Source organism: Primulina eburnea, chromosome 1, assembly GCF_022965805.1.
Source record: "Primulina eburnea isolate SZY01 chromosome 1, ASM2296580v1, whole genome shotgun sequence".
Lineage (NCBI taxonomy): Eukaryota > Viridiplantae > Streptophyta > Magnoliopsida > Lamiales > Gesneriaceae > Primulina > Primulina eburnea.
Window position 1 is genome coordinate 19,437,059 of NC_133101.1, and position 72,089 is coordinate 19,509,147.

At 36.0% G+C, this 72,089-nt stretch overlaps 3 protein-coding genes across 4 annotated transcripts; all 3 read right to left on the reverse strand.

The window, feature by feature from the left end:
* Positions 1 to 17,199: 17,199 nt before the first annotated feature.
* Positions 17,200 to 20,328, reverse strand: LOC140805409 (uncharacterized). The gene is made up of 4 exons (XM_073161681.1): positions 19,883 to 20,328; positions 19,574 to 19,714; positions 18,655 to 19,473; positions 17,200 to 17,488 (listed from the first exon to the last, which is right to left on the reverse strand). Exons 1-4 carry the CDS (start codon positions 20,326 to 20,328, stop codon positions 17,200 to 17,202), a joined length of 1,695 nt encoding a protein of 564 aa, XP_073017782.1.
* A 7,240-nt stretch (positions 20,329 to 27,568) lies between these two features.
* Positions 27,569 to 30,943, reverse strand: LOC140805419 (uncharacterized). Its single transcript, XM_073161691.1, has 4 exons — positions 30,136 to 30,943; positions 29,282 to 30,015; positions 28,302 to 28,783; positions 27,569 to 28,169 (listed from the first exon to the last, which is right to left on the reverse strand). Exons 1-4 carry the CDS (start codon positions 30,941 to 30,943, stop codon positions 27,569 to 27,571), a joined length of 2,625 nt encoding a protein of 874 aa, XP_073017792.1.
* Positions 30,944 to 56,886: 25,943 nt separating this feature from the next.
* On the reverse strand, positions 56,887 to 61,436 carry LOC140828931 (uncharacterized). Of its 2 annotated transcripts, XM_073191817.1 has the most exons (5): positions 61,311 to 61,436; positions 60,871 to 61,186; positions 60,665 to 60,741; positions 60,432 to 60,527; positions 56,887 to 56,960 (listed from the first exon to the last, which is right to left on the reverse strand). In XM_073191817.1, the coding sequence occupies exons 2-4, from the start codon at positions 61,183 to 61,185 to the stop codon at positions 60,464 to 60,466; spliced, it is 456 nt and encodes a 151-aa protein (XP_073047918.1). In that variant the 5' UTR covers position 61,186; positions 61,311 to 61,436; the 3' UTR covers positions 56,887 to 56,960; positions 60,432 to 60,463. The 2 variants fall into 2 exon arrangements, with proteins under 2 accessions (XP_073047918.1, XP_073047911.1); XM_073191810.1 differs by lacking the exon at positions 56,887 to 56,960 and having other exon boundaries at positions 60,176 to 60,527.
* Positions 61,437 to 72,089: the final 10,653 nt, after the last annotated feature.

Consider the following 72,089-nt stretch of genomic DNA (forward strand, 5'->3'; position numbering starts at 1 on the left):
AAATTGTTTGTGATTTGTTGGACGTATGGGGATATAGTTGAGTGGCATAGTGTATGCGGAGGCCGTTGCTAGGGCCTGAATACACTCTATAGGCGCATCATAGTCCTGGGATTGGAGAACACAACAACCCATCCCGAGCGGATTAGTCGGTGGATGTTGCTGGGGGATTCTCTTCCCTTGGTTACCCTATGACCAGATGATTCACTTGATCTTGAGATTTATTGATATCCATAGCTTCTGATCATGCATTGTGAAAGTTTTGTTTCCACAGTGTTTGTGTATGATAAGAGTGAATGTTGTGTGTTTCAGAATATAGGTGTTGTGCGTAGGTGTTGTAACACCCACGACAACATGCAGCGGAAATTATAAATTGACAAATTAACACACAACTAAATGGTGATATAACGAGAGACAAGATATAAATTATGCACAAGTATACAATACTTGTGCGGTGCCTCAGGGCAAAATAATTCACTAGAAAAACTTGTAAGTTTACAAAAAAACAATACTAGTGAAAGAACAAAACAACTCCCTTATAAAGGCGAGTAACAAATTGCATCCTAAACCTCTAACAAACCGTATAACCAGTATACTAGGGATGCATCAACCGAGAAGTAAAAAGCCTTCAAAAACTCAACACACTAATCAACACAATGATTAGGTGTTGTCTTCAACGGATGTAGGTACTTCTCGGAAACACTTCAACCAAAGCACGAGATAGCTTCGATCTCGAAAAACTCTTCACGAACACCTTCGTCTCTCACGTAATTCTCTATGCGTCCTTTTTTGTCACACACGCGCCTTTCTCCTTGAAGTCCTATTTAACCTAGACCGCAAGCAATTTCATTAGGAAACAAACTCTTATCATATCTTAAAGATATCATATCACACAGATATTATAATATCATATCAAATAATCAAGATTTGCACATGTCTAGAAAGGCAAAATATCAATGATAATTATGGAAAGTATATCAAGGAATAAAATTCCTTTCAATCTCCCCCTTTTTGCCTTTCTGGACAAAACAACCAAACATGTCATTTGGCTGAACTCCCCCTGAATGAGTAACTCAGTGACTCCCCCTGAATTTAAGTCCTCACCTGATGGTAGATACACTTAGCCAGTGTTGTATGTTAGATGTTGCAACATTCAGACCATAACACCGGAATATTTCATTAGTCAGGAGGAACAAATCAGAGAGAAATAAAAGAACAACAATACTGGAACTATCAAGAGAGAAAAAATAAAAACACAAAAAGCAGAAAACCATAACAAAAACTCTCAAATCTCATTCATCATGACTCCCATCATCATCATCATTACTGGTTCCAGCATCATCATCATCTTTGGTTCCACTGGTTCCAGCAGTGTCATCTCCCCCTTTTTGGCCAGAATGGAGGCTAGCAGCAAGAAGAAGCTCATAATCCGCAACTTGATTTTCATAATAATCAATAGTCTTCTTGGCATTAGCAATATGTTGTCGACCAAAGTCAATTTGAGCTTGAATATAGGAAACAGCTAAGGTAACATAGCCAGGCGGAGGTGCAGGAGGTAGACCAGCAGTTAGAGGCTCAGATGTATAGTCAATGTCAGGCTGGGGCTCAGATGTTGTGTCTCCAGTGTGGCCAACATCTGGAGCAACACTGGAACTCACCCAAGGCAGATCAATCTGTCTATTGCCTTTAAAGTACACAGGAGAGATCTTTAGGGAATCTCTAGCAGAGCAGAGGTCGTCATCAATATCCCAAATGAACCCTTGAGTCTCCAGGATTCCATAGATCAATGAGGGATATGGCAGCTTTGTTTTCTTGAAGTCCCCTTCAGCATACTGTAATGCAGTCCTGAACACCAATTTTCCAAAATTGAAGGCTCTCCCAGTGCCAATATTAAATAGTACCATGACTTGAGATCTGGTCACTGTGGTAGAATTAGTTGAAGGGGTCCAATCCCAAATGGCAGTCTTATGTAGGACAGAATAGAAAGAAGTGAGATTAGCAGCACTCAGCTTCTTGGGATAATCAGGAAAAACGGTGATCACACCTCCAGTGAGTACAGAGGTGACATAATGTATGTCAAGCTCCTCATCAGCTTCCTCAATATCGGGAGTGTCATAGAAGGCATTGATCACTGACGGAGAGAAATTGTAAATGCGATTACGCACAAACACCCTTCCAAACTTCACTGAGTCCTCAACACCAACACTCTTCAGGAGATTACAGTAAAATTCCAGCACCACTCGGCGGCAGTAGGGTTCAGCAGTAGTAACCGTGGATAGCAACCTTCTGTTCTTGAGGAACTCAATCAGGTTGTATCTCCCATACGCATTCACATCAATATTTTTCTCTTCTATCAGTTCTCTCTGAATAAATAGTGGCCACAGCACCAAGGCATCTTCAGAGTAAAATTTTGGAGAAAAAGACTTACTCAAGTCATAGTCTGTGGAGTCGATGTTGTGCTCGATGTTGTCAACATCTTCCTCAACATCGGCACCAGCAGCAGCATTATCATCAGCAGACTTGCTGTCATCAGATACAGAATCCTCAGAGTCATCATCACCTAGTTCCTCTGATTCAAAATCAGATACGGATGTTGAAGAGGAATCTTCAGGAGCTCCAGATTGATTTTGCTCAAATTCCTTCATCATTTCTGAATCAGGTTCTTCCTCCTGAGCCATTTGTTTCTTGGCTGCCTTATCTTCTTTAAGTTGTGCAAGAAACTCGGCCAGTGATTGCTCTTCTTTTTCAGCTTCATCAGGAACCCTTTCTTTAGAAGCATCATGACTGTCCATGACTGGGTGTTGCTTTTGGACACCAGAAGATGAGCCACTTTCCTTTGCTGCAGCAGTTGGTTTCGGGCGAGCCATTAATTCAAAGTCCTCGTCATTTGAGTCGTCTCCTGATGAGAATTCAGGGTCCAGAATGAAGGGGACGGTAGATGCCCTTGATTTCTTTGTGGGGACGAAGTCAGGGTCGAACCCTGTTTGTCTCTTTGACCTTCGTCGCATGGGGGAAGGAGGAAATACTCTATTCAGAGCATCAAAATCAGGTAGATTCTCAACATCAATCGCGTTCCCAGGTTCTCCAGGGATGATAGTTTCCAGTGGCATTGGTTCGTCTGGTAGAGCCACAGTTTCCTTCCCCTCAACATTGACTTCGGCGGAGGGTGTTGTGTCCGGTGACTCACCACCCATACTCGCAGCCATTTCACTCCTTATATCTTGAGGATCAAAACCAGCCATCTGCAAAATCACGAAACAAAGTGATGGACAGATTTCGAACTGCACAGAGATTTGCAGAGGACACAGATGATTTGGGCGAAAAACAAATGAACAGCAAGAGTATGCGAACTATTGAGAATGGGAGGGAAAGAGTAAACAGTAAAGCTAGTCTCTATACCCCGGCAAATATTTAAGCACTACCTTCCAACGGTAATATTTTGTCACGCCGCGACTACAGCCCTTTCCGAATCAGTTTTTCGATCACCCAACGGTAACTTTTTCTGAACCGGTGTAATTATTATTTCAAGAAACCAATCAGAACAGAACGCCACATCCAATCAACCCCACAGTCAGTTAGAAATCAAGAAGTTTCAAGATTAAGTGGGTTAGGTTATTTTTCGAATTTTATGAATTAATACTGGCACCCCACTGGATATGATGAATTCACAAAACATCAGTATGAATGACCTAAGTTTATGCCTATGATATGATCAGAAAAGAAATAAACACGCATGTGGTAAAACTGTGATCAGTCTGTACTTAAGTGTTGGCAACACCGTTTGGCAACACTCATGAGTTGGACTCAAACTTTCTTGAAGATATTTAATTCAGACATGGTAGCTCCCACTCTAGAAGAACGGTCTTCATAGGACTCCTCTAGGTAGTTTTTCCATCTGTATTTTTGACTTAGAAGTGGTAGCTCCCACACTAGAAGAACGGTCTTCATTGGACTCCTCTAGGTAGCTTTTTCATTTTCTTCTAAACAATTTTTTTGTTCTATTCTTTTCCTCATTTCTGTTTTTCGCCTTATTGCTCAAGAATTTTTCAAAGTCATTAGTGGACAAGATCATGTAGCACATGAACATCTTCACAGTTCTATGACTTAGTTTGAGCACACTCCATACTTCAGAGAATTTTGATAGAAAGTTCGATTCACAACTGAGAGCACGCCATTCAGTATCCTACACTTGTACAGGTTTCACACAAAGCAGTATGTATGCAATATGTCTAGCATCCTGAAAGTAAAATGCACATGCATGTTGAGTGTTGTCCGCGGTTGTTGTAACACCGAGGACAACATCCGTGAGTGATCATTGTGCACACAAGTTGAGAGACTTCCTAAGATTGGAAAATCTCTCAAAGTCCAATGGTTTTGTAAAGATATCAGCCAGTTGGTTCTCAGTTCTAATAAATTCCATTCGAATTATACCCTTCTCAACTAAATCTCGAATAAAATGATGTCTAATGTCTATGTGTTTCGTTCGAGAGTGTTGTACCGGGTTTTTTGAAATATCAATTGCACTTGAGTTGTCACAGTATACAATTAAAGTGTCACTGTAAAATCCATAATCTTTAACCATTTGATTCATCCACAAAAGTTGTGAACAACAACTAGCAGCTGCGACATACTCAGATTCAGCAGTGGACAAGGACACACAATTTTGCTTTCTACTATACCATGACACCAAATTATTACCAAGATAAAAACATCCACCAGTGGTACTCTTCCTATCATCTAGGTTTCCTGCCCAATCAGCATCACTAAAACCTACTAAATTGGTTTTTGTTTCTTTGGTGTACCACAAGCCAAAGTCAACTGTTCCAGATATATATCGCAAAATTCTTTTGACAGCTTTTAGATGAGTGACTTTAGGATCAGCCTGGTACCTAGCACACAAACATACACTAAACATGATGTCAGGACGACTTGCACTCAAGTAAAGGAGACTGCCTATGATGCTGCGATACTGGGTGTTGTCAACACCTGGAGCAACATCGTCCTTGGACAGTATTTCAGTCGACCCCATTGGAGTTTTCATGTGTTTAGTGTTCTCAGTAGAAAATTTCTTTACCACATTCTTGGCATACTTAGATTGTCATAGAAAAATACCATCATACATTTGTTTAATTTGTAAACCAAGAAAGAAGCTCAATTCTCCTACCATACTCATTTCAAATGTGGTAGACATGCATTTAACAAAATCATCAACATGCTTTTGAGAGGAAGCACCAAAGATTATGTCATCCACATAAATTTGACACATAAGTATATCATGCTTTGACCTTTTAATAAAAAGAGTTTTATCAACCTCACCTCGTTTGAAGCCCAAGTCAAGCAGATATTCCGTAAGCTTACCATACCATGCCCGTGGAGCTTGTTTCAGTCCGTACAGTGCCTTTTTCAACTTATAGACATGGTTCGGGTGGTGTGGATCTTCAAATCCTTTAGGTTGGCTTACATACGCTTCTTCTTCCAAAATGCCATTCAAAAATGCACTTTTCACATCCATTTGATATAATTTTATATCCATGTGACAAGCAATAGCAAGTAAAAGTCGGACTGATTCAATTCGAGCAACAGGGGCAAATGTTTCATCAAAATCAATTCCTTTAATTTTAGTATACCCTTGAGCCACTATCCTAGCTTTATTTCTTACAACAATTCCAGATTCATCAGTTTTGTTCTTAAAAATCCATTTGGTTCCAATAACATTCACATTATCGGGCCTAGTCACTAAATCCCACACATCATTTCTAACAAATTGTTCAAGTTCTTCATGCATAGCATTGATCCAAAATTCATCTTTTAAGGCTTCAATAACATTTTTGGGTTCAATTAGAGAAACAAAACAAGAATGGCTTACCTGAGAGTATACGGAAGTCATGCATACTAGACCCATCATTTTCCGATAGTCTACCTTCTCCTTTTTTCTAGTTTGCATTCCTTCAAATGTCTCTCCAATGATCTGGGATGAAGGATGATTTTTTTGAATCTTGCTGGGAATGTCAGATCCATTGGTTATATCAACATCATCTTCCCCATTTTCTTCTGGTTCATCATTTGCTTCTGCCCGTGCAGGTGTTGTCTCCGGTGTTACAACACCGGGTGCAACATCTGTGTTAGGCAGTGTCTCACTTACATTCAGCAGCTCATCAACATCATCCTCGATTGTTTTTCCCGTCAGATCTGCAAGATCATCAAAAACAACGTTAATAGATTCCATAGTCGTTCTTGTTCTCAGATTATACATGCGATATGCACGACTATTGGATGAATAACCAAGAAATAAACATTTGTCACTTTTAGAGTCAAATTTTGCAAGATGGTCTCGATCATTCAAAACATAACATACACACCCAAAGACATGAAAATACTTGAGGTTCGGCCTCTTTCCCATGATGATTTCATAGGATGTCATAGTAGAACCGCTCCTTAAGTACACACGATTTGAAATATGACATGCTGTGTTCAAGGCCTCGGCCCAAAATCTCTTTGAAATATTCTTAGAACTTAACATGACCCTAGCCATTTCTTGCAGTGTTCTATTCTTCCTTTCGGCTATCCCATTCTGTTGAGGAGTCTTAGGGGCCGAAAATTCATGAGATATCCCTCTCTTTTCACAAAATAATACAAAGTGTGAGTTTTCAAATTCTTTACCATGATCGGTCCTTATCTTACCAACCCTCAGATTGTGTAGATTAGTAATCTTAGCATGTAATTTCTTGAAAGCATCAAATGCGTCGGATTTTTCTCTAAGAAATCTTACCCAAGTAAAGCGAGAGAAATCATCCACACAAACACATGAATACTTCTTACCTCCAAGACTTTCCACTTCCATTGGACCCATAAGATTCATGTGCAAGAGTTCAAGACACCGTGTTGTCCCAAAGTGTTGCAACACTTGGTGGGGAACACGTGTTTGCTTACCTTTTTGACATGCACCACAAACATACGGAATTCCAGAGGATAGATTAAGCATACCTCTCACAGCATCGTACTTACCAAGATTCTTTAATGTCTTGAAGTTTGCATGTCCTAATTTTTGATGCCACAAGTTTAATTCGCTCACCTTTGAATGATTGCTCACTACGTCTTCTCCAAGTTGATAGCAATTATCAGCAGACCTAGTACCTGTCAAAATACGAGTATTAGTCTTATCAAACACTTCACAATTGTCTTTATCAAACTTAACATGCAAACCGTCGTCACAAAGTTGACTTATGCTTATTAAGTTTGAGTTAAGCCCTTCGACATAGAGCACATTGTGTAGATTAGGCAATCCATCAACATTCAAGGTTCCTTTCCCAGCGATTCTTCCTTTAGCACCACCACCATATGTCACATGACCACTCCTTAGTTCAACAAAGTCAATCAAATGGTCTTTAGAACCTGTCATGTGGCGCGAGCAGCCACTGTCAAAGTACCATATTCCTGCAATGTTAGTCTTTAACGAGGTATAAATAACAGAGCATTGAATTTTAGCCTTTGGCACCCAAACCCTTTTTATCGTTGGTTTTCTGTTGGCAGTGTTGCGCCGGGTGTTGTACAACACCTGTGACAACACCTGTTCAGATTCCCATCTCTTGTAATCCTCTCTCAGTTTAAAATAGTAGGGTTTGATGTGTCCAGGTCTGAAACAGTAGTGGCAGATAAAGTGACGTTTTCTGGATTTAGACTTCTTGATAGGCATTCGCACTTTTGATGGAGCACTCTTTTCAGTATGTGTGGTATTGGGAGTTTCAACACTTCCTTTCACAAAAACAGTTGGTTTTTCCTTTGTATTGGAAGATTCTCCAGTTTCGAACAGACTATTTGAATAACCAAGTCCAGCCTTATCATTCTGTCCAATCATCAAAAGTGAGTCAAGTTTAGATGAACATGAATTCATCTTGGCAAGTACCTGAGTTGCTTCTCTAAGTTCTTCCTTGACTTTGCATAATTCCAGATCTTTCTTGCTCAAGATTACTTCAAGTCGTGATATTTGTGACTTCAGCTCAACGTTCTCTTTGGAGAGAATTGCATTTCTTTTTGTTCTTTTGATCCAGTCTTCATACAGTTCTTCGTACATTGACTGCACACTTTCTAAGGTGACTTCATCATCATCAACCTCTTGTGTTTCGGACTGACTTGACTCCCCAAGGACTGTCGAATTAAGGCATACTGGATTTGAAGCGGTGTTGCGACCAGGTATTGCAACACCTGTGGCAACACCCAAAGGATTGATTTGCATTGAACGTTTCTCCTTGATCACAGTAGATAATGATGTGTGATTTTCAGATTCATTTGATCCTTGATCATCTTCAGATTCTTCATCACTCAGGGTGACAGTCATGCCTTTGTTTTTCCTAAGACGATTGGCACACTCATTGGCATAGTGTCCATATCCCGAACACTCTCTACATTGCACTGAGTCCAGGTTTCTGACATTAGATTTAATTTGCACTTCGGTTTTTGGTCGAACCTGTCCTTTCATAGGAGTAAACTTTTGAGCTTTTGAAAAAGTGGTGTTATTTGGCAGCTCAGATTTTTGTCTAATTCTCTTCTTTTCTCTCATAGTCTTCAAGTAATCACCAAATTTCTTAGTAAACAGAGAGATCGATTCTTCACCTAAATCAGACTTATCCACTTCTTTAGATAGTTGAAGAATTTCATCATATGATTCGGTTGAGGCTTCAAAGGCTACTGTCTTCCCTTTATCCTTTTTCTGCAGATCAAGATTCATTTCAAACGTTCTTAGAGAACTCATGAGTTCATCCAGGTTGATGTTTGAAGTGTCTTTAGATTCCTCAATGGCGCAAACTTTGACATTGAATCTCTTAGGAAGAGATCTCAGAACCTTGTTTACCAATCTTTCGTTTGGTATGGGATCTCCTAGGCCATGTGATTCATTTGAGAGTTGTCTCAACCGGCAGTCATACTCAAGGATAGACTCCTTGTCTTCCATTCTCAAACTTTCGAACTTTGATGTCACCATTCTTAGCCTAGTTTTTTGCACACTTGCAGATCCTTCACAGTGTTTCTGGAGTATCTCTCAAGCATCTTTGGCGCATACACTGGTGGTGATTAAATTAAACATCCTTGTGTCAACAGATGAAAATATAGCATTGAGAGCCTTGGAATTGTAGTTTGAAGATTGCACTTCATCGACAGTCCATGCACTTTCAGGTTTGAGCCGTGTGTCTCCATCAGCATCCTCGAGTTTTGGTGGACTCCAACCATCAAGTACACGTTGCCAAGCTCTTTCATCAATGGATTTAATAAAAACCCTCATCTTAACTTTCCACAGTGCATAGTTTGATCCATCCAACACGGGAGGCCTAAAAACAGTATTTGTTGATCCTTCCATAATTCCTTTTCACTCTGAAAACAAAACAAAATAGGATCTCACTTAGTAACGTCAAGTGGAGGCTCTGATACCAATTGAAAGTTTTGTTTCCACAGTGTTTGTGTATGATAAGAGTGAATGTTGTGTGTTTCAGAATATAGGTGTTGTGCGTAGGTGTTGTAACACCCACGACAACATGCAGCGGAAATTATAAATTGACAAATTAACACACAACTAAATGGTGATATAACGAGAGACAAGATATAAATTATGCACAAGTATACAGTACTTGTGCGGTGCCTCAGGGCAAAATAATTCACTAGAAAAACTTGTAAGTTTACAAAAACCAATACTAGTGAAAGAACAAAACAACTCCCTTATAAAGGCGAGTAACAAATTGCATCCTAAACCTCTAACAAACCGTATAACCAGTATACTAGGGATGCATCAACCGAGAAGTAAAAAGCCTTCAAAAACTCAACACACTAATCAACACAATGATTAGGTGTTGTCTTCAACGGATGTAGGTACTTCTCGGCAACACTTCAACCAAAGCACGAGATAGCTTCGATCTCGAAAAACTCTTCACGAACACCTTCGTCTCTCACGTAATTCTCTATGCGTCCTTTTTTGTCACACACGCGCCTTTCTCCTTGAAGTCCTATTTAACCTAGACCGCAAGCAATTTCATTAGGAAACAAACTCTTATCATATCTTAAAGATATCATATCACACAGATATTATAATATCATATCAAATAATCAAGATTTGCACATGTCTAGAAAGGCAAAATATCAATGATAATTATGGAAAGTATATCAAGGAATAAAATTCCTTTCACATTGCATTATATTGCATCTTTATTAATTTCATATGAACTATTTGTCATTTCAATTCTCATATGTTATTTATTGTATCATAATGGGTTTATACTCACCGGCACATCGGCTACCTCTAGTTTTCATGTGCTTGATGGTAGGTGATGCGATGCTTGGGATGCCAGAGTCTAGCTCTAGGCGAGGAGATACGAGTTAGAGTGGGATTATCGGGTTTTAGGAGCTATTTGATGATGTTTGGATTACTTTGGTTCATTAGTTTATTTTGGCATGTTAAAACTTATATTTCAATCATTTGAGACCCTTAAATTATTTTGACAATGTTTATGTCAGGTTGTTAACCACAGATTATGTGTTTTACTAAATCGTATTTGTTTGTTACATTTATAATTATTAGTATTAGATGTCGAGCTCGAGGCCCTACATTAATTGGTATCAGAGTGTAAGATATTTGGGAACATGGTAGATCGAGTCAGTTCGATTTGCTTGATCATGTGATATATTTGCTAGCATTTTCACTGTGCCATAATGTAAAATACATGATTATAATTGATAAATTATATTGTTGAGCTTTATTCGAGATATTTGAGATTTATAGTCTCGAGAGCCACAAATTGTCGATATAAGATTGAGATGATTATGATATTTTGATTTTATCTGTGTTTGATCTATTGTATATCAAACATGGCTACTCGAGATAGAGTTCGTGGTAGACCTAGACAGAACATAACAGTGGCACAAGACCAAACAGTGCTACTCATACTCAGATGGATATAACTCTGACTCCAATGGTGATATTGTTAGCCAGATTTCAATCTTTGCACCCATCGATGTTGAAGGCTATAGAGAATTCAATAGATCGTGAGAACTGGTTGGAGAGTATGGATCACTTATTTGAATCTCTTGAGTATCCAGATGATCGTAGAATCAAGTTAGTTGTTCATCAATTGTTGGATGTTTCTAAGAGGTTGTGGATCATGACCAAGAAATCTTTAGATGGTCGAGGTATGATTTTTACCTGGGATATCTTTAAAAATGAATTTTATCAGCGTTTCTTTTCTACCTATTACAAGAAAGATAGGGGAGCCGAGTTTGCAAATTTAAAAGCAGGGAAATCTGAATGTTGAGAAATATGTTGCTAAGTTCTCGAATTTACTGAGATTTGCACCTCATGTAGCATCCGATGAAGAAGCTAAGGCCGATCACTTCATAAATGGTCTTAACCTTGATATCTTTACCTTGGTTAATACTGGAAGGCCTAAAACTTTGCTGAGGCTCTTGATCGAGCCGAATGAGCTAAAATCGGATCATTATACAGAGATGTTCTCAGTATATGCAACGGCCTCAACAGCCACATTATCGATAGCAGTTCAGATAGTGTAATAGTGGCGGTAACAGTGGCAACATAAGAGAGAATTTTAGGGCTAGAGTCAAGAAATTTAAAAGTCATGGCAATAATTTTTCGAGTTCTAGTGGATCGAGACAGTTTGGTTAAGTTCAGAGCACTGGTTATTCAGGCCCGACTTGTGGTCAATGTGGTGGTAGACATTATATCGATCAGTGTAGAGGACTCTCATGAGCTTGCCACTGGTGTAACCAATGCACCTGTGGTATTTATGGATTTGATGAACTGTTTGTTTCAATGGTAAATAGATCAATTTATTGTGATCTTCATTGATGATATTTTTATCAAAATCTGAATTTGAGCATGCCGAGCTCTTGAGAGTTGTTTTGCAGATTTTGAGAACTGAAAAGTTGTATGCTAAATTATACAAATGCGAGTTTTGGTTGGATAGAGTGCTTTTCCTTGGACATGTGATTTCAAGTGCTGGTATATCAGTTGATCCGAGTAAAGTTGAGGCATTCATCAATTGGTCTAGACCGACATCACTTCCTGAGGTACGTAGTTTTATGGGTTTGGTAGGCTATTATCACATATTTATTGAAGGATTCTCAAAGATTGCGAGGTCAATTACCCAGCTAACACAAAATAATGTACCATTTAATTCATCGCAGGCATGTGAGGCTAGTTTTGTTGAACTTAAGTAGAGATTGACTAGTGCTCAAGTTCTGACTATCCAATTAGGTGTAGGAGATTTACAGTGCACAATGATGCTTCATATCGAGGACTGGGTTGTGTATTAATGCAGCATGGTCGTGTGGTTGCCTATTCTTCAAGACAGTTGAAGCCACATGAATCTAGATACCCAGTACATGACTTGGAACTAGTAGCTGTGGTTTTTTCCTTAAAGATTTGGCGTCACTACTCTATGGGAAGACCTTTGAGATATTCACTTATCATAAGAGTTTGAAATACCTCTTTTCACAAGCTGAGCTGAACATGAGACAGAGGTGTTGGTTCGACTTGTTGAAAGACTATGATTGCGAGATAAAATATTATCCAGGCAAATTTAATGCAGCAACCGATGCTTTGAGCAGAAAATTATGCAATATGTCCTTGATCACTAGCAGTGTATTTGATCTAGTAGAAGAATGTTGTCTTTCTGGTTTGGATTTTGTGGTAGATACTAAACCTGTACGAGTATTTATGATCCAGGCAGAGCTAGAGTTTGTCAAAATTAGAGAGGCCCAAAGGTTATATCAAAGCATTCTTAAAATTAGTTGAACTCGTCGGATAGGGACAGTGATCAGAATTTCAAGTCAATAATGAGGGTATTTTGTTTGTGAATTATCGTATTGTAGTTCCTAACAATTTTGAGTTGAGGATACAAATTTTGCGTGATGCTCATTTCAGTAAGTTCAGCATACAACCTGGAAGTAAAAATATGTACAATGACTCGAAGAAACAATTTTGGTGGAAAATAATGAGATCTGACATAGCAGAATTTGTATCTTATTGTTTGAATTGTCAACAAGTGAAAGCATAAATGAAGCAACCAGGAGGACTTTGACATAGCCTTAAGGTTTTAGAATGGAAGTAGGACCATATCACCATGGACTTTGTCACAAAATTGCCGAGGTCGTTGAGGGGTTGTGATGAAATTTGGGTTATAGTTATAGATTAACCAAGTCTTCATATTTCATTCCTTATCAGATGACATATAGGCATGTTCATATGGCTAGATTGTACATCAGAGAAGTTTTGAGATTTCATGGTGTGTCGAAGTCCAATGTATCATATCGTGATCCTATGTTTTCTTCTTATTTTTGGCAGAGTTTATAGGAGGTCCTTGGTACTCCTTTGCATTTTAGTACAACATATCATCTTCAGACAGACGGAAAGTCAGAACGTAATATTCAGACATTAGGGGATATGCTGAGAGCTATAGTGATGGATTTTATTATTGGTTGACACGATTCGTTACCACTTGTCGAATTTTCTTATAACAACAATTATCAAGTGAGCATTGGAATGTCACCATTTGAAGCACTATACGGCAGGAAGTGTCGATATCCTCTGTAGTGGGACGATTTATCTGAAACCCAATTGTTGGACCTGATATGATAAGTATGACATCCGAAAAACCAACCTATGTAAACGATATGCATGAAAATTATTTGAATTTCATAATTGTTTTATTTTAAATGTTTACTTGATGCATATTAAATGATTAAAGGTATGATTGCATGATTTCATGAAATTAAAGGATTTTATCCGAATAAACAGGTCATAAATTCCAAACTGGTCTAGAACTAGAACTAGATTTTTACAACTTCTTCGATGGTTGTAGAACTAGAACTAGAACTAGAACTAGATTTTTAAATTCCAAACTGATCATGCCAAGATTTAAAAAAACCAAGATGATGATCAATCTTCTTCTGGACATCTAAAAACAACACTTATGGCGATCATCAAAACCACCAGCCGTCATATATATGTACTAAAAAATATTTGAAACAAGTTTTATGTTGCGATCAAAGTGAAATTTATTAAAGCAGAATGATAAATATAGGTTTTAAATATATAGCTACCTTAAAAACAAGTTTCTACCATTTTTTCATAACCTGTTCTATGTGAATCTTGATTTTCTGGTAAAATTATGTTGATGATTTTGATACACCTTCTATACACGTTGATTTCTGGGTTGAAAAAGAGTGTCGTGTAAATATTCCAAGAGTTTTGGACAAGATTTGATATTTTTCTCTATTTTTGTCTTTTTCTCTATTCAAGTCCTCATCCCTCCTCTCTCTAAAACTCATGAAATTCACACATTGATCTAATCAAATATGTTAATTGTGGTTCTTTTATATGAAAAATTGAGTGGGCTGAGTCATATAAGCCATGACACTTGTTTGAGTCCAAACTTCGCAAGTGTCATGCTTAAAAGAAGTTGTTATAATTATTATTATAATTATTATATTAATACTTACGATCCACATGTTATTAAATGCACTCCATCTTTAATTTTTATAACATCAATTGTATATGATAACTGATGTGGTGCTTAAAAAAATAAGGACAATAAAGGAAACAAAAACCTTAGGAAAACCAGAATCATATGGTTTCACTGAATTTATTGTTAAGGAAAACCAGAACACTTACTAAAAAGTAACTCCAGTAGACAGTCAATATCAGACATTAAGTATATCTAGAATATATCATTTCACAACAAGAAACAGTAGACTTTGCTAGTCTTTTATGATAACATGTTGTTTAGGATCGATTGGGTGTGAAAAAGTGTTTAGAAGGAGGGGTTGAATAAACACTTGACAATTTTCACAACTTCTTCGATGGTTGAATCAGTTTAGTGATAAATTGAGTTCACGAATCTTGTTTCAATGTCAATCAGTTAACGTAATAAAAGTGCGGAAATAACCTAAGGACAGATAGAATATAACTGATATGAAAGAACACAAGATTTTGTGGATGTTAGGAGATTTCAAATACTCCTACGTCACCCTTTCTATCTCGAAGATAGGATATTCACTAAAAGACTTTGATCTATACAAAGATTTGTACAAACCCACTTTAGTTTGGACTTAACACTGTCAAGAGTGAAACTCTTAGTATCAATACAATTTATCAGTACTCAACTGATATGTATTTTCTTAGCACAAATGATCTCTACAAGATCGAATAATACAAAAATAAGTGTTTTGTGCTTTTAGCTCAATGTATAGACTGAAAGGTATTGATGTGTATAATAAGCGTGAGCATTTTGAGAATAAGCTTGAAAGAATATGTGCAGAGAACTTGTAATCAGGTTTCAGTAGAACGATAACTCGGTAACCTCTTCTCAGCTGGTCTTCTCGGCTATTTATATGCTTTGCTTCCAATGGTAACAATGAATGCATTTTGAATATTTATATATGTTGTTTTCCATGTCAACATTCTTCTGACAGTCGTACACTGTAGCATTTATGAAATGCGGCGTTCCTGCTGCTCTTTGTACAATTTGTCGGTTGTTGGGCTACGTCCTCTTAACTGATGACGTGTAAAGCTGATGACTAAGTTTACTTTTTTTAGCCGATAGGATAAACTGTTGATTGTGTAGCTCATCAGTTCTCAACTGATCGTCCAGTTTACTGCACAGTTTCAGTTAGCATCAGTTCAATTGCTTTTGATTATATATGCATTAATATTCAATTCAGGCAATTATCAGTTACAAAACTTTTAGTTCAGTTACCTTTAGTTTCCTTGATCAGTTGTTCAATCTTTTCACGCTCAGTTTGTCAAACTCCGGAATTAAGTTTCCAACAATTTTTCCCTAGTAGGTGTTTAACAAAACCTGGAATATATGAACTGATCAAACTGAACTCTTGTAGATAAAATAATATTTTTTATTGATGACTCTTTCAATGTACGAATTTGTACGAAGAATGAAAGAATAAAAGAATTTCTGAATCAAAGAATCTTCTAACTGATTGAAAATCTTCCAAAGCTCTCAACTGAATATTAAGACAGTCTTCTAACTGATCTGGACTTCTTCATTTATTTGCTCTTTTATCAGTTGGTCCTTGATCAGTCGGTTGACTTGACCTTTTCTTTGATATCTTATGTTGTTCTTCTTCCTCTTCCCTCTTTTTGTCAAATCCATCAACCTTGCTGGATAAGGCACAGACTTTCGAGTTGACATTAGATATGACATTCATTATTTGTTCTTGCATCAGATCCATTCTCTTTGTGACTACTGTCTGCAAAAAATCAATGTGATTTTTGAACATGTCTTGAGTGTGGAAATGTGCTTGAATTGTCACTCGGTCTTTCCGTAATTGATCTAGTTGGAGAAATAGTGAAGTGACATCCTTTGTAACCTGGCGTAGGTTCTTCATGGTATTCTCCTTTATAAAATCAATCTTTAATGTGTGTAGCAGTTGGGTTGACTTCACATCAGAAATAGTTGTCATCAAATGGTGGAGGTCGGACTGAATGTCTTCTATCATGGTTTCTATAGCCGTTGGTATCTGAGGAGACAGGGCTTCAGATGATTCAGGTTCTTGCTCCTTGTCTTCTTCATTGAAAATTTCCAGGGCCCGATTTGATGATTAAGTCTCAGCCGTAACCATTTATGGAACTATTTCTTCAACTGCCTCATGTTGAGGTTCTTGAGGTGAAGTAGTAATCTGAACATCAGTTGAGCTGGTAGGCTCTTCAGTTGGTTCATCTGCTGACACTTCAGTTGGCTTTTCAGTTTGCACTTCTTCAGTTGGTTCATAGTGCAACTGAGCCACGTCAGCTTTAGTTTGGACCATTTGTTCAGTCGTGGCAGGCAACTGAACTGGTTCTACAATTTCTTCTAATATAGCCTCTGAGGCTATTTGCTCACTTTTGATCTGGTCTTCAACTGTTTCTTCATCTAAGACATTCAGCTGGATGTCAACAACAACTGATTGTATAACTTCATCGATATTTGATAATGACAACTCAACATCCGTATAAAGTTGAAGACTTGCTGGAGGAGATGGAGGAGCAAAAGAGGATGGTTGAGCATCCTTTGAAGAAGGATCAGTCGCTTGCTCAAATTTTTCAGCAACTGCTTCCTTGGATGACTCTGGCTGATGAGTTGATGGTTCAGCCTGCTCTTCAGAGGATGAGCTCTGGGAAACTGATGAAATAATCAATTGTAGACCCATTTCCTAGTCTTTGATATTCATCTGCAATGTGAGAAGATCTGAGTCCAACTGGTCATAAACTGCTTTGTCATTGAAGGCAGTTGGACTGGTAGAATCAAAGTTTGTGCATGGCTGAGCGATGAATTGAGCTAGCTTTTTGGCATGCATATGATCAAAGAAGTATGTTTTCCTCTCCATCGCCTGAGCAATAGCGGTAGCTTTAACTACCTTCAAGATTATTGTTTCCAAAGCGATGAATTTATTGAAAACTTCGGCCTTCTGCAATCGCTTGGCAAACACTTCAGTCCTGAATCTGACCCACTCATTGTAAGCTTTCAGCTTAGATTCATAAAACTCATTTATCTCTTCTTTTAGCACTTTTCAGTTGATCAAAGATGTTGTCGATTCTTGGGAGTGGATACTTGTTCTTGATTTTGATCTTATTTAGCTCTCGGTAGTCGATGCACAATCTCATGCTTCCATCTTTCTTTTTGACAAATAAGACAGGTGGTCCCCAAGGTGATGCACTTGATTGTATTCATTTTTGTCTAACAATTCTTGAAGTTGGTCATTGAGTTTCTTGAGCTCTGCTGGAATCCTCCGGTATGGTTCTTTCAAAATAAGTGTAACGTCCGAAAAACCAACCTATGTATGACCTGTTTATGACAATACTCGGCTAACTCCTCGATCACCCGGTCACTAGAACTGTTTATTACTTAAAAATCACAAAAATTTCTAAGTGTTTTAAACTAACCGGGAATTTTAACAAGGAATCTAAATAATGAACTATTCACCCGAGCAAAAGTCCTTGTGTTTTTAATAAATGCAAGAAGCGTAGAAACTTTAAGTCATGACAGACTTGCTCTACACAAATAACCAGGGTGTATGATCTGTGATTCAGGGAGCATATCCCGGGATTTTTGAATGGTCGAGGTGTGGTACCACGAGCTGGGGGGTAGTGCCCTGGGCTTTTGATGATCTAGGTGTGGTTTCTCGAGCCAGGGTGTTTGTGCCCTGGGCTTTTGATGATCGAGGTGTGGTTCCCCTAATCAGGGTGTAGTGCCCTGAGCTTTTGATGATCGAGGCGTGGTTTCCCGAGCCAGGGTGTTTGTATCCTGGGCTTTTGATGATCGAGGTGTGGTTCCCTGAGCCAGGGTGTGGTTCCCTGGGAATTTGATGATCGAGGTGTGGTTCCCTGAGTCAGGGTGTTTGTGCCCTAGGCTTTTGATGATCGAGGTGTTGTTCCCCGAGCCAGGGTGTTTGTGCCCTAGGCTTTTGTTGATCGAGGTGTAGTTCCCCGAGCCATGGTGTTTGTGCCCTGGGCTTTCTACTATCCTGGGCATTCTTCCTCCCGGCTAAAATATAAGAACCATACGCAACAATTTCTTCTGAGAAAATAGATCTTTCATTAAATATCCTTCAAAAAATAATTAAACCTTTCAAGCATAGTATTTCTTTAAATGAAAAACATTCCAAGACCTTTTGAGAGAATGTCCTTGGACATCTTCTAAATAAAAAGTTCCTGAGCTGACCTTCCGGGTTATTTTGTAAGGTCCTTTCCACCGAGCTTCCAGCTTCCCAACATCCCCAGCTGGATTGACCTTCTTCATGACTAGATCCCATACTTGGAAGTATCGGATTCGGACTTTTCTGTTATATGATTTAATAACCCGGCTCCGGTATGCTTCTATTCGAATCAACGCTCGATCTCTCTTTTCTTCTACCATGTCCAACTCCATAGCCCGGCTTTGATCATTGTTACCCGGGTAAGATTCTACCCGAGAAGAAGTTTGCCCAATTTCAACTGGAAGGACTGCTTGATAACCATTTACCATGTTGAAAGGAGTTTCTTGATTAGGTGCTCGGGGAGTAGTTCTGTACGCCCAGAGAACACTGGGTAATTCTTCCACCCAGTCTTTTCCTTTGCCTTGTAGCCTGATTTTCAATGCTTGTACAATAATTCTATTGACAACTTCTGTTTGGCCATTAGCTTGAGGGTAGGCAACAGAAGTAAAAGACTGAGTGATTTTCATTTCCCGACACCAGGATGTAATCTCCCTTCCCTGGAATTGTCTCCCATTATCTGAGATCAATCTTCTAGGTACTACAAACCGGCATACTATGTTCTTCCACAAAAAAATTAAAACTTCTTGTTCAGTGATCTTAGCCAATGGCTCGGTTTCTACCCATTTGGAAAAATAATCCACAGTCACTAGTAATAACTTCTTCTGAGGCCGGTGGGAAAGGGCCCACAATGTCCATACCTCATTGATCAAAGGGGCAAGATGAACAGATAGGCTTCATAAGAGTGGCCGGGTTGTGTTGAAAATTTGAGTGATATTGACAATTCTCACAAGCCCGGACTATTCGAGTAGAGTCCTGGCTAAGAGTTGGCCACCAGAATCCAGCAAGCATTGTCTTCCCTGCCAAAGATATTCCTCTGAGATGCTCATCACAACACCCCTCTTGAATCTCTCGGAGGACATAATCCACTTCTCCCTCAGATAAGCATTTTAATAAAGGTCCCTGAAATGATCTCCTGTACAAGACATTATTTAAGAGAACAAACCTGAGAGCTTGTCTCTTGATTTTTTGAGCCCGAACTTTGTCTTCGGGTGATTAATTTGTTGTAATGAATTTGATCAGGGATGTCATCCAGAAGTCCCCGGGCATTAGTAATATTTCTTCATCTGTGGAGAGAATTAACCGATAAACATGTAGCACTTCCCGGGTACTGGCCTCTAATACAGAAGAAGCCATTTTAGTCAAAGCATATGCTTCATTATTCTCCTTCCAAGGTATTTGTTCAATACCCCAATCCATAAAGACTTCTAATTGGGTTTTGATGAGCTGTAGATATTTGTGCATCCTATCATCCTTAGCTTCATACACACCTTTGATCTGCTGGGTAATTAACTGGGAATCAGAATACAAGATAATCCAAGAAGCTCCCACCTCCCGGGCAGCTCTGATGCCGGCCAGAACAGTCTCATACTCGACTTCATTGTTAGTTACCCGGACATCAATTCTCAGGGCAAGCTTAACTTTTTCTCCAAGGGGAGATATTATTACAACCCCTACTCCACACTCAGTAAGGCTAGACGCACCATCCACAAATGCTCTCCATACTTCCTCTTCATCGAGCTGGAGCATCTCGGATAAAAAATCTGATAAAGCTTATGCTTTGATGGCCACTCGGGGTTTGTATTTATTGTCATACTCCCCTAATTCCACCGTCCATTTGATCATCCGCCCGTCTACCTCTGAGTGAGTCATAATTCTCCCCAAAGGGCTATTAGTGAGCACTATGATATGATGTGATAAGAAGTATGGCGCAACTTCCTGGCAGTCACAACCAAAGCCAGGGCAATTTTCTCTACTTCACTGTACCGAAGCTCGGGACCTCTCAAAGCATGATTGACATAATAGACAGGCCTCTGATCAGAGCCTTCTTCCTTGATTAGTACTGAGTTGACAACATACTCTGTAGTAGATAAATATACAAACAATTTTTCCCTGGGCTCGGGCTTTACCAATACAGGGAGCTCGGCCAGATGCCTATTCAAATCTTGGAAGGCTTGCTCACATTTGTCATCGCAACCAAATTGCTGGGCCTTCCTTAAGACTTGAAAGAAAGGATAACTTCTGTGTGCTGACCGAGATATAAATCGTGACAAGGAAGCAATCCTCCTGGTCAGCTTCTGTACTTCTTTGACAGATCGGGGAGACGACATGCACAATACAGACTTGACTTTCTCCTGATTCACCTCAATTCTCCGGTCTGTCACTATGAAACCCAAGAATTTGCCACTCTTTACGCCAAAGATGCATTTGGCAGGGTTGAGCTTGATTCTATAGTGCATCAGAGTGGCAAAAGTTTCTTCTAAGTCAGCAATGATGTCTGCAACCTCTTTAGACTTGCCCAGGATATCATCCACATATACCTCCACGTTCCAGCCCAGATGTTTCTCAAAGACTTTGTTCATGAGACGCTAGTAAGTAGCCCCTGCATTCTTCAACCCGAAAGGCATTACAATATAACAAAATGTACCTCTCGAGGTGATGAAGCTAGCTTTATCTTAATCATTCTTGGCAAGGAGGATTTGATGACACCCCTGGTAAGCCCATGAAACTCAGCAGTTCAAAGCCCGAGATGGAATCCACCAATTGATCAATCCTAGGTAGGGGATAATGATCTTTGGGACAAGCTTTGTTGAGATTCCGGAATTCTACGCACATTCTTCACTTCCCGGTGGATTTAGGCACCAAAACAACATTCGAGAGCCATGTAGAAAATTGGATTTCTCGAATGTGGCCGGCCTTCAACAGATCTTTCTCATGTTCATCAATAACTTTGTCCTTTTCAGGAGCAAAGTGCCTCTTCTTTTGCTTCACCGGGTGAGATCCCGGGAGAATATTCAGTTGATGCTCCGATATCAGGGGTGAAATCCCTGTCAACTCCTGTTGGGACCAGGAAAACACATGAATATTAGCTTTTAAACAATTGATTAAACTGACCAGGGTGGATGGATTGAGGTCTCGAGCCACCCGGATCTGCTGACCTGGTCCAACTTCTACAACTTCCTACTCTTCCTCAGCCACAAAATGTACCTCTCCCTTCTCCACTACTCTTCCTCCTACTTCATCAACTCTTGCTTTCTTCCCCTCCCTCCTGGTTTTGATTTGATCAGCCCAAACTGCTTCCACATAGCATTTTCGGGAAGAAGGTTGATCTCCCCAAACTTCTCCTATCCGGGCTCCCACAGGAAATTTGATCTTTTTGTGGTAGGTGGATGCCACGGCCCTCAATTCATTCATAGCCGGCCTCCCTAGAATGATGTTATACGATGACGGGGAGTCCACCACTGTGAAAGAGGTCATTACTCTCTTTTTAAGATCTTGGGAGCCCAAAGTTAGTGGCAACACAATCTCCCCCTCCGGGTAAACCACATGGCCAGCAAAGCCAAAAAGTGCAGTCTCTATAGCTTCCAAATGATAACCCTGCAAATCCATCTGCGCAAAGGCATCTTTAAAGATAACATTAACAGAGTTACCCGAGTCCAAGAAGAATCTCAAAATATCATAATGCTACCCGGGCTTGGATACCAGGGCGTCATTATGGGGTAGGTTTACCCCCTTTAAATCTTCTGAGCTGAAACTGATCACCCGCAGCCGAGGGCGAAGATTTATTCCTCTCGGGCTCATGCTCTCTCCTCTTCCCGGGATCACTTCTCGGGACATCTCTTGAATCTACCCGGGTGCTAGGCCCTGGTTGCCGAGGTGTCCAAGGTGGACCTCTCAGCCTCTTGTTAGATTGATTATGCCCCTGGATGGTAGGCGGAACATAATCTCTTTTCAAAGTCTTGTAGTCCCCAGTATTATGAAAACAAACCCCATGAAGAGTATAGAATCCATTTTTCTCGGGCCTGGTGAACTGCTGTGATGGCAACAAATCCCTGCTGCATTCTTGGACTTCCCGATCCCGGCCGACCCTCAAGGGCACGTGCTGAGAAAAGTGCCCCTGATTATTCCTCCTCTGCCATCTCTCCTAGGGCTTTACCACCCGGTCTCCCCTCTCTTTCCTTCCCGCTTCTCTCTTTTGTTTCTGGGCTTCCTCCATATTAATATATTTCTCTGCCCAGGATAACAAGTCCTCGAAATCCCCGGGCACTTTCTTAGTCAAAGATCTGAAAAACTCACCCTCCCTCAAGCCCTGAGTGAAGGCAGTTGTCTTTGTCTCGGTGGCACAAGAAGGAACATCCAAAGCCACTCTATTAAATCTTCTTATATAAGCCCTCAAACTTTCTTCTGAGCTTTTCTTGACCTCAAAAAGACTAAATGCAATCTTCTTGTACTTCTTGCTGCTGCTAAAATGGTGTGAGAACACCTTCTGGAATTCTTTGAAGAAATTGATACTTTGAGGGGCCAACCCCTCAAACCATATTTGAGCAGAGTCCACAAACGTTGTCAGGAACACCTTACACTTGATTCGATCAGTGTAGCAGTGTAACATGACCATATTTTCAAACCTGGCCAGGTGTTCTTTGGGGTCCGCATTGCCATCGCAATCTTTCACTTTGGCAGATTTGAAGTTCTCGGGAAGAGGTTCTCGGACAATGGCTTCAGCAAATGGGCACCCCCTGACAACTGCCCGAGAAGTACCCTGGCTTTCCAACTGTCCTTCCAATACTTTCATCTTCTATCTTAATTCCAACAGCTCTTCCGTTATGGTCGGGGATTTGGACCCGGCACTAGACTCACCATCCTCCTCTCTCACTTCTTCCTCCTCCCTTCTTCCTTGATCCTGCTCTTGCTCCTGCTCTTCTCTTGGATGTGTGTCCTGGTGCGAAGGATCTCTCCGGGCCATGGCTTTATCCACCGCTTCGGATATCATTCTAGCCAAATCCTCCGGAGACATGGTAATAAGATTGGGTCCTGTGGGAGGAACACCACCACCTTGTCCCAAAGTATGTGCACCATCCCCAGGAGCCAGGGAATTGTCCTGGTTAGTTCTTGTTGGAGCCATATCAACGCCTTAGTCTCAATTTCCCACAGACGGCGCCAATGATGTGATCCTAGTAAATCGGGTACGAGATACATGGGCAATTTATCGGATCGAATCAATAATTTAGTGTTTTAGGAAAAATGAGTGAAGATAATGGCTTCAATAGCACCTGCAAACAATGAAAGGAACTCGTGAATAGGCGTCGGAGGGGTGTCCGTCGTGGTCACTCCGATGCTAAAGTCAGCAAGTTTCTGATGAACACAAGCAATATTTGAGAGAAAATATGTAAATGCTTTAGAGTTCAAAGTTTTTCAGAATCTGTAAATGAATTTGGTACCCGATATATATAGGAGAAAATCTCATCATTACCTTGCCTAGTTTTCAGTGCTACCTACCAAATATGGCAAGTTGGCTGCCCATACGTATAGCTTCTGATGACTTCTAACACACTCCAAGCCCATGTTGCTCTGACAGAGTAGGCGATTCGTATCAATCACACTCGAGTGTGATGCAATTTTCGAGGTGGCTCAAGTGGTAAGTTACCCGAGAACTTCTCAAGACAACCTGGGCTATCGGCTGCCCGGGAAGAGAAGTAAATGTCCGGGCTGAGAAGAAGGGCCCGGCTAATGAGGAGAGTACCTGGCTTATTAGCTCTTGTCTGAACTATCCACTTAATATCTCGGGTTGATCCATGACCCTTATTGTGGCGCCCGGTTTAGGAATTTATAATTATTCCCTCACTAAGTGCCACATTTTCGACAATCTTTCTTTATTGAACTACTATTTTTTTTATTTTTTACCGTTATTATTATTAAAAGGAGAGTGTAGATAAAAATTTAAATATTTTCAACTATCATTTAAAGATTATCTACAAATATTTGCATTCTTATTTCAAATATGTACAATTATTTTACAGCGGAAGTTTAACATTTATTTATAAACATATTTAAAGATTATCTACAAATATTTACATTCTTATTTCAAATATGTACAATTATTTTACAGCGGAAGTTTAACATTTATTTATAAACAGATCATTCCAACTTTCAAATGCTCTTATTTCAGCTTCAGTTATTTTCCTCCTGTTCCAATTCTTGGGTTCCTGTGTCTGGAAATTACAATAGATGAAAAGAAACAGAGGGTTAAGTCTTTGATGACTTAGTGAGTTTAAATTAGTTTATAGATTTTAAATAAAATAACACTTCATTATAACTATGCATGAAATAATAGACATAACAATTTAAATGTTATGAATGTTATGCAATGGAATAATAGATAAATGAAGATTTCATAAATTAACATTGGTGGCTCTAATTGAGCACTTTTTACGAGCCGGGTGAACCATTCTCCGGACCGAAAGATTCGGTGCGCGTTGTTCAGATGAACCATATACCCGGGATTTTTGACCCGTTGTTCATTGGACTCATTTTCCGGGCCGAAGCCACGTTGTCCAGTGGACTCAATTTCCGGACCGAAATCCGTTGTCCATGACTCCATTCATTAATGGTATATCAATTCATTCAGAAATATGCAAGAAAATATATCAGTAATTGAAATGAATTATAGATGATATTTGAACATTAAATAAATCCTATTGAAATTTCCAGGCCAAATGCCAAAGGCTTTAATAGAAGAATGAATAGTAATTTCCTCACCTGATAACTTACAGTTTAGACTTGATTAATAATCCGAGTTGCTGGAGCAAGTCCTAAAAATATATTATGAATTATATTTATATGTTAGAGTTTTTAAGTAACTAGCTGATCATTTCTAGATACTTTTTTGTTCAAAATTTAACTCGATTGATTTTAATTAAGTTTGCAAAATTCATATTAAATAGAATATATCTCCAAACATTACGAAACTTGGCCAAAATGTCGGAAATATCACCAGGAACGTTCGGACGCCGGAAAATCGCCGTTCTGGCGACGCGTGTACCGGCGCGTGGATGGCCGTCCGGTGGCCACGCGCGGCCCGTTTTTTTCCAGCATGTGTAACTTTTGAAGATCTTGAATTCTTTAGTTGAAAGTTTTGTCAAATTCCTAACCGATCGATACCAGATTTAAATATCGTCGTATGGTTAACTAAGGTACTCCGGCATTCCGGAAATGTTAGTTCCGGTAATATTTTGGGATGACGGCCGGTATGTATCTCATCTATGCAATAAGAGGTACAACTTCCATATTAAAGTCGACCTCTAGTTTGGTGTGTAGCTATAAGAAAAAGGAGCGAAAAGTACATAGTTTGAATACGGTATACCGTTGCCGTTGCGGAATATCTCTTGTATGATTTTTCTGGTTTTTGAGCAATCCTTTTACGTCACCTTCCGTGCTATATTGCTTTACGATATGAGGTGAATAGTTGGTGATTTTTTTGGGATTTTTCGGAAAGGGTATAGTTTTTTTTCTCTTCCTTTTCTCCCTTTTCTTTTCTTCTCCCCTTTCCTTTTCTTTCCTTCTCGGCTAGTTGCTTTCTCGGGTGGTTTTGTTTGAATTGAAATGGACAAGTGCAGTATATATAGCCGAGTACGTTCACATTTATCCCGATTATTTATTATTATTATTATTTATTTATTTATTAAATAGAAAAAAATCTCATGTTTATCCAAATTTAATATTATTATATTCGTGTATCTAATTATTGAACCTAATTATCTTATATTGAATTTAATAATTATTGTAATTAATTGCTTTACATATATGTTGAGCTCAAATATAATATTTTATTATATTTTGTTATATTTTGGGTATTTGATTTTGGAATGAGAACCTCATAGTGCTTGATGAATTTTTAAGTGTATTGTGATGTATTTTAATGTATTTCTAGATACTTTGGACAAATAAAATTTGTACCGAAAAAATAATGAAATTAATAAATTTATACTAATAAACTTTAATTTATGCACCTTTGTTTTTAGGGTGTCACAATATCCCCTCCTTTTAAAAATCTGGTCCCCAGATTTAAGAGTTATTGGAATAAATGAGGATATTGGCATCTCATATCTTTCTCTGTTTCCCACGTTGCTTCTTCAATGTTGTGGTTTCTCCATAAGACTTTTATCAATTGAATTGGTCGACCACGAAGTTCCTTTATTCTTTGGTACAAAATCTTCACAGGTTGTTCCTCATACGTGAGATTTTCTTCCAGATCTATCTGTTGGTGGTCAATCAATTGGGCTGAGTCTACTTTGTATTTCCTTAATTGTGATACGTGGAATACGTTATGTATACCAGAGACATTTTCGGGTAGAGATAGACGATAAGCCACAGTGCCTATTCGTTCTATCACTTCAAAAGGTCCAATAAACCGAGGATGCAACTTTCCTTTCTTTCCAGTATGCTTGATTCCTTTTCTTGGTGATACTTTTAGTAATACGTAATCTCCGACTTCAAATTTCAAATCTTTCCGCCTCTTATCTGCATAACTCTTCTGTCGACTTTGAGTTGTTTGTATTCGTTGCCTGATAAGTTGTATTTTGTCGATAGCTTCTTGTATAATGTCAGGCCGGATTGCTCGTTCTTCTCCATTCTTTGTGCCTCTCCATTCATTCATATCCCAGTTAAGAGGAGAGCGACATTTTCTTCCATATAATGCTTCATATATGGCCATTTTTATTGAGGATTGGTAACTATTGTTGTATGAAAATTCAACTAGAGGCAAATGTTTTTCCCAATTTGCCCCAAAATCCAGTACACATGCGCGAAGCATGTCTTCCAATATTTGAATGGTTCGCTCAGACTGACCATCAGTTTGCGGATGCGCTGCTGTGCTAAAATTTAATTTGGTACCAAGGCATTCCTGAAGTTTTTTCCACAATCTTGATGTAAACTTCGGATCTCTATCAGATACTATGGTAGTGGGGATACCATGTAATCGTATAATTTCCTTCTAATAGAGTTCAGCTAGTTTTTCCACCCCATATTTGTGACTTATGGGTATGAAATGTGCTGACTTGGTCAAGCGATCAACGATCACCCATATGCTATTAAAACCTCCTGGGAGCTGGGGTAATCCGATCACAAAGTCCATAGTTATTTGATCCCATTTCCATTCTGGTATAGGAAGTGGTTGTAAAAGACCTGCTGGTCTTTGAAGTTCAGCCTTTATCATTTGGCAAGATAGACATTGTGAAATGAAATCTGCAATATCTCGTTTTATTCCTTTCCACCAGAAGTGTTTTTTAATCTCTTGGTACATCCTAGATCCTCCTGGATGAATGCTGATCCGAGACTGATGTGATTTTTCCATTATTTCCTTTTTCATTGAGCTAGGCACACAAATACGGTCCTGATAGCATAGTATCCCTTGTGAATTGGTGACGAAATTGGCATCAGTACGGAGTTTTGAAACTTCTTGGTCCAATTCTTGATTTTGCTTAATTCTGGTATGAAATTCAGGTTCGATTCTCAATCCGGCCAAGTGCCCACGTGAATGGATGTGTACCCATTCTCTTACTTCTTTCATTTCCAAACAAGCCATGCTAATCTTTCTACTTAAAGCATCAGCCACTACATTAGCTTTACCCGATTGATAAAGAATGGAACAATCGTAATCTTCCAAAAATTCAATCCATCTTCTTTGCCTCATGTTCAGCTCTTTTTGAGTAAATAAATACTTCAACCTTTTGTGGTCTGTATAGATATCAAAAGTGGAACCGTACAAATAGTGTCTCCATTTTGCTAATGCAAACACTATTGCTCCTAATTCCAGATCATGAGTGGGGTAATTTAACTCATGACTCTTTAATTTTCTAGATGCATATGCAATAACTTTATCGTTTTGCATCAATACACATCCAAAGCCTTCTTTTGAGGCATCTGTGTAAACCACAAATCCTTCGGTCCCTTCTGGTAAAGCTAGTACAGGTGCACTAGTAAGCATTTCTTTTAATTTGCAAAAACTTTTCTCACACTCATCATTCCACAAGAAAGGGTTGTCTTTGCGAGTTAGTCGTGTCAGGGGAACAGCAATTTTCGCAAAATCTTTAATGAATCTTCGGTAGTATCCTGCTAAGCCGAGAAAACTTCTAATTTCTGTGATGTTGGTTGGCTGTTTCCAGCGAGATATGGCTTCTATTTTTGCAGGATCTACTTCCAGTCCTTTCTTAGAGATAAAGTGACCAAGAAATGACACTTTTTCTAGCCAAAATTCACACTTACTGAATTTGGCATACAATTGATGTTCTTTCAAAGTTTTGAGAATCAATCGTAGATGTTGAGCATGTTCCTCATGACTTCTTGAAAATATCAAAATGTCATCTATGAATATGACAACGAATTTGTCCAAGAATGGTTGAAATATCCGATGCATCATATCCATGAAAGCTGCAGGAGCATTGGTTAATCCGAATGGCATTACCACAAACTCATAGTGTCCATAACGGGTATTAAAAGCCGTTTTGGAGATGTCATCCTCTTTAATTCTCAATTGGTAATATCCTTGTCTCAAATCAAGTTTTGAATATACTTGAGACCCTTGTAAGACATCAAATAATTCTTCGATATGTGGTAGAGGATATTTGTTTTTTATGGTAACATTGTTAAGCTCTCGATAATCAATGCACATCCTTAGAGTTCCATCTTTCTTTTTGACAAACAATACAGGAGCGCCCCAAGGAGATGTACTAGGCCGGACATATTTCTTGTCCATGAGCTCTTGTAATTGAAGTTTTAATTCTTTTAATTCTGAAGGTGCCATTCGGTATGGAGTTTTAGATCTGGGTTGTGCTCCAGGTATTAGATCAATGGAAAATTCTACGTCTCTTTGAGGAGGTAAAGTATTGATCTCTTCAGGAAAAACCTCCGGAAATTCTTGTACAACTGAGATTTCTGAGATCTTGAGTTGATATTTTGGCTTATTTATCAAATAAGCTAGAAATCCTTGTCCGTTGTCTTTTAGTATAGCCCTAGCTTCTGTTGTTGATACTATCCCCATGGTAGGGTTAGCTTTGGAAATGATTGGATGAGAAGTTTGAAGATAAACTTCTTTTGTGTAGCAATTGAGCTGGGCTTGGTGTCTAAATAACCAATCCATTCCAAGAATAATATCATAGTTCTTGATAGGTAATTCAATCAAATCTGCTAGATATTCTTTTTCTTGGAAGTTTAAGGGACAATTTTTGTAAATGATGTCAGTAATCATTGTTGTCTCTAAAGGTGAGCTAATTTTGAAGTTATATGGTAGCTGTTCCGATAACAATGGTAATTTACGTACAAAAACTTTTGAGATAAAAGAATGAGTAGCTCCTGGATCAAATAATTTTTTTGCAGAACTGGATAATATTGTAACAGTACCTTCTACGACTGCAGTGGGGTCAACTTCCTCCTCTTGGTTTCCTAAGAAAGCATAGGCTCGAGCGGGTATCTTTGGCTTGGTTGTGGGTTGAGTCTTCTACGTTCTTTTTGGACAATCTTGAATACGGTGTTGCTCACTTCCGCAAATAAGACATTTCCCACCTTTTCTCCAGCACTTCTCTTCTTCATGATTTGGTAATCCGCAATATCCACACTTTTTATTGTTGTTTCTTGGAACTTTTCCTTTGACAGCTTCTCCTTGCCTGACTGGCTGTGTTCTCTTTTCAAATTTTCTTTTCCGGTTATTATCCTCAAAAAGGTTGGGCTTCCTGATTTTTTTCTCTTCTTCCTCCTTTTTAAGAAGTGCCTTGATGTCTTCTTCCACTCGTAGAGCTTGATTAACAGTAGAGACATAACTGGCAACTTCTGTGGACAATGTTGCCCAACGAATATCTAGCTTTAATCCTTGAACAAACTTTTTCGTTTTTCTTACCTCATCTTCCATGTAGTGTGGTGCATAATGTATAAGACGATGGAATTCTGCCTCATATTGAGCTACGGTCATGTCACCTTGGACTAAATCCATAAATTCACGTTCTCGTGTATTTAATATAACTTGAGTTATATATTTACATTCGAACTCATGCAGAAAATTTTCCCACGTTTTTGGGGTGTGATTCTTTGTCCACTTATGTTCAACCGTACGCCACCAATTATGAGCTGCTTCTTCAAATAAGTAAGTGGAAAAATTCACCTTTTGTTCTTCAGAATAATTGAGAATAGAGAATATTTTGCTAATTTTGCTTAGCCAAGATTCTGCTTGATACGCATCTGGTTTGCCTTCAAACTTTGGCGGTTTGAATCTCAAAAATCTCTCAAGAGCTCGATCATTTGCCTCAATGTGATGTTCTTGAGCTTGGTCATGAGGTCGTGGTTGATTTTGCTGACAAAACTGCACAAATTGATGCATTATTTCAAACATATTTTGTATGTTTTGTTCTTGGGGGGATTGTGTTGAGCGTTTCTGGAATTTACACCAGTTGCCGAGTTGTGGTCATCTTGAGGGGGGATGTCTTGTCCGATTCTGGCTTGAGTACTATTTTGTGAAGACGTCATTCTAAACACATAAATATAAAATATGAACATATCTTGCAATGAATGTACATAGTTGTGTCAGAGGGTAAACAGTCAGTTTTATTTATAAACAAGACATGTTTCAAATATTTACAATACCCAAGCAAAATACAATCAAAACAAGCAAACTGGGTCATCATGCCTACAAAAAATGATGACATTGATAATCATCATGCCTAAAAAAGATGATGATTATTAATACTAGTTATGTATTAGTGTCAAACAGTCATTGTCTACAGTCGTCGTCGGAGAGATCTATAAAGGTCGTGTGGCTCGAGCCTTCATTTGTGCCTGTGGTTTCCATGGTAACATTTTGATCCGTATTTGGCAGTGAGGTATAGGGTTCAACTAGGTCCGGTTCATAACTAAGTTCATTAACACTTTCGCTTTCAGGTAGGATAGTCATTGGAAGAAATTCATCTACTCCAAACACAAAGTTTTCCCACATAGGGTCAGGAAGAAATTCAACTTCCGGTGACTGCAACAGATTATTTTTTTATCATAAAAGGGTTTTGATCTATTATTGTGTTCATGACTCCAGGATAGTCTACAAAAGGGGCTGGTACATACTCTGGAATACTACTACCTCCGGTTTCAAATGTGTTTGTGATAGGAGGTGTTGTGGTTTGATTAGCTTGATTGGTGTAAGATGGACCGATAACACCAGGTTCCATTCCTTGGATAGATTGATAAATCAGTTCACGCCCATGCACGATTAAGTGGTCAATGTGGATCAAAGGGTGTGATACTCCTTTTAAAAAACTAATCAAACCTCTGTCATAGAATTCATGCATGTCTAGTAAGTATATAAGAGTGCGGTCTCTTTCATACAGTACATGACCTAATTCTCCCTGATATGCTAGATTATCAGCCCTCATACGTTCTTCAATAAACCCATGAAAAGTTTCAGTTGTTCCAAAGGTTTCAAAATGCTCCCGATACATGTTCACTAGGCATTTCAAATCCGAGTTTTCTTTGCCTAATTTGGTTATTTCTTCCTCCATTTGTGTGATTATAGTTTGTTTATTTCTTGATGTCCCACTAGACTCCGTCATCCTGTAAGGAAAACATTTCAATTATGAAGACAACATAAAGATTAATGTATGACATAATAAATCTTAGGCTCATGTCTCTATGTTCTAAGAAACCTAGGCTCTGATACCACCTCTGTGGCGCCCGGTTTAGGAATTTATAATTATTCCCTTACTAAGTGCCACATTTTCTACAATCTTTCTTTATTGAACTACTATTTTTTTTATTTTTTACCGTTATTATTATTAAAAGGAGAGTGTAAATAAAAATTTAAATATTTTCAACTATCATTTAAAGATTATCTACAAATATTTACATTCTTATTTCAAATATGTACAATTATTTTACAGCGGAAGTTTAACATTTATTTATAAACATATTTAAAGATTATCTACAAATATTTACATTCTTATTTCAAATATGTACAATTATTTTACAGCGGAAGTTTAACATTTATTTATAAACAGATCATTCCAACTTTCAAATGCTCTTATTTCAGCTTCAGTTATTTTCCTCCTGTTCCAATTCTTGGGTTCCTGTGTCTGGAAATTACAATAGACGAAAAGAAACAGAGGGTTAAGTCTTTGAGGACTTAGTGAGTTTAAATTAGTTTATAGATTTTAAATAAAATAACACTTCATTATAACTATGCATGAAATAATAGACATAACAATTTAAATGTTATGAATGTTATGCAATGGAATAATAGATAAACGAAGATTTCATAAATTAACATTGGTGGCTCTAATTGAGCACTTTTTACGAGCCGGGTGAACCATCCGGTGGCCACACGCGGCCCGTTTTTTTCCAGCATGTGTAACTTTTGAAGATCTTGAATTCTTTAGTTGAAAGTTTGTCAAATTCCTAACCGATCGATACCAGATTTAAATATCGTCGTATGGTTAACTAAGGTACTCCGGCATTCCGGAAATGTTAGTTCCGGTAATATTTTGGGGTGACGGCCGGTATGTATCTCATCTATGCAATAAGAGGTACAACTTCCATATTAAAGTCGACCTCTAGTTTGGTGTGTAGCTATAAGAAAAAGGAGCGAAAAGTACCTAGTTTGAATACGGTATACCGTTGCCGTTGCGGAATATCTCTTGTTTGATTTTTCTGGTTTTTGAGCAATCCTTTTACGTCACCTTCCGTGCTATATTGCTTTACGATATGAGGTGAATAGTTGGTGATTTTTTTGGGATTTTTCGGAAAGGGTATAGTTTTTTTTCTCTCCCTTTTCTCCCTTTTCTTTTCTTCTCCCCTTTCCTTTTCTTTCCTTCTCGGCTAGTTGCTTTCTCGGGTGGTTTTGTTTGAATTGAAATGGACAAGTGCAGTATATATAGCCGAGTACGTTCACATTTATCCCGATTATTTATTATTATTATTATTATTTATTTATTTATTAAATAGAAAAAAATCTCATGTTTATCCAAATTTAATATTATTATATTCGTGTATCTAATTATTGAACCTAATTATCTTATATTGAATTTAATAATTATTGTAATTAATTGCTTAACATATATGTTGAGCTCAAATATAATATTTTATTATATTTTGGGTATTTGATTTTGGAATGAGAACCTCATAGTGCTTGATGAATTTTTAAGTGTATTGTGATGTATTTTAATGTATTTCTAGATATTTTGGACAAATAAAATTTGTACCGAAAAAATAATGAAATTAATAAATTTATACTAATAAACTTTAATTTATGCACCTTTGTTTTTAGGATGTCACACTTATCCTCATTATGGTATCAATTATCTTAATATCCAAAAGCAGATACCAAAATTCTTATTCACCATACAATATCTCTCCTTTAATTATATTTTCCGAAGTTAGGGAAAATATAATTTTTCTTTTTTATGATCTCATTCCAATAAAAGGAAATAATTTTGTTGAAAATCTCACCTAAAATTTATTTTTGTAATTATTGACTAATTCGTGTTTCCAATTTTTTAATGTAACCGATCATAGTTTATATATAGTAAGGTATGCAACTTTTCAAAAGTCAATACTCGTATGAGATTTTGTAATCAAGATTAACTAAAGTAAAGATTTATTTTATTAATTATTGACTAATTAATGTTTCTAATTTTGTAATGTAATCGATCATATTTTATATATAATAAGGTATGTAACTTTTCAAAAATCAATACGCGTATGAGATTCTGTAATCAAGATTAACTAAAGTAAAAATTTATTGATATATAATTATCATCTAGGAATAAATTTTAAAAATATTTACGAATAGTTGTTTTAATATTATAAATGTATTCATTGTTAAAGTAAATACCATATTTATCGAAATACAATATTATTTTATTTAGGACTTACCTTTTGAAAAGATTTATTTCGATAATTTCACATCTATTTTAAATCTATATAACTCGCAATATTTTACATAACGAAACTTGATAAAAAAAATGACAAAGTTAAATATCTATTTGCTCTTTGTTTCAATCTTTTTTGCGGTTGTTGCACCAAGATGTCATGCCCAAGGGACAGTAAGTTGCTATTTTTTAATGAATATTTCTTACATTGAATACACCAATTCCACATTAGATATGTATAAAATTCTTGATTATTAATGTCATAAATTCAAGTTACCCGATAAACAAGATTAAAACCCAATGATTTTCATTCAATTGTCTTCATAAAAATAATTATTTTAAATTTTTATTTCAGTCAGGTAGATGGTGCGTGGTGTTTTTCGATGTCTCCGAACGTGAATTGCTACAATTTATGGATTTTGCGTGTGCCTCAATTGTAAATTGTAACCCGATTAGGCCAAGAGGTAAGTGCTATGAGCCCAACACAGTGCAGTTCCATGCATCGTTCGTTCTCAATTCCTATTATCGTATGACGGGCGACTGTGTGACGGGACTTGGTATGACAGTACTTGGAGATCCATGTAAGAAAACAAATTTCTCTCTATTTCTTAAGATTTAAAAATAATTATAATATTGCATACATTTTACATTGTTATGTAAAAAAATTTGAAAAATCTTTAAATTGAATAGCTTTATTAAAAATATTTGGATAATAATAGTTTTATTAAATTTATTTTAATGGGTTCTAGTGTGTGTGTGTGTGTGTGTGTGTGTGTGTGTGTGTGTGTGTGTGTGTGTGTATATTGGTAATTAGTATATATAGTATTTGTACAAAATTTTTGTGTAAGTTGATTGGAAAATTCTTGAACTGATGTTAAGTTTTTTTTTTTTAATAGAATTCAGTATATATTAAATTCTATTGTATAAATTAGCATATATTAGCATATACAATATAATAAAACTTCCAAGATAAACTATTTTTTTTTATGCTAATGTTTTGCAGCTCCTGGTGATTGCCATTTTGCATGAATATATCAACGACGATGATCGGAGTGCGGTTGCAAGAATAATCAATAAAGATTTGTATTTTTCATTTTGAATGTCATTAAACATATTTATTTTTCATAAACGAAATATGATTCTTCTATTTCATATAATTTTTTTAATCTTTTTTAAGCGAACATATCGTTTGTGTGTATAACTTAATATATTTATATTTTTTAAGTATTTAGATATTAATAAGTTGTAATATTAAAGAACAAAGATCACAAATTTTTGGCTTCGAATTCTTTACATCACTATATATATGCTACACACCTTATTTAGCTTCATACATGTAGAAAAAATCTTACAATATTTAATTAATCGATTATTTCCTTATTATATTTTGAATAATATAAGGAAATTCTTTCCAATTAATTTATGGTTAACCAAAATAAGATTTTTTCTTCATGTCTTTCTATCCATTAAATTGAAAATAAAAAACTTAAAAGGACAAATAAAACTTAAGTACCGATTTATAATATTTAATATTTTAATTTAAGAGACTAGCTAGGTATATTTTTAAAATACATAAAATTATTGAGTTTGATCATAAGAATATGTACATTTTAAAAATTATATATACACGAACGCCAAATAATAAATCTATAAATCAACAACAAAAATACATACAGAAAAAAAAAAGTAAATAAATATCATAAATCTAATCACCAATTATTAAATCAAAATAAATGCCAAAATCCAATATGCTAAATTAATAATAACTACTAAAAACCACAACGTTTTATTATTTTAACATATTTTCGGGGAATTTTGTTGTTCGTCTTGGACGCTAGTATCTTGTTAGCTTTCAAATCAAAAATTGTAAAATCCTGCAGCTATAACATGTCAAACGATAATATATCAATAGAATATTTCAATATGAGATTATGACATGTATCAGTAGTATCATATCTGAAATGTCTGTTATTCGTTTTCTTAAAACATGCTAGATTTTTTTTTAAACCTTTCATAGCATCGACCGAACCATGCATATTTACATGCATGAAATATTTTGGAACAATTTTAAAAGTAAAACAACCAACTATTTTATCAAACCAAAAAACATTATTTGAAAAGTATAGCCCATACTATAACCTCTCAAAAATCACTCATAATTATGATAAAAGTCATAAAATATCCTTAAGATAATTTAAAATCATAAATCATAAACTAGTGCGGAAAACTAGCATCGGTCCTCAGGTTATGTGCACTTTCAGTCCAGCAAAATCAACCATCAAGATCTCCATTAACATTATTATCATAAAAACCTGAATCAATCTGTAACGCCCTGAAAATTTTAAAGTTCACGTAAACCACATGCGCGCAATTATTAAATTCTTTTGTATTCTAATTAAATGTTTTAATTGCATTATTTAATTATGTGGTGCATATTTGCATGTTTAAAATATATTTTTCTACATTGTTGCATTAAAATATATTTTTAAAGGTTATTCGAGTTGCGATCGAGGAACGGAGACCGGGGGCTGAAAAATAGAAAATGATTTTTATTAAATAGTTGTTTTTAATTATTTAAAGGTTGGGAGATGCTTTTTATTATTTTTTAAAAATAAGGGGTTTTGAGGTGATTTTATACGCCGGAACGTAATTTTTATCGGTATTGGATTTTCAAATAAAATACGAGCTTTCGAGCAACCCGGCTAATAAATTCACATTTTTTTTAAAGGAAAACTTTGCTATCATTTTATTAAATCCTAATTAGTGCTAATGGGCTTAATTTAATTGGCTAGGCCTAAAGCCTACTTAGCAATTTAATTGGTATATAATTTACTAAAGCACCTAAAACCCTTCACCATACAAACAAACACACGGCCACTCAATTTTAAAAGTCAAAAACTCTCCCCACAACACCCTACACACACACGGCACACATGTATATTATCCAAGGAGAATTTTCGAAGGGCAAGCAAGATCTAGCCAAAGTCGTCTCCCGTTCTTCGTCGTCAACGTTTATTCTAGCGTATAAAACGCAAAGGCACGCCATATTTCTTCATTTTCTCATCTTTCACACCATAGTAATTATTTAAAATTGTTTTGCATGAAAAACAAGGAGCACTTGGATATATTTTCGTTTTTCAAGCATAGGTGATTTTTAAAGCATGTGTTTTGATCCAAAAATCATGAAATTCATGTACCTAAGGGGCTGTCATGATTAGGAATTAAAAGGGGATGTTTTTACATGTTTTATAGAGTTCTAAACCACACTAATAAGCTGCACACGTGATTAGAACAAAGCTGGAACCCATTTGTTTATTATTGTAGCATTTGTGTTCGGTTGAAGGAAAATTGGTGCATGGGGGTGAGTGGCTCGACCAGGCTTGGTGGTTGTGTCCTAGGGGTCATGGTTAGGTCCTATGGAGAGTCCTAGGAGGGATAGGGGTCGAGCCATGGGTTGGGGAAGAGTCCACGTGAAGTGGGACTCTCCCCCAAGATGCGCAGAATTCTGAGAAGAGGACCGAAAGTTGCAGGGGCTTTGGGCTTGGTTGAGGGCTGGGCTAGGTCGACTCTTTAGGGTCCTATGAGGGTGAATAAGGGTCTGGTCAGGGGCTGGGACAGCTTGGTCGGTTGCTGGTTCAAGAAAACCGTGAGGAAAGCCATGTGCGCAGGTTTGTTGTGCAGAAGTTCATGGGTTTCGCTGCTCGGGTTCAAGGGTCTGGGTTGGTCTGGGCAGGGGATGGGCATTGTCCAGGGATTTCTAGGGTGAGGTGGGCTCGGTGGTTGAGGGCTGGATGAGTCCTAGACTAGATAGGAGTCCTATGGTTCAATGGGTCTCACGCTCACACACATGCAGATTTTGGGTGAGTTTCTGTAGGTGTTTTGAATGGGTCATGGTCATGATTTTGGGCTGGGCTTGCACAGTAGGGTACCTAGATGGGTTGGCTAGGTTTTGGTTTGAGGTGGCTCGGGTGAATCGGGAGATGGCTCGGTGGTTTCGATTAGGTGTCATTAGTTCGAATTTAATAACAAAAATTGAATCTAAGGGTCCACGGGAGTGGCTAATGATTTGGGAGGGTAGAATAAATATTAAAAAGGTTATGTTAAAAATTTGGGATCAAAATAACGAGTTTTGGATTTATTCGGAATTTAATCGCCGCACGAAACGCTAATTAACGAGTTAATTGAAAAGTCTAGTTTTAAGCTTCATAAAATCATGAAAAATTAGATTTAAGCTTAAATAATTAGTATAAGTCTAAGTTTCTGATTTAGGAATTTTATGTTGAGGTTTGGGATTTTTCGGGATTAAAACGCATTAATACGTTATATTTAAATATAAATTTAAAAGTCATCGAATTAAGCTAAATAAAATTATGGAAAAATTCACATAAGCTTAAATAATTATTTGGGACATTTAGAGTCACGAAATCAAGAAAATATTCGAATGTGTAAATTGTCGAGTCCAGGGGTAAAACGGTCTTTTTACGCCGGGAAATTAGTAAAGGTCATGGCAGTGCCCGAAATGCTGTTTTCACGTTAATTATGCTATTTTTAAATGTTTATGAATTTCTCATGATTTAATTATGGTTTTTAAATGCCTAAAGGATTTTTATGATTTTGAAAAAGACATTTAAAATACATGTTGCATGCTTGGTTTCAAAATGAAAAACGTAATTATAGTTCATGATTTTATAAAGTGATGCGAATGAAAAACGTTGAAGAAAGTGAAGTGATTGTGACTAGTTCGTTAATAATGGCAATATTGTGAGGGTGATTGTCCCAGTGGGAGCCCGACGATCGTGTTTCCATTATTACGAACAGAGGATATGAGGATTAACGTAAGAATGGGAATGTCGTGAGGGGAAAAGGCCCCAGAGGGAGCCCATTTATGGGAAAAGGCCCCAGATGGAGCCCCGACGATCGTATTTCTATTCGATAATGCTTGGCCAGGGCCCAGTTGACCGGTGAGAGTGTCGCTGGTGTCCCCCGCCGCCTAGTACTGTGGTTACATGTAGATGGATCCATCGACTTTTGAGGATTGAGGATAAGTCACAATTAATGATCTGAATTCAACAAAGGATAAAAGGAAAATGTAAATGATCATGTTTAAAGGATTTATGTCATGTTGAGGATAATGTTAAAGTTTATGCATGTCATGAAATGTTATTTTTACTTAAAAGTATTTTCACTGTTGCATGTGATTTTATTACGTATTACTCGTTATAAAGATTATGGTGTGTTGAGTCTTTAGACTCACTAGGTGTGATGGATGTAGGTGGTATTGATGGGGTTCTTGACGGATGATTCTACTGGACTAAAGGTGCACACAACCCGAGGACCAGCGCTTCATTTTCCGCATTATGCTTTATGATTTAAATTGAAGATTTTAAGATTATTTATTTATGCTTTTGAGAGATTTTTGAGAGGTTTAGTATGGACTTTACTTTTCAAATTATTTCGTTTTAGGTTTGGTAAAACAGTAGACGATTTTAATTTGCGACTATTTCACTTGAATTTTTAAATGCTAGTTGGTCGACGTTTATTTTAAAGTGGGGAAAATATTTTATATTTTCATGTGTTATTTATGTTGGCCGAAAATTTAAGTTAGGAAAAAAAAAATTCTAGTACTTTTAAAGCAATAAAATGGGCAGACGTTTCACAATCACAACCTAGTGAGTCTAAAGACTCAACACATGATATTCTTGATACCAAATAATATGTATAAAACCACAAGCAACAGTGAAAAATACTTTTTACGTAAAAATACCATTTTCATGACATACATAAACTTCAAAACATAAACATTTCCATAAATATTTTTCATATCATCTTCAACATATTCATATTCATATTCATATTCATATTCATATTATTATCAACATATACGTATTCTTTTTTCCTTTCGTTGAATTCAGAACGTTAATTGTGACTTTCGTGTTCATCTACGTCTACGTATTGTGCGATCGATCCACCTACATGTAACTATAATACTGAGCGGTGAGGACACCAACAACACTCTCACCACTCAACTGGGCCTCGGCCTTACGTATTAACATATCATCATATACATATTTGTATCTGTATCCAAGGAAATACGATCGTCGAGCTCCCACTAGACCATAACCTTCACGATATCTCCAACATATCATTATATTAGTCACAATTACTTCACTTTCTTCAACGTTTCATATTCTCATCACTTTATAAAATTTAAACATGCATATAACGTTTTTTTCTTTTAAACCAAACATGCGACATTTCTTTTAAATGTCCATAATTAAACCATAAAAATCCATGAAAATCTAAAAATCATATTTTAACATATAAACATTTGAAATAATCGTATTAGCATATAAAATAGCATTCAAGACATTGCCATGACATTTACTAATTTTTAGGTGTAAAATTACCGTTTTACCCCTAGAAGCATAATTTTTCGTATTTATCCTTAGACCTCGGAACGACGTCCCAAATCGTCCCAAACTTATCCTAATACCTCAAAACACTCCCATAAATATTTCTTAGATGTAAAATTATGCCCTCGACTAATTTCCCAAATCGTTTTTTAAAACTTAGACGTACATCCCGATTTTGACTCGTATGGACTCGAAACTTAACCAAACTTGAACCAAAGCTTCTTAAACCATAAATAAACATTTTTCAACTCAAATTAAGCCAATTAGAAACCATGAATAGCCTAGGATACCTACTGAAATTTTGCTCTTATTCCTTTGAAAACCCTAGCTATCCTAGCCTTGTAATTTTTTATCCTAGCCCTCAAGCGACTCGATCAGCCCCTACGACCCCTTCCTAGGACCTTGACTGAACCCACAACATGCTGCTGGATAGAGCCTAACAACCCTATGAGCCTCAGCCACTCAACCCGCCACCTACATGCCCTACCCGACCATGCCCTTGCGTCCAGCCCATTGACCTTTGAACCAGCCCTCGTGCATCCTATTTAAGACCATGGCTCGCACCTCTTAAGCCCTTGAACGTGCCCATAACAGCAGCTAGAAGCCGCATGCTCTAGGGAGCCCTAGCCAAAGAGTCCAAGCTTACAAAGAGTCTATTTTCTTTCCTATTCCTTCCCTATTTTTTCCAGCCCTTAAACACACTCTTAGTTGCCCTTAAACGTGTGGAAAAACATCCCTTCCCATAGCCCTATGATGGCAGCCCCTTTATGCATCATTAACACAAGTTTTGAATCATAAAATCATGAGTTTTTGGCCATGGCATGAAAAAAAACGAAAATTAAATATGTGTATCATGTTTTTCAGCAAGGATAATTAAATACACATAATATGGTGTGAAAGATATTTGAAAGAAAGTTAAGGCGTGCCTTTGTGTATTTAACGCACTATTATTCGTTGATGATTGAAGAACGACGACACGAAGATCCTTGGCTTGATTTTTTCCTTGAAGGCTTCAATTTTTTGTTGAAAAACCAACACCGATAAAATTTACGTCCCGGCGTACAAAACCACCTCAAAACCCATTATTTTAAAAAATATGAAAAAGCATCAATTATATTTTAAATAATTAAAAACAATTATTTAATAAAAACATTTTCTATTTTCAGCCCTCGGTCTCCGTTCCTTGATCGCAACTCGAATAACCTTTAAATATACATTTTAATACAACCATGTAGAAAAATATATTTTAAACATCTCAATATGCACCACATAATTAATCCATGCAATTAAAACATTTAATTAAAATACAAGAGAATTTAATAGCTTGCATGCATGTGGTTCGCGTGGACCTTAAAATTTTCGGGGTCGTTACAATATCATTACGACAAATCATGTTATGTGAAATGCAATGGTCGTTCAATATTCTCAAGTGAATATTGAGGGCTAAATTGATGAGTCTCACCAAAATTCGATGTAAGACTTTTTCCCACATACTAAAGTAGTATCCGTACAATCGACCATTACGAGCCAAGGTGACTCATATTTCCTGACTAAAGTCACGTTGTGCAGTGGGCTAGCAATATGATACATTGACCCTTGTCCACACACTAATAATTTAGTAGCTCATTCATTCAGTCACTAACCGATCAGTATCCAATAATGTTACCAAAATCAAACATGTTGAAAAATACGATTAAAAAAATTGACATACACAATATGATGAAATATATAACAATAATTCGTTAATTTATGAAATTTTACTGTAAATTCCATGTCAAAGGCATAAAGGGCCATAATTAAAGAAATCGGTATTAAACTTTACCTATTTAGCTTACTAAATGACCTCAGTTGTCGATCTCAAGCGAAGATAATTCAAAAAAATATAATTTGAATGATTTTACATTGTTTAAGACTGGTAGTAGGCCTTTCAAGCTTTGAAAATTCATTTTTATAAAAAAATTGTACTGAAATGTTTTGATTAAAATTTATTAATTAATAACAATTAAAATACAAGTCCAAAAATCATTAAACTTTCAAAGAAGACTTAAAAATAGTGTGTTGGAGATCGATTTAGAGTTTAGAGGGGGGGTTAATAAACTCGTTCCTTTGTTGGATGTTTTTGCAAAGGTGCTAGAATCATGTTATAGATTATAGCTTATCTTGTTCGAATATATTTCCAGCAGATCACAATAACTTGTGCGGAACGATATGATGGTTTGAGGTGAAAACAATAAAACAATAGGCATTAGATAGTAGTTGTTTCTGAAAGTTCGAAGATAAAATCTTCTACGTCTCCCCTTCTTCTGTTTTTAGAAGGTATCAGTAAAAGACTTTGATTTTTACAGTACAACTATTGTACACACCCACTTCAGTATGACTTACCCTCCGCCTACTGAAACTCTTAGTTTCACAACACAATATAATGAATATAACAAGTTCTGGAAAATACTCTTTTCCAGATTACAAACTATTCTCAATAAGATGTAATAAGGTGAATAGCTTGTGAAGAGATAAAAAAACAGCATTACAAGATGATCTTAGAAGATCAGAAATCTGCAGTAAAGAGTGTGTTGTTTTTCTGTATATTGAGCTTGAAGATAAATAGTAGTTTTTCATTGCTCAAAACAACGTTGGTAGAGAGTGTGTTCCTTGATAATAATAATCTTTGTTTTTTTTATATTGGATTGATCCTTCAATATATAGAAACCTTGAATCCAACGTCTATAAATAAAGCGGTTTCTTTGACTCTGAGTGAATCAGATTTATTACTGAAAAATGGTCCTGCAGAAAGCTTCAGAATAATCAGTCTTTGTTTTATACCAAAACTAGTAAGGTGTGTTAAATGACTTCATACAACATTAAATGGTATAATTAACACTAGTACTATGTAAGGTAACGGTAACAGTAAGACTTGTAACGTTCAAACGGAAGTCATTAAGTTCTGCTTCTGCTTAAGCTACGTTCTGCTTCTGTTTTTGCTAGCCTTTAAGTACTCGATAAGTATTGCTTCTATTTTAGCGATACGAGGCTTCTGCTATTTATATTGTCTTCTGTTTTTTCTATCACTACCTACTGGTTTTGTCTCTCATCACCACAATTTAATTAAGTCTAACAATTTTCTCCTTTGTGATGAGGTCAAAACCTAGATGTTAGTTAAGATAAATAATAACAGTTATAACATAAATCAGATAGAGTTTATAACAAGATAATCGATAAGTAAATAAACAAAAAGCGTTTAATCGTCAGTGCCAATGTCTCTGAAAAAAATTTCCTCGTTTTGAGGATCTTCATTTATGAAAGATGACTCTTCAAGATGTTTGCCATCTCCAGTTCTACCTTATCCAGTTCTGCCTTCTGATTCCATTTTTTTGGCATCACTAGCCAGAATTCGAGTGATCAAGTCATTCACCCGGCCAGTAAGAGTATGAATTCCATTATTAGCATCTTCATATATGGTGCTTGATTGTAAAATCGTTCATTAAGAGCATGAAGAGATTGAGATTGGGACTCAACCTTGGCATCAATAAGTTCGAGTTTCGAATCCATAGCTGCAACATTGTTGGATACTGAGAGAATAGAGGAATCATGGTCGGAGAGAGTTTTGGTTATCTCAGCTTGACTGAGCAAGATGTTACTCTGACTTGTGAAAACGGATTGCCTGAAGATACTAGTTTCAACATGAAACTTGGACAAAGATTCTGTCGTGCAAGTGACTTCTTTAGAGATGCGGTCACGGAAGACTTTGGCACCACTTACTTCACCAGCATGTTCATGATACAACTGTTTTATTATCTTTGAGAGATTGTTAAGATTTCTTTTCAGAACATCTATCTCAAATTCAAGATCAAACTATTCTTCTGGGGACGGATATCTTTCTTGAAGACGCTGCTTTATGTTTTCAATATGAACAATATAAGCAGCTGAACCAGAAGGAGGGACAATCAGTGCAGTAGAAGGGACATCTTCTGGTTGAGCAGTAGATAGAACTGTTGCTGGTGCTGCAGAAGTGCCTTCAGGAGCAATAGATTGTTCAAGTGCTGCACTGTCTTCTGGTTGGGCTGTTTTGGTGGTTTCCAGAGTCTCAACAGCTGGATTTGATTCAGATGGAACATTCAACAGAGCTTCCATTTCTGCTTGATGTTCAGCAGAAATTTTTTCCAAATCTAGGAGTGAAGAGGATGGAGCAGCATTTTACTCTTTCATAGATTGTTTTGCTGGTTGAGCTTGTGGGTTTCCTTCTGGAAGTACCACGTCAACAACCTAAGATGCTTCTGGTGCAGTAGCAGTATGAACAATCGATTGAATTACTTCATCAAAAGAAGCCAGGTGATAAACATAAATTAGTGATGAAGATTTAGTTGGCAATGTCGTAGATGCAGGAGTACTGGAGACTTTAGCTTCAGAAGGAGCTGTAGTCTTTTCCTCAAATGACTTTAACTTGAGAATATCTGGAAAATAACCTACTTTGTATTGCAAAGGCTGTGCAAAAGCGTGTTCCTGAGCAAGAAGTTGCTCATTCAGCAATCTCAATCTTGCAGTCAAAAGTTGAATCACATTTTGATCTTGAGCAGCAATAGGATTCATGGAATCAAAATTAGACTTTAGAATCTTCAAAACAGAATCTAGCTTCTGAAGCTTTAGCTGATCAAGAATGTAGTTTCTTCTTTTAATAGCTTCAATCACATTTTTGGTCTTAGCAGAAGCAAAGACTTGCTTATCATTTTTCACCATTTTTGCGTAAGAACATGGAGTTCTTAAATATGTGATGGGGTGGAAAACTAGAACCTTGAGCCAGTCATCAAAGAATATCATATCCTCACTGGCTGAATTTTTTATTTCATCCAGGTGAAAATCAAACGATGTTTGAACAGATGACTTGGCACCAAGATCTTTTGTTCTTTAATGAGTTTTCCTTTGCCTTTGTCTGATGAGGAGGCAAGTTGCACGGGTCTAAAAGAAGAAGACCCTGCGAGAGGTTCTCTAATGACAACTCCAGTGGGGGGTCTGAGGGTTTGAGATGTAGTGGAAGTAGTTGCAGTAGGAATGGTTGTGGGTTTTGAAAAGGGGATAGGGGCTGGTTTGGATGAGGTGACTGTTGGAAAAACTTGTCTCAACGGGACAGTATCAAGATCATTAAGTTTTGCTGTCTTCTTCATACAAATGGTGGTTCGGGGTTTCTGTTTGGTTGGAGTGGCTGGGAGTGAGGCTTTGGTGGGGACAGCAGATTCTTTAGATACGGTTTTATCTGAATCAGTCAAGACAACAACTATTTTCCTCTTGACTTTCTTCTGAGGTTCTTGAGTCTCAGTTTGAGAATCACCAATCTCTTTTTTGAGGGAAAAAAATTATGCCACGGTTGGTTTTGGCCTTAAATCAAGCACGTTGTCAGCATCGGCCATGGTGACATATGATCCGTCCTGTTCCGACGTAAACGAAAAACCAGCATCCTTCAACAATCTGCTGATTTGAACAGCAAAACCAGTACCCTTCCTTAAAATCATGTCCTTAATGATTTTGAACAAGAAGCGACTCCAATCAACTTTAACTTCAGAAGTGATGGCCATCATCACTTGGACATTTTCCTTGGTAAATCTATCGAAAGTGCCAGACTTGACTAGAATTGCCTTTGCAACAATATCAGCGAGTACTTGGTACTCCATTTTCAGAAGCTTCTTAAAACAAGAGCGAGAAAGTTCCTCTGCATAAGCTGAGAATGTGATAAGAGCAGTAGACATCTCCTCCTTAGTAATAACAGAACATTCAAAATTATCTGAGAATGGAAGAAAGAATGTTGATCCCAGAAGTCAGCATCAATGGTTATGGATGCATCTCCCTAAGAGTATATGATCTTTCCATTCTCAACATTTGATTTTGCATAGAAATCTAGGAGGGTGGTCTTGTAAATGATTGCAGGTGCTTCCAGAAATTTTCTAAGACCAGATTTCAAAATTGCCTTGAACATTTTGACAAGGCTTTCATCCTTGATGGTGAGTGTTGATGCAAAGTTGACTTGATAAGCTTTGAGTGTATAATCTCCATCCATTTTCTGTAAGTGAGGAGGATTCGAAGTAGATTGTGTAATAGAGAAAAATTCGAGAGAAAGCAGTAGTAAGTATGCAACAATTTGTAATCGTAAAAATGAAATGAGAGAGAGAAGAGGAGGTTAAAATCAAAATGTACAACCATCAGTGAAAACATAGGGACACGTGTCAATATGTTTACGGTGAGATTTTGAAAAGTTAAAAGATGAGTGTCAGGTAAACCAATGATTTTAAAATTTTTAAAAAAATAAAAGGCGGGCTGTCCAAAGAGGTTGCTAAAAATTCAGAAGAGGGTTTGTCGTTTTATGATAATATCTACTTGAAGTGATAAAGTACTGAAATATATCCAGCATTTTTGACAAAGTCCAGTAGACATATTGTTTTATCGAAAAGACAAATCTCCTTCTATTTATTACTTGAAACGTAAATATCAGTCACAATTAAACGATGTTCCCCCTAAATTAATGCAACTTAACAAATATTAAATGTGAAGAATAAAGATCCGAAGGAATAATAGATGACTCTTGATATTCTTCCAATGGGAACACGCAGGAGGTGAATAGTCAAGTGACTCTTCAACTAGCCCGAGAATAATTATAAATACCTGCAAAGACATGAACTCAGTCTGTAACGTCCCAAAAATTTTAAAGTCCACGCAAACCACATGCATCCAGTTATTAAATTCTCTTATATTTTAATTAAATGTCTTAATAGCATGAATTAATTATGTTGTGCATGTTTACATGTTTAAAATATATTTTCTACATTGTTGCATAAAAATGTATTTTTAAAGGTTATTCGAGTTGCGATCGAGGAACGGAGACCGAGAGCTGAAAAATAGAAAATGTTTTTATGGAATAATTGTTTTTAATTATTTAAATTAAGGGTGATGTTTTTTCTTATTTTTGAAAATATGGGGTTTTGATGTGATTTTATACGCCGGGACGTAATTTTATCGGTGTTGGTTTTTCAACAAAAAATACAAATGTTTTGGCAAACCGGCTAATAAATTCACAAACTTATTTAAGCAAAATTATTTTTAATATCTTAATTAAGCACTAATGGGCTTAATGGGTCTAATTAAATTTATTATTGGGACTAAGCCTTATTAGTAAGATTAATTAAGTATATAATAGGTAAATTAAACCCCAAACCAAATCACAAACCCTTCCCCACCCTCATAAACTCCCCTTCCCCAACTAATACCAACCCCTTTGTTCCGTGGAGTTCGAAAATTGCAAGGGTCTTCAAGCCATCGTCTTCGTGTCGCCGTTCTTCACAATCGTCAACGTTTATTCGTGCCTAAAATACGAAAAGGCACGCCATATTCTTCCTTTACTCATCATCACACCATATTATGTAATTATTTATGAAATTGCATGAAAAAAAATTGCATCTTTGGGAAATTTTCGGTTATGCATCATATGTGAATTTTAAAGCATGTGTTTCCATCCCAAAACATGATATAAGTGTGCTTTAAGGGGATGCCATATTAGGATAAGTTTGAGGGGTGTTTTTACATGTTTTAAAGAGTCCTACAACACACTAAAAACGTTGCAAATTAAAAAGAAATTGTAGGAAGAAACAGAGAAAGGAACCGCGGGTTTTGGTGCATTTTGTGGTTCAAGTGTTCGGTCCTTATGCATGGGGTCAAGGGGCTCGATCAGGGCTGGGTTAGGGATGGTCTCGGTCTAGGGCTGGGTTGGGTCCTAGGGTGGCTAGGGTTCGAGTTCTAGGCTTGGGGAAGGAGTCCACCCGAAGTGGGACTCCTCCCACATTCACGCGCAGAAGATGTTTGGGGAAGAAGAGGGGCTCGCAGCACGGTTTGGGGGCAAGCTAGGTGGTTCATCAGGGTCCTAGGGTAATTTTCAGGGGTCGGGCCAGGGGCTGGTCGGCTGGCTCGCTGCTGGCTCGACCAAAACAAGGAAAACGTGAGGAAACCAGCAAGGGAACGCGCAGGTTATTTTTCTGGTTCAGAAGCTTCGCTGCTGGGTTGTATGGGTTGGGCTGGTCTGGGCTGGGTCTTGGCGTGGTCCAAGGATGGTTAGGGTTGTGTGGGCTCGATGGTGACTCGGGTGGAAGGGTCCTAGACTAGATGGGAGTCCTATTGCTCTAAGGAGACACACGCACACATACAGGCGCATGTTTGGCTTCTGTCCATGAGATTTTGGGCAAGCTAGGGGCTATTTTTTTGGGCTGGGCTTGGTCTGTAGGGTCCTTAGGTGGGTTGGCTAGGTTTTGGCTCGAAGTGGCTCGGGCGTGGCTTGTGTAAATTGGGAGATGGCTCGGTAGGTTCACTAATGTGTCAATTTCAAAAATTAAACAACTTAAATTGAATTCATGGGTCCTTGGGTTTGGCTCATGAGTTGGAAGGGTATGATAAATAATAAAAATGCTATGTTTAAAATTTGGGATCAAAATAAAGAGTTTTGAATTTATCCAGGATTTAATCGCCGCACGAAATGCTAATTAACGAATTAATTGAAAAGCCTAGTTTTAAGCTTTATAAAATTATGAAAAATTATATTTAAGCTTAAATAATTATTATAAGTCTAAGTTTTTAATTTGGAAATTTTATATTAAGGTTTGGTTTAATTTATGTGTGCTTGATTCATGAAAACCGAAATTTTACAGCAACTACACAAGAAAATTATGTGCAGATTTTTCGGCCCTTTCTTCTATGCCTTCACGGTTTTTGTTTGTGTTGTGGTTTTAGGGTTGGCTCAATTTCCAGGGGCTCAAGGCTGCTTATAGACATGATATAGGATGTGCTAGGAAGGTGTTAGTCCATTGGCTTCACTCCCTACACCCCCCGGCAACGCGAATGGACAACAACTCGTCCATGGTGTATTTTGTGACTCGATTGCATGGTTTCTTGCTTAAGGTGTGGGTTCTGATCTTGGCTGCCCTAGGGACTGTAGCCATGGTTAGAATCCCTCCTTGACATGTCTAGGATTTGACTAAGATGCCCTTTCATAGCTTGGTTCATGTCTCCATCGGTTTTTAAAACAAACAAAGAACAGCGCCCCTTCGGTTTTAAAATTCTGGTTTTGTTGAGTGTGTTGAGATTCGAATTTATGGTGTCAAGTGGGTTGTGGTTTGCTTCTATCCCTTAGCCATGACTGATGCAACACCTTAGCATGTCTAGCATGGACCATGGTTAACCTCATAACCATTGGATCCTTCATTTGACAGCAAAACAAGCAACACCCCCACGCGTGCTCAATGGCGTCTCGAGTGGAACTTCAGATTTGTCGTAGGTGTTGGTTTTGATTGTGGTTGGCCTAGGGCCCTTAGACATGGTTCAAAACATATCTTAGGATGTTAGGAAGAGGCTCTGGTCGGTGTTTCAAGCCCCAATGGCCATTAGCCTTGCAAACGTGCAAGGAAGCGCAACAGCTGCTGCTGTAATTTTTGACAGCAACTTTGTGCTTCGGTTCAGAGGCTCGTTTGAGTTCTTGGTTGGCTTTTAGCCTATGGCATTGAACTGGACAGTACCTTATTGAGTTAGAAGGTCATGTTTTTGGTAGTTTGTGATTTGGTTAAGTTTAGAGATCGTACGAAAATTTACGGATCAATGTGCCAAAGTGACTCTCGAAAGAGCGTTTCATGATTTTGGCCTCCATGCACAATTTTCGTGAATTACAGCCCTTGGTATTTATTTTCTATCATTTTAGGTGTATTTTAATCATGGCTAAATGATAGTTAAATGTTGGTTCGGGTTAGTACGAAGCCATGGTGGAATACTAAGTTAGTTGGACGTAATTGTTTCGTTTTTGGTTCGATTTTGAAGTATTGGTCAAGTTATGTTATTTGCATGTTTCTCATGTTAGATTTAGGTCGCAGCGATACTGGAAACGATCCAACACATTCGGTAAAATAAAACAGGATATTTAATAATATTACGTGCATAAATATAAAAGTTTATTTTTTTGAGAAATATGCGATATTGCTTGTGGCCACTTCACGCTCATGGGATTGCAGTTTATGGGATTATTACTTCACCCGGTGACTCACGACCGGTTCATGTTAATGTATGGGTACGGATATCCTGTTCAAGGGCTGTAATGATCTCTACCGCCCAGTCTACTGTGGTTTAGTCTGATCAGACGATTCAGTTCATGTTATGGGCCACTTGCGTAGAACATATTCTCAACAAAAAAATTATGATATGCTATTTTATGACAGAGCTATATCGAGCAAACATTTCACTTATGATTTTTCAGCTATGCACGTATTTATAATTATTTATGACACGATATTTTTACGTTACGCCTTATGATATGATATTTTTACTGTGCATGCGATTTTATGATTATTACTTGTTATTTACGATATATGCATGATGAGTCTTTAGACTCACTAGACTTGATTGTTGTAGGTACTGATGAGGTCAGGACCAAGGACGGGGACCAGTGAACTAGCTTGAGTCGGCAGTAGTAGGAACCCGGAGACCTCATTTTCAGCATTTACTACTTTTATTCCAAACTTAGTTTTTTTATTTTTGAATTATTTTAAGTTGTTATTTTGAAAACATTATTTACTTCCGCTGCTACTTTATACATTGAATCATTTTATCAGTATGTTTTATGAATGAGGTATTTTATTTACTTAAAGAAAAACTTTTAAATTATTCCGCAAATTTTCAAATACGAATTTCGGACATCTACATAAGAGTTCCTCAAACCCTGGACCAGCACCTAGGCATTGACACTGTGGCGCTTGGTTAACACCTAGGCGCTTTGTGTCAGAGCTGCCTAATTAGAAGCACAGGAGCTGCGGCGCCTAAAGGGCAGAGCCGCGGCGCTAACCCTGCGATAGAAAAGTTCCCAAACACTTCACTGACAACATCTACCCTACTCTCAACAAACCCGAGCCAGCCTCGAACCAACACTTCCTAGCCCACCTTTGGACCCTTCCTAGACCAATCTAACCAATAACCCTAGCCCATGCACGCTGCAAGGTGCAACAACCCGAGAATCACCCCCAAAGAACTCCAACCGAGACCAACCTCAACCAAACCCCTTTGATCGACTCCAAGACCACCACCAGCTGTTCATAGCCCTCTCCCAGCCCTGTCACAGACCCAAGAGGTTCAGCTTCTTGGCTGGAATCGAGCCATGCATGGCCGCAACTCCCTAACCTCTCCGTCTAGCCATAGCCGAGACATACACCCAAAGAAACCGGTCGACTATCACAAAATATCGAACTCCAACAATTTTTAGCCCCTCGATACCTTATTTCTCGATATATGTAGCCCCCTAGGACCCTTACTTGGTATCCCCTTGAACATGGTAAACGAAAACGTGAGCTGTACACAAGATAAATGCATGTTCATGTCAAAAACTTTGCAAAAATGATGATATATGATAGACCAACGAAATTTCACGCAAAAACGTATACAACAGCATATAAATGATGAGAAAATGATGTAAATGATGAGAAAAGGATGATACAAGGAGTGCCTTAACGTGTAAATGCTCGAAAACTCGAAGATATGCGTGTCGGGCTAGCACCGGAGGAGCGGGGTGGAAGATTTCTTGAAAACTATGGAGGAAATCGAGGGCTGCTGCTATTTTTCTCTCGAAGATGGAGGCTGTTGAATGGGGGAGGGGGCGGCTGCTAATAGGTTTAGGGTTAGGGTTTAGTTTAGAATTGTTTAACTAGAAAATTAACACACTAATGGGCGCTAATTAAAATTTAAAAAGATTTTAGGCCCATTAAGCACTAAAATAAACCCATCAAGCCCAATAGCACTCTCAAAAAATATTTTTCTTAGGAACGTTTTTGAAAATATTGACCGAACCCTCAACAAGTCCTCCAAATCGATAAATTTTGCGTACCGGTTTAAACTACGGCCCGGCAAGTAAAATACCCAACCAAGGCACATTTTCGAAATTCTCCCTTAAATACACCTTATATAAAATAATTAAAAATAAATATTCAATAAAAAATATTTTTCCTGATTATCTCCGATCTCCGTTACTCGTTCGAGCGCGAAATGTAATTTAAAACCCTAATGCATGAAACGTAAACAACCAATGAAATAAACACTTAATCATGTAATAATCATGCAATAAAACGCATAAAAATCATTAAACACATATTTAAATAAAACCCTAGATTGCATTTAGTCAGGTTAAGTAGTTCCAATTTCCTAGACCTTACATTGTTGGTCAAAGTTTTTTATTGGAATTAAATAAACTAGGTTTGTTTAATAGACTGGGTTTGTCTGTTTCAAAATCTTGGATATTTTTAAGAAGGTCCAAGTTAATAAGGTTAACCTCAAGGGTTGCTTCTCTTTCTTGTAATTTTTCCATCGGTTCCTTAATTTTATCAGACATTAATGATTTAGAATCATTTATTCCTTTAAATGATTACAAAATTGAATATCAGTTTTAAAATATGCTTTAGGAATTTCATAAAAACTTTTTTTTTGGAAAACTATTTTCATTGCCTATTGTTTTACCATAATTCTTTTGGATATTTATTTCTTTTCTAACTAGATAATCAATAAAGTAATTTGGACCAATATAATAGTTGGTTGATTCTCACTACAACAAAAACGGCAAACGACAACGGATTTTATCCGTTGTCGTAGCCTTTTTAAAACTGTTGTAAATGAGGGTGTTGTTGAAAGTCCGTTCAACGACAACGGTTTTTATCTGATTTGGAAGGTCGAATTTGCGACGGTTTTTAAAACAGTCGCTAATAAAATTAGCGACAGTTTTACTCAAAGCCGTCACTAAATCATAATTAGCGACAGTTTAGTAAACCGTCGCTATTTAAATCGACGACGGTTATAAAACAAGCCCATCGCTAACTTGTTTCGAAAAATAAAAAAAATTATAATTTAATAAATCTAAAAGAAACTAACAATCGAAATTATAATCGTGTGAGAGGAAAAAAATTTTAAATGTTATTATATTTATACATAGTTTGCAACGGTTTTTAGTTAAACCGTCGTTGTTGGCGACGGTAATTCAAAAAATGTCGCAATATTTAGGCAAAACATTTGCTATTTCAAATCGGCGACAGTTGTAGAACAACCGTCGCAAAATTTAAAATAGCGACGGTTATCAAACACCGTCGCCGATTTAAATAGCGACAGCATTAATCGTCGCTATTAGCGACAGTTATAAATAACCGTCGCTAATAGCGACGGGTTTTTTTTAAACCGTCGTTGTTTTTAACAACAGTTCATTAAAACCGTTGTCGTTTCACAAAAAACACACGCTAATCCACAACGGTTCACGAAAACCGTTGTCGTTTCTCCAAAAAATCACGCTAATCCACAACGGTTCACCAAAACCGTTGTCGTTTCTCCAAAAAAACACGCTAATCCACAACGGTTCACGAAACCGTTTTCGTTTCTCATAAAATACACGCTAATCCACAACGGTTCACCAAAACCGTTGTCGTTTCTCCAAAAAAAGCACGCTAATCCACAACGGTTCACGAAAACCGTTGTCGTTTCTCCAAAAATACACGCTAATCCACAACAGTTTATATAACCGTTGTCGTTGACTCCCAAAAACACACTAAAAGACAACGGTTTTTTAAAAACCGTTGTCTTTTGACGTCTTTTTAGGGTCAAAGACAACGATTTTCAGAAAACCGTTGTCGTTTGCTTCTTTTTAACAACGGTTTTCACTAAAACCGTTGTTAAAAAGCAAAAGAAAACGGTTTTTCAAAAAAACCGTTGTCTTTTGAGTGTGGTTGAATATCATTTTTCTTGTAGTGTCTATAACTTCAGGAAGGGTTTTAAAACTTTTATATAAAGGATTTTGTTCATTTTTAATTACTTCATCCACTCGCGTCCAGTGGTTGTAGATTCATGTCATCTTCCCTTGATAGACAACATAATATGATAAGTTTTCTGAATCAGCTTCATGTGTTGGTTGAGAAGAAAGATTTGTTTGACTGAAATAATATGTCAAGGCATTTAGGACTGAATTTTTGATTGGAATCGTTGTTGGACGTTTCATATTGAATTTAATAAAGTTTTTTCGGATTATTTTAGATTAAATGGTCTTGAAGTCCTGAAACATTTTTGTGAGTTTTTTGGATAAACAAGGAGATTGATATCTCCAAAAGAAAAAATAATTTTGTGGGGGATTTTTGTAGGGAATAATCAAATTTGCTTGATTATGCCATTTTCCTGCATTGATCAAATAAATTTGTTAGAATTCTTTTATAATCCTTTTAATATCCATAAGTTTTTATTCTATTTGGAGAAATATCATTTTTAAGATTGTTTAGATGAAATTTTTTTCATTGGATTATTACATTAGTACTATTTTCATATATAGAATATGTTTTTATTAAATTTAGATTTCTTGTACGAGGTTTTTCTAAGAATTCAAATTCTAATTTTTTGTAATTAATTTTAAAAGAGATGGAATTATTATTTACTTTATATGGAATAATTAATCCTATAAAAGGTGATCGTAAGATTACGGTATGATGTATATAATTAACTCGAACAAATGTAATTTTAATAAAAAAATTCCATTGTTTAATATTGATGTTTTTGTTTTGTAATTAAAATTTAATTTAGAATTGTTAGCAACTGAATGTTTTTCATTTTTATTTTCTTAGAAAAAATTTAGGTATTATCCTTGATTTTATAAAATTTAAATCAGCATCAGTATCAAAAAAGCTACTGTATTAATTTTAAAAGTTTCTGAAAATACTAGATTTATTTTTAGTATTTATTTTCTATGAGTTATTTCACTTAATACAAAAAGAAAGTCTTTTGAAATTTTGTCAATGTTTGAATGTTTTTAATTTCATTATCTTTAGATTATTCAGAATTTTCATTATTAATATTATCTAATATTTCGTTTATTATTTCAGAATATTTCTTTTGTTTTTATTTTAATTATTTTAGCTCTAGTTTTATTTCTTTTATATCTTTTTTGTAAATCTTGGATTGTTATTTCCATATTTTTTACTTTCTTTGTTTTTTCTAAAATATTGTTTAAGTCGTAAGTATTTTTAGAAGTATTTGGTACGTAAATTAGTATTTTTTATATTTGATTTTTCTTCTTTATTTTCTTTGAGAGATTTTAAAATTTTATCAAGATAATCCTTTTGAATATTGAGATCATTTATGTTTTTTAGAATATCAAAAAGGAATTTTTGATATTTTGATTTTTGAAAGCATATTAATTTTTTTTAGATTAGTTGCTAGATGTAATTAATTCATCTTGTAAAGATTCATTTTCATATTTAGATTTAGAAGAAAATTTTTCAAATTATGAATCATAAGACTCAGAAAAATCAATTAAGAGATTAGAAATTTTATTTAATATTTCTTCATATAATTCTCATTTATTTAATTGTTTATTTAATCTATTTACAATAATTAATAGCATATCCTTTTTTATGACATTTATAACATTCAAAATCTTTAAAGGATTTTTTACGATATTGTTGGAATTTTTAATTTTCTTATAAGGTTTCTTATAAAATTATATTTTGATTTAAAAATTTTCTTATTGTATTTAAAAAATTTTCCATATGGTTGGTTTTTTACAAGATTCACTGCATACCAAAGCCTCCGTCGTCTTCTAAAAACGACGGGTGCTCAACTACCGTCGCTTTTTAGCGACGGATAATTGGAAAAACCCGTCGCTATTATAGCGACAGTTATACTAAAACCGTCGCTATATTAGCGACGGTGTACATAACTACCGTCGCTAATATAAGCGACGCATATTAACCACCGTCGCTATATTACGCGACGGGCTTGACAAAACCGTCGCTATATTAAGCTACGGCTTTTTTAAACACTGTCGCTATATTGTTCGGCGGTTTTTTAAAAAAACCGCCGCTTAAAAAGCGACGGTGTTTATCGTAAAAATCAATATAACGATGATGTTAATCCGTAAAAATCATAAAAAAAACTACTACGAAAAAAATAAAATTATGTAGTAAATTTTTCTGTATAAAAAAATTTCAAACCTGATTTGTGCGAAGATTTACAGCTCCGACGTAGCGTTGGAAGATCGAATTGACGAACAAATCTACGAAATAAATACGAAACAATGTCAGTACAAAATAAAAAATTCGATACTTCGAAAAAATTGTTAAGTATAACAACTACAAGATATGGACTGGGCTACAGATCCGTCTCTGATAGCAACGGTGATGAAAACACCGTCGTAATATAGCGACGGTTTTGACAAAAACGGTCGCCGATCTGAATCGGCGACGGTTTATACAAACCCGTCGCTATGAACCGTCGCCGATCTAATATAGCGACGGTTTTGACAAAAACGGTCGCCGATCTGAATCGGCGACGGTTTATACAAACCCGTCGCTATCAACCGTCGCCGATTAGATCGGCGACGGTTGGTGTAAACTAGGTCGCTATTATTCACCTGTCAATTTTAATATCAATATTCCGACCATTATTCACCTGTCTATTTTCCAGGTTTTTACTATCCTTGTTGAGATTACTAAATACGTTAAAGGTTCAAAAGTTTACGTCTCTTATATTATTGTAACGTAGATGAAAATGTGTAAGCATTGGTTTAAACCACTTTCTTAATTTTATAACATTTTAGTCCAATTACTTAATGAGATTACTAAATCCAATTTCGAATCACTTGGATAACTATTTGTTCCAAATGGTTAGATATAGTATAGGCTATATATGCTATAGCCAGGCCATTATATATATGGCTTACGGTGAAGCATCTTCCATTATTTACGGTGAAGTCTCTTAAAATTCTTTACGGTGCTTCGTCAATTCGGCCACCGGAGTGATTAAAAGCCACATCTCTTCCATTCTTTAGGTATGTTTCATAAAAATTGGTTTACAAATTTTTTTTTTATTATTTTTAATTTATTTATGCTATTCATAAACTTCAAAAAATATTTAAAAAAAATGGCACCATTTTCAAATGGTTACCGACGTATACCGTTTTAAAACGGAAACAGTCCCACATTCATCTATATATATATCATATATGAACAAAGAATATTCAATTTTCTCAAATAAAATTTGTAGATCTCTTCATGTTGATCATAATCATGAAGCATCGAATTCTTAACTGTTGCATGTAGAAATATATATGTAATATATACATAACCATGCATGTCATGTCCAATGTCCAGTGGTTCATTTTAAAATATGAAAACGTGCGACAATGAAGCAAGATGAAAACGAGGTGCATGCGGTGATTTCATGAATTGGTCCATGAATTTGATTCAACAGCATACATAAAAAAACAAACCCACCGCTTGGCCAAAAATAAAAAAATAATTGTGAGTTTATTTTGTCTGATATTCCATTTTGTTTTTCGTTTAATTAGATTAAAAACTGAAACAATTGGAATTAAAATTGTGTTATTCTTATAAATAAAATAAACATAATGTGTGGATATCAAATTGAATTCTTCTTTTCGTTTAAATGATTTAAAATTTGTTCATATATTTAATTGATGCCAATGAGAGAATATAATGCATAAATATACATTAAGCTTTAATATTTAAATATTGTAATTTTATGAGTAGATTTTTTTTTTAAACCTAAATCGACTATGATGGAATATTTTTTCTATCTAATTGGTCATTAGCCTTTTATTTTCTATATTCTAATCATAAAAATATAATGAATGGAAATTTTGAGGAAATTGATGTTTTCGGAAAATCAAAATCAATCTCTTACTTTATAATCTATGGATTCATTTTTCCCGACTCAAACTCTTATTTAATAATATAGTGTGTGCATTATTGTAGTTTCAAATATATTTGAAAGATTGTTTTAAATTTTTAATATATTCGACCATGAAAATTTTAGTTTTGTATTTTTTGTTGAATCAATTGTAGTCTCGTAACTATATTTTGACGATCAATTAGTTTTGTATTTTTTGTTAAATTAACTCTTGAAAATTTTAGTTTTGAATTTTTTGTTAAATTAACAATACGATAGAATTACAACAGGAAAGATATCAATATATATTACATATATAACCATGAGGATAATGACAATTAAGATACATAATTACATGAAATTTGTGGTTGAAGCTTTATATATGTCTATGTCGAAGGTTGTACTTGACCACTACCAAAATCAAAGGATATACATATTGATTGAAAATATTAGGAGGGGCTGGAGCCCAACCCAGCCCCATACGTAGCTCCGCCCATGCACACAAAGATGGTGGAGTTGTCCATTTTAATGGTAAAATTAAAGAACTGTGACCTATAAACAAGCTTTGATGGCTGCTGACCAACCCATTCTCTGCTCAGATACCAAAAGTTTCACCAAACAAACCCATCTTACTTGGGTTCTCCGAGAGTTTTTAATGGGCTTTTGTCAAAAATCATATATGGTTGTATATGGCTATGCATCTCCAAGGCCATTTTGGTGCAGCTTCAGCTCCGGCGCAGGGGTCTGCAAGTGGTCTTCTTTTTAAAATTTTTTTTTTATTTTTTTATTTGTATTTTTTTATTTGTATTAAAAATTATAAATATTATTTAAATAATAGTATAATATTTATTTTATTATTTAAATAATTTTATATTTAATCATAAAAATTTTAAAAATATAATTGTTGATTTTTAAAATATTTATTTATTTATGTTAATTATTAATATTTAAAAACTAATTTGATTTAATGATTTTTAATTAATATAATTTAATACAAATACAAAAAATTAATATAACAATACAATTCTATTTTTCGTATATTAAATCATATTATATATAAATTAATTTATGTTATATAAATAAATTAAAAACTTAAATATTATTATTTAAATTTATTAATAATAAAACATTAGTCATATTTTAAATATATTAAATAAAATATAATAATTAATATATATAAAATAAAAAGAATATTTCGAGATCATTCTTTTTGGTATAAGATTTGAAGTAAATGTGTTGGAGATGGATGTTGTATTTGGTGCAGAAACTGCACTATTTTAGTGTAAAATTTGCACAAAAATAGATTTTGTGTTTGGAGATGACCTAAATGATTTTTGACAAAAGCCCATTAAAAACTCTCGGTATATATATGGCTATACTATTACATTTCTATGTATTATATATATACTTGGCCCTCACCACCACTACCGTGAGTTCCACAATTTCATTTCCACTTCTTCAATACATTAGCCAAGTAAGATCTCTTGTAGTGCTCGAATGCATGCTGTTATATATTTATATATTTACATTAATTGTTTGTTACATATATATATATATATATATATATATATATATATATATATATATATATACACACACTAGTTGATCTTCCGATAATTTAATTTGAAATATTTCGATTACCTGCACCATTTCAATTTAGATGAACATACTACAATTACTGCTTAGCTTGATAGGATTTTTTTTTGGGCTTTCTTCTCCACGGAGGGATTTTAAGTAACAAAAAAAGTAAGTTAAAGCAGTATCAATGACCTAATTTAACTTAACGAGGACCATAAATAAGAGATGAAAAGAAAATGTGATAAGCTGAACCATTTACCTCAAGAGGCCGTTCATTTCTAAGGAGACTCTTCACCTTGTATAGTCTCTGGTTAAGAGCACCCACTTGTGTTTTAGTGCTTGATCTATCGAATCTCTGAAGAAATTTAGTTCCAGATAAGTTAATCAAGCTTCCGTCATTTCATGATACAAACTAATAAGATACTAACCCTCAACAGTTCCTGTCTGCGAACATAAATATGCCACATAAAGAAAAGTGATTATAAAGGGTACCTGGCATCAGGCCTCTTCGAATATGGAACTATAGCATCTACCCGAACACATCGCAAATGCTTCGCCAAGCCTTCAACCTGAGGGAACCAAAATAGAAAATTCATCCATCTCAAATAACTAGCTACCAAACTAAGCTACATAAATTTCAGCCAAAAGAAAATCTTGTAATGGAAGTTAATTCTTTAACCATTATCTGATAAACATACCATCAAGTCACATAAAAACTTAGGGAATCCATCACCGCCCAAGGAGGGATCCCATTGAGCGGGGCCATGCTGACTATCTACTACTTCCAGGGTATTTTTCTTGCACTCCAGTACTGTAGAAGACTTTTTGGTTTTCTTTTTTGATCTGGGATTTCTATCAGAGTCCTTCAACAAGATTCTGTCACCGTACTTCCTAAATATCCACAAGAGGATGCTATCCACTTCTTTGTTGATTTCACACAAGTTAGAGGAATCCACCTCCTTAGTTTTCTCTATGCTGCCACACAATTCTGACATAGTTGTGCAGACCACCATACTACAATCATCAGAATTCTCAAAGCTCTTCAACCCAGAATAATTAAATCCGAAAAAATTTAACTAAACTAAAAGGCGACCTTTCAAATCTAATCATTTAGCCATCTAAATAAAGAACATCAAACCTTCTCTGACAATCTTGGCTTGGAAGACATTAAATATGTCAACCAAACAATGAGCATCTGTAGCTGCATATATCTTCTGCTCTTCTGTCAAGGGACTCTTAGACCAATTACCACATTGAAGTTCCTAATATAATTATATAAATTTTAAAATCCATTTCAAAAATATAACTAAGATGGAAATAATTAAATACCTTTTGGCACTTAATAATTCATAGGATGCACACCTTTGACAGCACAATGCCCAAAACTTTATCGCAGACTGTTGCTAAGCTATCAGTTTGTTTTGGTACCCTTTGTCAAGGATCTTTGGGTTGTAAGTAGTTGTATATGGCTGACATATCAATAAAAGGTTCAACCTAATCTAGAAAATTTGACAAAATCATGTCAGAAAACAATCTAACAGTAAACCCTACACTGCTGTAATAAGTTCAACTTGACAGAAAATTTGACAAAAGAAAGAAGAAAGAATTTTTTATAACATACTGAGAAGCAAACAAAAAAATAAACATGTATATTTTAAATTTCATTAATTAATAGATGAAAAGTAAACAAAAAAATAAAAATGTATTAATGATTATTATTAAATGAATAGATGAATGAAGGTAAGGACATTTACGTAAATTCACAATTCACATTCATATAATGATTATTAACATTCATATAATGATTATTATTAAATGAAGGTAAGGATATTTATGTAAATTCACAATTTAAATAATATATGAATGATTATTATTATATGATTATTATTAAATGAATAGATGAAAAACAAACAAAAAAATAAACATGTATTAATAATTATTATTAAATGAAGAATGAAGATAAGGACATTTACGTAAATTAATAATTCAAATTCATATATTTATATTAGTATAGATATAGATATATTTATAGATATAGATATAGATATACTATGTTTAAGAAACAAGATGAGGCAGTGGGATTGCGAAGATTTCTTGTGATATTTTTTTGTTGGGTTGGAGGATGATTTTTTATTAATAATAACCTTGTATCAAAATTTGTAACATAAAAAAAACAGAAGAGCAAATTACCAGATAAATTTTTCTCCTTTAGAAAAGAGAAGTCTCTTCTCTCCTCCCTCATCCTACACACACAAGGGCCAGAGATGGCAAAATGATGCAAAACTAGTTTTTCCTAGGCTAATATTGTTTCAAAACTTGAATATTTTTTCAGATTCCATCACATGGCAGCTTGGAAATTTTTGTACATTGTGTTCCTTCTGCAGAGTATTTTCTTGAATGCGCATACTACTTCAGGTAATTTATGGCTTTGTATAGTTACCTTCTTGGACTATTGATTTATTCTTCTTCCAATAGTTTATTCCTTCTCAATTGCAGGAGACCGGAATTGGTGTGTCGCAAAGCCTTTTGTCCCGCTACAGGCGGTTATCTCAGAACTGGAAAAAATATGCATCAATGGCCAAGAAAGTTCCTGTTTTGTTGTCCAACAGGGTGGTCGATGTTTCTTCGGAGGGGATGAATATAGACGTGCTTCGTACGTCTTCAATTCAATTTTTCATAGGAATCCGTCCCCTAATAATTGCACATTTGAGGGCCTTGGTTTTTTATCGATGATAGATCCAAGTAAGTTTATTGTTATTATTTTTAATAATTTGCTATAGGGTGAAATTTATATGTTTAATGTTTAAAACGCAGGTGATGGATCTTGTGTTTTCCCGCCATCCAAACTGGACGTGTCATCTGCCCCTCCTGCCACCCCCACCTCACACTCTACCGCATATACATTTTTTATCGCAGTTGCTGGAATTGTATCTACATTAATAACTCTAGGCATAGGGGCTTGGGGAATTCAAAGATGTTGTAAAAATGTAAACATAAATATTAACATCAAGTTAGGATGCTGTAAATTTTAATTATTTGAATTTGATTTATGCTTGATTATAAAATATGTTGTGAGGTCCCATAATCAGATTATTGTTAATAATAGGATCATGAGTTTCAAAATGAATTTATAATTTACTTGTAAATTTGTCGTAAGAACTAAAATTTTTAACTACGTCCATGGAAGAAAATGATCTATATTTTGTCAAATTTAGTATTTTTACAAGTAGTGGCACGGTCCTTAAAAATTTATTATATATATGATGATTAACTTGAAAGAAATGAAATCTCATATCCAATGTTGAGGCATGCATGTACACGTGATCTCCAACTGTTAAGAATAATTTTCAAAGTAGAGAAAAGAAACGAAACACTAGACAAAAAAATAATTAAGAGAGGAAGTCTAATTGGTTTCGTCAGTTCGAAGTTATAATATGTGTAGAACCCGTAAATCAGTCTACGTATAAGCCATGCATAATTCTAGATTTTTAAATTTAAATTGACTTCATTGCATGATTATTTTAATGCATTCCTTTGAAGTTAATTATTCATTATTTCAGTTCAGTAGTTTGATTTTTTTAGCATTTCAGTTATTTCAATGAGGCCGGACTGGAGTTGGAGTTTTGAGATAGAATTTAAGATTTAGAAAATATTTCCAGGATTTATTTTAGGTAGCAAGTAAGTTAAATTAAGTTAAAAAGAGGTTGGAGGATTTAATTTAAGTTGCTTGAGGTGGTTAAGAAATTAGCTCATTTAAGTTACTTAATTAAGGATTTTATTCACTAAAATATTTAAGGGATTTGTAAGGCTTTTAAGGATTATTAGTTGACTAGATAAACCACTCATTTTATTAGTAGAATTCGGCCACCTTGGATAAGTAATCCATGTCCTTGCCAACTCACCTTTTTGACCATTTCTTTGTATTTAACTAGTTGGATAATTCTAGAATTTTGGGAGCACCATTTAATTAATTAATGGACTTATCCTAGCCTAAAAATCAAGGGAATAATCGGCCACCCCTCCTAGAAGCATCCAACAAAGGGTTGATAGTAAACTAGAATTCAAAATTTAAATGCATGAAGACTTGGTCTTGATACGATCCTAATATTTTGCACCTTCCTTCCACACCCTTTTAACCACTTAGTCTCCTCCCTACCACCGAAATCAGACCCATTTTCAGTAGAAAAAAACGTGAGTAATAGCTAGGGAGAAAGGGAGAATATCGAGAGCAAGAAACAAGAGAAACGTTCCACTCCTCCGCGCCGTCTCGTCTCTTCTTTTCGTTTCTATTTCAAACGAATCCAAGGCATGTATATACTTTTTCTAAACCTCAATCAAGTCATATTATCTAGTATTGTTCAGTACATGATCAGATTTCACCATGCTAAAACCGAAATATTATCAGCAAATTTCAGAACTTACATATGCAGAATTTTCGATTTTAAGATGCATTTCACGGTTTCTTTTGGTTTGTGAGTTTCAGGTATTAGATCGACTCCAGGCTCCCAAGACAACATCTATACATGTTCTAGCATGGATTAGGATCACGTTAGTCCCATGTTTCAGTCTCCATGCTTGCTGGAAGTCGAGATTGACAGCAGCTCTCCATCAGTGTCACTTTGAGTTTCATAGCTTCGTTTTGCTGTCATGAGGGATAGATCTGATCATGGCTGCCCCAAGGCACATAGCCATGGTTGGATCCCTTCCCAAGCAAGTCTAAGACGTGACTAAGTTGCCCTTTTGGTGGCTTGGTCCATGGATCATCGGTTTTTACACAAAACGTTAGAACAGTCCCCTCTCCCCCTTCGGTTTTCTCATTGTACAGCACATGTATTTCGAATTGTGTGGTTTGATGTGGATCTTGGTTGGCCTATGGCCCTTAGCCACGGTTCATACCATGCCCCTAGATGTCTAGATCGTCCCATGGTCAATCAAATGGCCACTGGAACGACACGAGACATCAATCGAAGCAACACACTACACACGCATACAAAAGCATCCTCGGTATGAGCTTTCGGTTGTTGCTGGAATGGTGCGAATTATGGCTGGCCAAAAGCCCTTAGCCATGGTTCAAATCATTCCTTAGAATGTTGGTAAGGGTCTCTGGTGGGTGGTTCACGCCCCAATGGCCGATAGACTCGAAACCAACACAAGACGCACGGGTGCGCAGCTGCTGGAAAATTACAGCAAGTTGCTGTGTCGGTTCGGAGGCTCGTTCGAGTTCTCGGTCGGCTTTTAGCCTATGGCCTTGGACTGGACAGTGCCCCATTGAGTTATGAAGGTCATGTTTTTGACCGTTCGTGATTCGGATCATTTTTGAGGTCGTTCGAGAATTTATGGTGCGATGTGCCAAATTGACTCTCGAAAGAGCGTTTCTTGTTTTGGCCTTCATTTCACCTAGGTTTCGACCCTCATAATTTTAGGAGCATAAATTCATAATTTTAAGTGTATTTTAATCATGACGTCACGTTGGTTCAGTGTTGGTTCGGGTTGGTTTAAAGTCATGATTAAAATACGATGTCGTTAGACGTAATTGTCGCATTTTCACAATATAATTGCATAAATTTGCCCAAGAAAATTCATTGCATATTTTCATGGCATATTTAGGTTGCAGCGAGCCTGGGGACGATCCAATCCAGTTGGTAAAATATACAAGAATTTTCATTATGCCAGTTAATTATTTTACGTGCATTAAATAGAAAATGATTATTTTTGAGATTTATGCGATATGGCTTATGGTTCATTCACTATGTGGGAGTATTATTTTATACGGTCGCCAGTGACCGATCAGTTCAGTTTGGTACCACCCGGTCGCCAGTGACCGGCCAGCTCAGTTCAGTTTCAGACTCCCCGGTAGCCAGTTACCGATCAGTTCAGCTTAGTGCAGGGGCCACAGGCATAGACCATAATCTCAACAGAAAATTTTACCAGTTATTTCAGTACAGGGCTCCAAGGAGCAAGTATTTTTACTGTGATTTTCAGTTCAGTTATGCACGTATTATAATTGCTCAGTACAGATTATTTTCAGCATGTCTCATGACATGATATTTTATCCCATGCATATTTTACTTCAGATTTTACTCGTTACCTGCGATATTTGCATGCTGAGTCTTTAGGCTCACTAGACTTGATTGTTGTAGGTACTGAAGAGGCTAGGGCTGAGGACGGGGACCAGTGAGCCAGCTTGGGTCGGTAGTAGTGGCACCCGAGGACCTCAGTGCAGCAGTTGTTATTTTGTTCCGCAAACATTTTATCAGTCGTTGGATTTTTTTAACTTGTTACTTTTGCAACAAATAAATATTTTCTTCCGCTGCAAATTTTGAATATCAAACCTTTGTTTATCAGTTTAATTATGAATGAGGCATTTTAATTATTTAAAAAGAAAACTTTTAATTTTCCGCAAATTTTCAAGCGAGGATTTTAGGGCCTTCACAATATGGATCAGTCAGTCAGTCTTTTATTTCTATGCAGTACAAAAATGAATTAGACAAAGTGATAATAATAATAACCGCCTTAACAATTATCAGAGGTGTAAAAGGATGCTTATATACTATTTTGTCGATCGGTTTTATGGAAACCTTCAAATAAAGCAAATAAAAAACTCTCATTCCATTATATTATTTTCGAAACCGATTCCAGTAACGTTTGCAACCTCTAAAGTTAAGTGATTATTGATTTTTTTTTTCTTTATGGGTTTTCTAGGATAGGTAATAAAGAAAATACTATAGGGCATCTCTTTTTTTTATAGATGAGGAACTCATTTCATTGGTAAGTGCTACAAGATCTCACACATTTTAGTTTAATGTTTCTATTTAGTGGATCAAATCCAATCCATATCGTCTGAGGATTGACATTTCGTTCGTCGCTACTACGGGAATCGTCCATTCAACATTAATTTCGAAAGGGTTCGCTCATGCTAGATTTTAGCAGATTACTGCTACGGTTGATGGCGAACTTGATTAGGGAAACAAAAAAAATATCTATTTGAGGGAAGCCGTGAATCAAATAAGAATGGATATTTTCTTGACTTCAATAGGGACGTATGGGCGATCCTTTTCTTGATTTCTTTCTTATGATTCGTTTAATATTTTGTTAAGAAAAATAATAATGACTTAATTTTAGAGGTTGCAACACTTAATTTTAGAGGTTGCAAACACTACCTAAACTCTAAACCGATTGTATGTGGAATCACATTCCTCAAGATGTGAACTACACATTAATTATTGTAAGTTCTCTTGACACCTTGATGCTTTATATAGTGATTTTGATGTTTATAAGGAGGTTATTCAACCCTTGAACAAATTATAGACTTGTTCAGAAATTCCAAGTTAATATGGATTGAATGATTGTATCTTGGTTAATAATGAGTGCAAGATTAATAAAATTACTCCCTACTGTAGATTTAGTTACTGATTCAAAGAATGGGGAAATAGAACTCTCGTTTTGCCTAACTTAAAGTAGTAAGAAACTTGTGAATACCAAGACTAATGAAGAATCATATTATGTAATACAAAAGTAATATACGTATGAGTTGTTAGAAAGAACATAGGGGAGATTAATATATATTGTCCTAATTGGTTCTGCTTTGAAAACCTAACAGATTTTGTGTTCCTATTTGTTTCTATGAATAAACTGGAAAATACCTCAATTGACTTGTAATTGGAATTAAGAGCAAATGTAATGGAATACAGGACTTATGATTTGAGACTTAAATTGGACATTTTTATTTTGGTTAGACACATCAATACAACTGAACATATCATATTGAACATTTATGTCATTGAGATCCAGTTCTATTTCGGTTGAGATACATTATAAATGATGTGGTATTGTGTTGTGGAGATTTTTGAACACCTATCTGGCTTAGGTAGTTGCTAGATTCGAGAGTGGAGTCATATCCACAAACACGGTTCACTGAGTTGTGGACCAGCTCGAGTATATTAAATATGATTTTTGATTTCGTTTCTTTAATTTCAGATATCCTGATTATTGCATGATGCATAGAATAGTTTCATTTCTATGTCATATATCGCGGTTTTTTGATATCTTGTACTGAGGTTCTAAGTCCTGAGGAGGTTGTCGTGTGTTTTGTCTATGGACACGATATGTTACACTGGTGGTTCAACTTCAGTTGCTCGAGAGAAAGTATCAGAAAGTACAAGAGCTCCATGATAGTGTGCTCGATCATATTGAAGTACTTTATCGTGATGTCGCTCAGATATTATATGGATTTCACATAGAGTTATCACTACAAAAAAAAAGATGCGGTTAGGCGACAGTTTTAGCGATGGTTTGGTGGTCCGTAACCGGAGGTCGCGTCGCCTTCTATTATCTGTAATACCGTCGCTAATTTAGCAATGGTTTACATACAAACTGTCGCTAATTTAAGCGACGGTTTAACTTAACCGTTGCTGAATGAAAGCGACGGTTTTTGACAAGACCGTCGCCATATTAAGCGACGATTTTTGACAATACCATCGCTATATTAAGCGACGACTTTTGAAAAAACCGTAGCTTAATGAAGCGATGGTTTTAACTTAATTATCTAGTAAAAAAAAAACTCAGGCATGGTTTACAAAATAAATAAACTATTACGCTAAAATTCGTAAATAAACTACTACGCATAATTAAAATTAATTATTAAATTTTCTGTAAAGAAAGCGCTTTAAAAATCTGACGTGCTCGAAGATATGCAGATCCACGTAACGCTGGAAGATCACACTGACGAGCAAATCTACGAAATTAATACGAAAAAATGTAAGTACAAAGTAAAAAAACCAAAACTGCGAAAAAATTGATAGAGTTTCGCTACTACCAGAGAATAAAGGCGAAAATCGCTGAATAAAATGTTCGCGAACATCGGTATATATAGAATCATAGCGACGATTTTTCAATAGAATCATAGCGACGGTTTTTGAAAAACCATCGCTATTATATATAGAATCATAGCGACGATTTTTCATTATATAGAATAATAGCGACGGTTTTGGACAAACTGTTTTGTGGACAACCGTCGCTATTGGCGACGGTGGTCAAAAACCGTCGCCAATAGAGGCGGTCTACAAAAACCGTCGCCGAATATTGAGACTATCTTGTATTATACCGTCGCACATGGCGACGGGTAAAAAACCCGTCGTCTAATATGGCGACAGGGTTGTTCGAACAGTCGCAATATTAGCGACGATTTTATGATAAACCGTCGCTAAAATAGCGATGGTATTTGATAAACTGTCACTTACTTTAGTAGGCGACGGTTAAAATCGTCGCTACTAAAGCAAAAATCGTCGCTATAATAGCGACGGTTTATCCTATAACCGTCGCTAATCCAGCCGTTTTTTTGTTTTCCACATGATTCCCAAATTTTATTTCTAACCTTTTCTCCTAAAAGAGTTGGTAATCCTGCTAGGAATTTTTCTTTCCAAAATGGTTGATTAGAGTCTTCCCTAAGCATGACTCTGGTTAGAAAAGTATTTTTATACCATTGAAAATCACTTAATTTTTTACATTTAAGATTTGATAATAATTCAGCATTTTTATCTTTTAAATGTGAAGGATCACCTATAAAGTATAAAGAGATTGTTAAGATTAAAGTAGCTACAACATCTTGTTGGAGATTTTCATCTTCATCTAAAATTGGTATCCCATCTTTATCAGTTTTTATAGAATTTAGAATATCTTCTTGTTGTTGATTTGTAAGATAATAGTCCCACCAACCCTTAATTTGGCCAGAAAAACCAGCTATAAGGAGTTCGGCTATGGTTCTATCTTGTGTAATTGTTTGAGTTTTATAGGCATTTGCTGCCATAGTCATTTGTTGTAAAATACTAAGAATATTATATTCACTCATTCCATCTATGTTCCAATCATAAACGAAAAAAGAATTAAAACGAGATTGTGTTATGGGTTTTATTATTCCTAAATCTGGAGCAGGAATAATTTGTGACTTTTGTGAAGATTGATTCCAATCTATTTTATTGATTTTATTTGTAGGATTTTGGAATTGTTCTAAAGCTTCACTAATATCTGAATCATGATTTAAGGTATTTATTCTAAGATTAGAGGTTGGTGTTTCAGGAGCAGTTTGATCTATAGGTTGATTTGAACTACTGGCTGTTGTTACCATTTTACTTAATTTATCTTGTATTATTTTTATAAATTCAGAATTATTTTCTTTAATATTTTTAACACTATTTTCATTTATTTGATATGGTTTAAAAATTGGGTTTTTGAGTTTACTATATGTATTCGAAGTTTCTATTTTATTTGTGGGTTGTTTTTGTATTTGTTTTTCTATCCTATCTAATTGTTTTCCTATGGTATTTAAATTTGTATTTGTGAAATTATTTTGTGTTATGATGTTTTTTATATTAATTTTATCATTATCTCCTGGATTTTTTTATAGGAATTGCTTCAATTTGTTGATTTTGTATCGGTATTTTAATTCTTGTAAAGGAGGATGATTAGATTGAATTTTTCTAGAATGAGTAATGGTTTCCCATTCTGGTGATTTATTTCTTATTGTAATAGGATTTACATAGTTTGAAAATGGGTATTCTAAGGAATTTTGAGAGGAGTATATTTCAAACCAATCGAAGAATAAAATGTGAATTTTATATTTATTTATAAATTCATAGCATTTTTGTTGAATATCTTTTCTGGTTTCCATAAATTTTTCAAAAAACCACAATCTTTTTTCTTTATTATATATAGCATAAAAATCCTTATGTAGAAAGTTTTTATCTATTTGGAATTCTTTTTCTATAACATTTAGTTCATTAATTATATTTTCTATTATTGAGGAAAAAGTTGGACTAGTTGGATCTTGTTCTGATTCAAATTGTTGTTCTGGAATATTTAATTGTCTTCCTATCCTATTAGTGGTATATATAGGTCTAGGTATTTCCGAGGTATAATCTACATTTCTTATTACATAATTGAGTATATATGAAGAAAATGTTCGCGAACCTCGATATATATAGAATCATAGCGACGATTTTTGCAAAAACCGTCGCCATTAGCGACGATTTTGAGTTAAACTATCGCCAATAGCGACAGTTACAGAAACCGTCGCCGAATATTGCGACGGTCTTGTATTATACCGTCGCACATGGCGACAGGTAAAAAACCCGTCGCCTAATGGCGACAGACTTAAATATAAACGTCGCCAAAGGCGAAAAAAACCCGTCGCCTAATATGGCGACAGACTTAAATATAAACGTCGCCAAAGGCGAAAAAACTCGTCACACAAAATGACGACGGGTTTGTTCGAATAGTCGCAATATTAGCGACGATTTTTGTAATGCCCGAGATTTTTACCTGTTAATTTGCAATTATTGATTGATGAGTCAATATGATTATGAAAGGAACAATCGGGACACGATTTGATTTAGCATGAGAAGATGTAGGTGCGTGACCAGAAGGTCTCGCGCATATGCGCGGTACGAGTGCGTGCATATGCGCGAGCTGTGCAAGAAGAGCAATATGCCGGACAGAACATGGCGCGCACATGCGCGAGGTGACCAGTAGCCAAGATGCGAAGGCAGAGATTTGGGCGCACATGCGCGACGATGTGCAGATAATAAAATGTGAAAAATCCAATGACCACGAGCTCATTCTCGATATACAACTTAATAGGGATGTTATATGAACAACATAAGACAGAATATTTTTCTGCTTATATTGATTCGGAGAGGGAATCTTTACAAAAAAAAGAGGTGTGTTTCCAAAAGAATTGGAAGAATAATTACCTCTTATTTCTTTATGAGATTTCTCTAAGAGAATCTTAATCTTACGCAAAAAGATTAAGAAGACATAAATACTAATCGGAGATATTGGACAAACATCTTCGTACAAGTTGAAAACACCATCGATTTATTTTCATGATATAGGAGCAAAAATTCTACTATGAATAATTTCT

What these genes read in the sequence shown, in the direction of transcription:
- LOC140805409 (XM_073161681.1), bottom strand. Translation starts at nt 20,328, where the DNA reads ATGCTCCAGCTCGATGAAGAGGAAGTATGGAGAGCATTTGTGGATGGT. An exon ending in GAAGTGCTACATGTTTATCG is followed by an intron (nt 19,715 to 19,882) that starts GTTAATTCTCTC and finishes TGTCTTGTACAG; the next exon opens with GAGATCATTTCAGGGACCTT. An exon ending in ACAATGCTTGCTGGATTCTG is followed by an intron (nt 19,474 to 19,573) that starts GTGGCCAACTCT and finishes ACTCTTATGAAG; the next exon opens with CCTATCTGTTCATCTTGCCC.
- LOC140805419 (XM_073161691.1), bottom strand. Translation starts at nt 30,943, where the DNA reads ATGCATCAATTTGTGCAGTTTTGTCAGCAAAATCAACCACGACCTCAT. An exon ending in AGAGAAGTGCTGGAGAAAAG is followed by an intron (nt 30,016 to 30,135) that starts GTGGGAAATGTC and finishes ATGCTTTCTTAG; the next exon opens with GAAACCAAGAGGAGGAAGTT. An exon ending in ATCTATACAGACCACAAAAG is followed by an intron (nt 28,170 to 28,301) that starts GTTGAAGTATTT and finishes TGCTTTAAGTAG; the next exon opens with AAAGATTAGCATGGCTTGTT.
- LOC140828931 (XM_073191817.1), bottom strand. Translation starts at nt 61,185, where the DNA reads ATGGTGGTCTGCACAACTATGTCAGAATTGTGTGGCAGCATAGAGAAA. An exon ending in AGTTTTTATGTGACTTGATG is followed by an intron (nt 60,742 to 60,870) that starts GTATGTTTATCA and finishes TGGTTCCCTCAG; the next exon opens with GTTGAAGGCTTGGCGAAGCA. An exon ending in TCGAAGAGGCCTGATGCCAG is followed by an intron (nt 60,528 to 60,664) that starts GTACCCTTTATA and finishes AAATTTCTTCAG; the next exon opens with AGATTCGATAGATCAAGCAC.